Raw genomic sequence first — 72,089 nt, 5'->3', positions numbered from 1 at the left:
ATACATTTGTCACTGAAATTTTAATTTGTTGAAATGTATTCATTATAGATTGCTGAATTTCAGGCACAATTTGAAATAAGTACTGTGAACATGTATCACTTCAGGGTCCTGCCTATGGGCTCTAGAAACAGGGAAGATCCATAAGGACACTCTAGTTGCTCCAACCATCAACAAAAAGAGTATTGAAGTCCACAACCAAGTGAACAGGGCTCCTTGTTCCCAGAAAGATGTGGTCTCACCAAACACCCGGTTGGAAAGAGAAAGAGAGATGTTGGTAAGACCCTTTATGGGAGATATTCAACAATCCAATTAGCTTATTTCACCTCCTCTCAAATAAACTTTGCTCTCTTCCTCCCTGTTTTTCCATGATTTATTATTGTGGGATATTTTTCCAGAAAAACCTCGGCTCAGATGGGAATCCCAGGACTTCTAACAACTAGCTGTCAGAGCAGTCTCCTTCATCTAAAAATACTGCAGTCTGAGAAGTTTTGAGGACATGAGAGATAAAATTCTCCATCGAGGGTTTCTGAGTCTCTTTCAATACATCACAAAGAGTTTATTTTCAAATTATAAGAGTGGGCTGATTTAAAAAATATATTTTTAACATCAGGTTTCATTTTCACAGAAAAAAAAGACATCGATTTCAAGTTAAGAAGAAAACAAATTTCAAAATTCTGAACTCTTTGAAGAAGAAGAATTACTGTTCTCTGTTCAGCCTTAATAAAATGTCACCTTTTAAATGACCTAAATTCACAAAAAACTAATGAAAAACCTGAGTTTCTAAAAGTTAATTTTTGCTGTTCTTCAGTCTTATTTCATAATTTTTGAATGTGTGCCAGTGACAGACAATGCACAGTAGTTTAATTATTATATTCTGCTGTGTGAGCATGCTGTGAAAAAAAGATTGTGCGGAACAGGAGAAGGAGGAGATAAAATATCCTGACACAAGTTAGTATTTAACACACATTTTGAAATCAATCTGCTGCTGCTGCCCCTGTTTCTCCAGCTCTTTAGCTACAACATGCCGGAGAACCCATCAATTTTATTTCCTCAATGGAATGTAGAACTGCTTTGTTTTTTATTTTGTTTGGTTTAGTTGGGTTGGGGTTTTTTGAGTTTTGTTTTCTTTTTTTTGATTTCACAGCATCTTTTCCAAAAAAGAAGAGACATCTGAGGATGATTGCAAACATTTGCTCCATCAGCTCTGGGCTCTATAAGAATCTAACTCTAAATGATTTAGGAAGAAACATTATTTGTCCACTTATGAAGAGCATATTTTTCAAGTTAGGATACCAGGGTTTTCTGTCTAGCAGACAGATGACAGCCACAGTTTAATCAAGCTGACAAAGTAAATAAGAACGTGTTCAATATTTAACGCACAGTATGTAAATAGCCCATCTATGTTCGTGTGTCTTTTCCGTTTCTCAAGAAAATTACTGAGTAGATATGCTGTAAGGATATATTAAAACATGAAAACCATTTAATAAACCAAAAGGACTATAGAGTTTACTTTTAATTAAAAAACTGATGGAAAATGTTTTGGAAACATAGTTGTTCATTTCTGTCTCTGTAAGATTTGTGAACAACATTATTCACTAAAGGAGTACCTAAGACTGTGGCAGAAATTACTGTAGTTGGAAATGGCTGACAATAATTTCCCATGAGTGCTTTGGGGAAGCCTATATAAAGATAACCTCTCTAAACTGACTTGTGTGCTCTGTACAGAAGACCAGTAGGGGGAACTTGGATGAAGATATAGAAAATAATCATACAGAGCTGGAAATGGTGTGATCTTTTCGAATAATAATAATAGAAAAGAACATGCCTGGAAATAGAAGATTGAGAATTACAAACTAATGAAACACAAATTCTATTTCGCTCCACATTAATTTTTTTTTGTTCAATCCTTTAGGCCGAAAGTCTTATTTAAGTCAAGACCTTACAAGAATTTGGTAGAAGCTGGGCATTTAAAAAGAAAAAAAAAACAAAGAGAAAAAACAACCAACCAAATGGGATAAGAAAGACTGTTTTTCAGATATAATCTAAGTTGTAAGAAGGACATTAATTTATTCATCTGTTGTACACTACTTATCTTCTGAATGATTGCTTGAATTTAGTTTCATTCACATCTCTGTTGAGTTGAAAAGAGGCACACATACCTTGTAGTACATTACAGTGCAGTGCAGTTTTTGTCTTAAAATTCTGTGAGTATAAAAGCAGGGTCGCCTTTCTGCAAAACTCTTGTGTTGACAACAGTATGCCAGCAAGGAACCAGTTGTTCTGACATAGCTCAAAAAAAAGTTATCAAAAAATAGCACTGTTTTTTCTACCAGTGCAAACAGATTATCTGCCAAGCTTGCTGTAAAGTAGACCAACTGAGAAATCTAAGCTTGCCTTTGGGAAAGAGACCTTTAAAGGTTAGCATTTTTGATTCAGACTTCTCTTTTTCTTAGTCAGAAGAAGGCAGTCTCAATGTAATAAAATAGTAAAAAGATAAATTTTTTATTTAAATTATATTCCATTATAGGATGCAGATCAGTATTTTTGGTGGGTTCGAGTTATTTATTTGTTTGTTTATTTAATTATTTATTTTGGTTGTGCTCATCCTGCCCTGGCTGATTTACCAAAGCAGCGAGTGGCTTCAGCTGCTACTGAAAGATGTAATAATGAAGAGCATCTAACTTCCCGCTAAATCAATGTTTCAGCTCTGCTTGAGGCCATTTACAGTAATCGTTGGGTTTGATTGTTCTCATTTTAATATTATTAACAAGTGGTTTCATTATATTGTTATCTGAGAAGTGATATAAAGTTACCAACACCTTTCTTTGGAATATGTGTTTTTCCTTATTAATATTTTAAGACAAAATCTTACCTCTGGTAAGACGTTGAAGAATTGTCTTTGAATACAAATGCAGACGAATTATGAAATGGGAACACAAAATAAAAGCAGTTTAGCCTGTTTACAAATTATACGTTAAACGTTGAAGAATTACTTTCTGTTTCCTCCTTCCATGCCACCAAAAAGCAGGAAATATGTCTAGCAGCAGCAGCAGCAGCAACAGAACTCTTCCAGATAGGTTCAATTTGAAGGTGAGTTTAAATCACCTTTCAAAAATTACACATTATCATAAGTATTATTTAGCCAAGAGAGATAGTATAACTTTCCCTCTCTTTTGAATGACATATAATTGACAAAAGGGGGACTTGGGGAAGGTGGTTTTTTTGCCTTTACAAACTAGGGTTAACATGAAATAAAGGATCACTACAAACACTAATGGTTCAAATTAAATCCACTGAACTGAGTCTCACAAAAACTGTGGTCTCTACTCATATCTGGAAGAATGTCTCAGGAAAACAAACTAACTCTGGGATTGTGAAGCAGTGCAGGCTATATGGACATGAAGCTAGTATAATGGGAAGATTATTTCAGACTATCCCTCTGTAAAGTCCCTTTTTACCCAACTCATCACTACCTGATACCTTAAAGGATTCCCCACTCTGCCACATTGACCCTCAGACTGCTGCTGCACTTTCTTGTTTTGCCAGCTGGCATAATTTTTTTAAGCAGTGCACTTTTAAAGCACAATGATGTCCTTGGAATTTAAGTTATATGCCAAAATAATTGTGGTTCCTTTTAATTACTGCATGAGTTTTCCAATTTTGGGCTTACATTGATTTTCAGGAGTTGAAGATCTGCTCATTTGCTTTATAACTTTCCCCATGCTGTAGGTTAGTTCATTCCCTACAGCATCTTTGCTTGTTTAGCTATTACTTTTCTTATCTTACATTTCCTTCAACAAATATTTTGGGACTGATTGTTTCAACACTATTCTCATGGAAAAATACTTCCCTATGCAATGTTTACTTCCAGTCAGGTGCTTTGTTGTTTTGTCTTTGAGCTCTTGCTTTAACTCGTAGAATCCCATAAGAACAAGAAGTGCAGATGGAAGCAAGGAATGAAAAACGCATACCATTCTCTCACCTGTATAATGAGGTTTCTGCAAACACTAAATAAAACATTCATGACAAAGAGGTGTTTTGCTTTTGGTTTATTAGGGTCTTGATTTTTCTCCAATGAAGTCCAATTCCCTAAGTCCCAGCAATTGTGGTGTAAACAGAATGTTATCCCCTAATCAGAGAATTCATACTTTCTGGTTTTTATTGTTGTGGCAATATAAAAACAGATGTGTCCCTTTCCCTGTAATATCACCATAAACTGAAACCTAACCTGAAATCTTTGTGTTTTAAAGCAAGACAAAACAAAGATGATCAAAGTTCTTTTCTAGTTTTAATGATAGAATCTATTTCAAATTACATTATGTTGAAATGGTTCTATCTTTGATCAAAAACCTGTTAGCTAAAGCAAATCTGTTGGGGATATTGTAGAATGTACCTAATGAGACTCCATCACCTCATATAATTTACATCAGCAGAACAATGCTATGGCTTCCATTTTCATAGACAACAATCCTAACTCTTTCTTGTTTCATTTCTTATGATAAAGAGCCCTTTTAGTCATGTAGAGTTTCCATGTTCAACTTGAATAATAGGTAAGAAGCTTTGAGAAAATCCAATGGTTCTTCTTGGCAAAAAGAAGAATGCCTTGTGCCCCCTTAGTCTTTCATTCCTTTCCTAGATGGCCCTGGAGCCCATGCTGGAGAAGGGCAGAAAAAAGCTCAGGGTTTCAAAGGTAGGGGTTTCCTCTTTAGGGTTTTTAGGGGGGGCTTGTTGTTGTTGTTTTTCTGTCGTTTCAAAAACAACTAGCTTCCTTTCTCATGCCTTCCTGAAATAGGCTTGACCTAGGAGACATGCCTTGCAATAATTCGACTCATGCAATTACATAGAAGAAGCTCACATTTTGAGAGAGCAAAATTACAAAATGGACCAAGAAAAAGTAAAAGAAAAGGAAAAATATCTTATTTTTCAGTTAGCATTACCTTTTTCACAACTGCCTGGAATTAATTCCCAAAATCCTTGTGATTGATTCAGTTACCTCACTACAGCATCTGGCAACCTTTTTTTTTAATCTAATTAATGAAACCATTGAAAAGCAAATTATACCATAAACCACTCAGTAAACATATATGATACCACAAACAGTGCCTGCCCCATCTCTGGCAGCATGGGTAGTGGGACTGCTCTAGACTTTCACAGAGGAAATCTCAAAATCTAATTTAATGCTTTCAATAATTACAGAACAAAAATAACCTGTAAGTTATGGGAAAGTGAATGCACATTCATTTTGATACTATTTTAGAGCATTTGCTCTATTACAACGAATACCAAGGTAACTATACTCCTGTGATAGTGCTCATAGTGTCTTTTTCTCCAAAATGAGTACAAAACTAAGTTACATGCATAGCCAAGATGATTTCAAAAGCTACTCTATAGGCAGTGCAGACAAATGAGTATGCTTACTAAACTTCTGTATTTCTCAGCTAAAATAAAACAAAAATTGTACATTTCTCCCATTCTACCATTTTCAGCAAACATCCTTCCAGGTAAGAGGAGGAATTCGTATGTCAGTCCATCACACAAAACTTTATAAAATTGTAAAATAAATGTGTTCCTTACTCTATGGCAGAATGGAAGTACTGAACAGTCCTTCAGTATCTCTCCGTGTGTCCCCTCTCTATTACTGAATCTGACCAAGATTTCAAAGTTTTCTGTGACCTGCAGAAACACTAACAGACTCCATTCAATCTTTCGTGTTCTTTTAATGTTTCAGAAGGTGTTTGCAAATATCTGAGATCATCTGCTAAAAGAATGTTATTTGCTTGCTTCTTGGTTTATTTGTGTAAATAGTCTTATTAGTGCATTATTAATTTATGTAATCTAACATGGCTAAAAAACAAGCTAATTTCTTATGACTTTTTAAAGATATGACCTTGTAATTCTTTGACTTTAAGCACAGGTATCTGGAAACAACTATGATGGGTTTGTTAAAGCCTGTAATACAGCATCATGATATTACTGTGATTGTCTAGTAATTGAGTCTTGATTCAGCAAAGCACTTATGTATGGTCTAGAATTCTCATTTATTTCATATGGCCTGAAGGCCTGCTTTTCATATCGGGATGGTGTAAAATAGCTTTAGCCAAATGAGAATACAAACAGGTTAAATTAGAATTGATTTTTAAGCAGAAATTGAGGTCTTGAAAACACATTATTTCCTGTAAAAGCATTCACATTTATTTCAGGTAGAGAAAGAATTTTGAAAATGCATCTCATCAGACTCTCATACATGTTAACAGTTGTAAGGAAGATGAAACAAAATTAAGAACAACTACACTGTGATCAGCAAAAGAAAAGCTATTAGAATGGATATAGCTCATTTTTAATGGTTTAAATGTTTCTTATAAGGGCAAATCTTGTCTTCTTTTTCTGGAAAGAAGGTTAGCGTTTGTACTGAGTCATGTATATCGCCTATTTTATGGATTAAAATTTCTCTACCACATCAGTTCAATCATAAATATGTAAGAAAGGACAATTCTTTTATAGATGGAGAATGAGACTCTAAATGGTCCCTGTCTTCATCATAATAGATAGTGCAGTTAAAATCTCCCCCCAAAATCAGCACATTGTGAGACAGACAATTCGATAAAATGCTACTTATACAGTAATTCAAAAGAGTTTCTTCCATTCCCTCGGTAGCAGATCAAATGTTAATGAAGTAAGCACAAGTTTGATCAAAGTTCTCCTGAACTTTTAATAACATTTTATTTCCCCTAAATGCAAATAGGAATACGATAATTTGCATCAGACTAAGAACTTTTTTATACAAACTGTCCAGTTTTTGGCAACAGCACAGATATGTGCTATATGATATGGAGACTTTACTGTGAGAATGTTTGAATTATTTTAGAATTATCCTGTGAAGGATTACTTTGGCTTAACTTCAGTAGCAGTTTATAGAGTATTTTTCTCCAAGTTGAATGCTGCTCCCAGAAATGTACCTTCAGATGTAGGAGAAGCCTAAGGAGCATCGGTACGGTCAGTGGGCAGAGCAGGGTGTCCAAATCACAAACTGGATGGTGGTTGCCCTGAGCTCCCCAACAGGTGGCTGACACATCAATGGCTCTCAGGGCACATGGGCTGCTGGGAGATCAGCCAGGAGCTCACAACTCTTTGTGAGAAAATAAAAGATCTATTGCTTGACCATCCTCACGACAGGGAGGGGATATGCTGCCTGCACCTGCATAGAAGGATTAAATTCTATATGAAGGGATTAAACTCCTGCAAGGAGTAATTGATAAAATTATTTTTCAACAGTGATAACAATACTTGTAAGGACTGGTTTCAATGGATTTAAGCTGGAGTTAGAAAAAAAAAATTCCAGCAGAATCCTTCCAATGGAAATAAAGCAAGTGAAATAGAGTAACTGCTTTTAAATAGATTTTCTTGCATTTCTGAATTCAAGAATGTGTTCTTCATGATAGCAGGTGAACTGAACAGAATGGTGAAAGATGTCCTGCTCTCTCCACATGCCAGTTCTGGCTGTGTATCAGTTGCTGACTTAATCTCAGTGAATGGAGCTGCGTTACAGGGCTCCACTGCAGGGCAGGTGGTAAGAGAAGGCTTCCATTTAAGATGTTCATCTTATAATTGGGCAAACAAAGAAGCAATTCAGAATGTGATAATGAATCACATGAAACATGTGCACTTGTATCAGCTGAGTTGTAATAATTGCTAGTGGATTATGCACTGTAAATGTGCACGCATTGTCCAAGACACATTCAAGATAATGCACCTTGACTAAATTATAAGACTAAGCCAAGAAAATAATTCAGCCCTGCCATGGGTTGAGAATGTACAAAGACACAGTTTCTTCAGCCCAGGTCACTGCAATATAGGAAAGGTATTAAGCCTTTAGAGAGTGGCCAAAGGAGGGCAACAAAGATGGTGAAGGACCTTGAGGGGAAGCCATGTGAGAAGTGGCTGAGGGCACTTGGTCTGTTCAACCTGGAGGAGACTGAGAGGAGACCTAATTGCAGTCCTACAGCTTCCTCATGAGGGGGAGAGGAGGGGCAGGCACTGATCTCTGCTCTGTGGTGACCAGTGACAGAGCCTGAGGAAATGGCCTGAAGTTGTGTCAGGGGAGGCTTAAGTTGGATCCCAGAGGGTTGTTGGGCACTGGAACAGACTCCCCAGGGAAGTGGTCACAACACCAAGCCTGACAGAGTTCAAGAAGCATTTGGATGATACTCTTGGGTATATGGTGTTACTTTTGGGGATGGTCCTGTGCAGGGCTAGGAACTGGACTCAGTGATCATTGTGAGTGACTTCCAACTCAGCATATTCAGTGATTCTGTGATTCTGTGAAATCCTTATTCTATGTAGTGTTACGAAAATGCACCAGGGCCTAGAACTATTATCTAAATTGTCAGAGAAAAAAATGTTGAACACTGTAAAACCCTTCTGTCATTCTCTTTCTCCACATATATATGAGGAAGATATAAATAACTAAGGAACCTTTTAAAGTATCTATAAAATACTAAAACAATAATGTGAGCATCACAGAGTTAAACTGCTAAACCGACGATAAAACATCTTGAGGTTGTCATGCCTTTATTCATGGATGCTAACAAAAAAAGAAGTCCTAATAAAGAGGAAAGAAGAAGCACATGATATTCTCATATTTTTCAGAAAAAAAATTGAAACAGCACACCTCTGATATGCAACACCTTGGTGTTGAGAAACTCTTTCTAGAAGTGTTCAAAGAAAGTTCACACACACTAATAAATAAAACATCTTTATTTTCTACAGCTCAATAAAATAAAAAATGTTACTTTGCCATCAGTCTCTGAAACCTCCTTTTAATATCAACCAGGAAGGGGACAAATGTATATTCTCCTCCTTGCTATTAAACTGTATGTAATTCACAGGTGTTATACCATCTATACCTGTTAACCTGTGACTTGATGACACAATGCATTCTTAGGCTGCTCTCTTGGAAAAATCATGATGCTTTGAATTCTCTAAAGCTTATTAAGAATATCAGGAAATCAATGAGTTTTTGCATTATTCCTCAGAGCTGTGGCAGTGCTTAATATCATTGTTCTCTAGGTAAGACTATTCAATGGAGTGTGGCACAGACAGAAGTCATTGAATTTATGCTACACAAATCCTATCAAATTTGACCTTACATTTTATTTCAGCAGGGTTTTCTATTAGAGTAAATGCTAGATATCAAATAATTACTTAGGTTTAAAATTTATGTAATGAAGTTAGCTACTGGGTAAATCTGATCTAAAAAAAACCTAATTAGGCAGCTGAATATTACCTTATAAAATAAATAAATTTAAAAATACCTTCAACCAAAAAAAAAAACCCAACAAAAAAACCATTGCCAATAACAAAACAACCCCAAAACCACACACAAAACTCCCCAACAACCTGAAATCAGAATTAACCAATGTTGACTCACTGCAGAAATTCTCTTTAAGGACAAAAGATATCAGATTTTGTTGTTGATATTTTGTATCTAACAAATCATGAGGCTTTCTATGGTTTGTCCTTTGCAACGAGCCCAAAATGCATCTTGGAATAAAGCAGTTCCCTATATCTCACCCTAATACCTCTGTAAGCCCATACTAAAGTTATGCTGAGCCTGCATCTGCAGCCATTGGAAAGTAATTCATATCAACATATGAACAAAAGCTGCCAAATAATTTTTCAAGACCTATAAAATTAAAATTTTTTTGGAGTAAGATTTGAAAAGGGCAACTAACACCTTAAAGATTCATTTGTGTAACTCTACCTGAGTTCAGTAAAAATTTGCTGCATGGCATTTTTTTCCAGGAAGAGAATTGCAAGTATTCAAACTTTACAAAAAATGGGAGCAGCTAAAAGATCATTCTTGGTAAAGATAACTAATTTCAGTCTTCCTTCTGTGGCTGAACACTTCCCTCCTCTTCATACTCTCATTTCTGGAGTAGAAAGGAACAGGAAGAAGAACTCTGCATCCTTTACAGTGCGTTCAGGAAAATGTTTATATTTTGATGATGGCCTAGATTTAAAAATGGATTTTGACAGATTGAATAGCCAAAGACAGTAGGAATTCATTTTGATTAAAAAATGCAGGGAGTATGTCTGAGAAGGAGCAATTGCCTCCTTATAGTGAAACTGTTTTAACTCATCTTGACCTTAGCAATTCTAGCTTTGGCAAGCTCTTAGTACTGCATAACAAATTTCTCCAATTTTAAATTTCATAAACAGTGACACTGATATTTAACCATTTTTAAGAACTATGATGAATGTAGGTTATATAGTTTTAAATGCTGAAACAGAAGGTTTCAGAAAAATTTTTAACTAGATGGGTTACTTAATTAGTCTCACTGACTTCCCTTTCATAAGTAGAAATCTTTCCCAGATAGGGATACATATTTTTCTACAGAAAAAAACCTGTCTCCCTGACCACAGTGAGCAAGTTCATCCCTGCAATAAATTGATTGACTAAGGCTGGGCTGTAGCAGGAATGACTTTGGCTCATGCAGTCTGACTTGTTTAACATATGTAAAAAACCCAAGCTAAACAGGGCAAACATAAAAGCAGCCTATACCTCAGTATTAAAATTGTCTGCAGAGACAGATTTTGTAATGTAGGGTTTATTAAATCCCTGCAGCTTTCCAACAAATCTCATTGTGTGAGGTGCATGTAGAATATGCTGCTGTAATTTAAATGAAAATGTTGACTAGCCCTAAAAGCTCTGTTAGGTGGTCTAAGCTGAATAGGTAGCCATTTGCCATGTCCTCAACATCTGCTATTTAAAACAAGAAATACTGTTACAATGGGTCACCAGAGTGGTTATGTATCAATGGTGTAATGATGAAATTATAGGAATTCACGTTTCTTAGGGCTGAAAATTACAAAGCACACAAAACAGCTTTTATTAAGAAGTTAAAGTGCAAAAGTCCAACAGCACAAACCATTGTTGTTCAGCATAAAAGGACTGTGAAAATAAATATAAATAATTGTCAGCTCAAATAAGCACTTTGTTCCTGAGTTATGCTTTGTACATTTCTTATTACAGTGTTGAAAATCATCCCACACATGTGAGCTGTAAAGTATCCAGGTTGGGAAAGCTGTGGAAGGTAGACAAGGCTGTCAAGTATGCCTTCCTTTCTGAGAGTAATATGTTTCATAGACCTGAACTACGACTCTGTTGAGTATCCTGATCTCCCACTGAAATGTGGAAGTGCTCATCACCTCACAGGAGCTCACTTACATGCGGTCCTTAAAGTTTTTTGTACTGGACAGCTGTCACCCAACCTACAACAGCTTGTCCATATTCAGCAAGGCATTTTTCTGGCATATACTGATGTCCCCTTGACAGTTTAACATATGCTTCTGTGTTTCATTGAACATGGTTGGACTTGAGCATTTTCCTCAATGCTTCACTAAAAAGGTAGCTCCTATTGAAAGCTGGTTGCTTTGCTGGGCTGGAATTTGAAAAGTGAGAGATGAATGCTTTGACGTTTCCAGCACTGAGGCATGAAGTCTAACTCTGTGGTCATCAAAGGGTTTTCCAGTTGTGGTTTAATTTTGACGAAGTTACTTTTTTAAATGGTACGATTCTAAGTCCAGTGTCTCAGTATAGGTGTTGTTATTCCCTTTCAGTCCAATACACTAGATATAAAAAGTAACTTTTAGCCTTTACTTTGATTTTATTCATCAGTGGATTTTCCTAGAAATGTGTAAGTGATCTGAAAATTAATTTAAAAAGTAGTAACAGAGATAGTGTGTTTCCTGAAAGCTGCATAACAGCCCTATTGTTTCAAGCAGAGGTAGTTCTGCAGATCTTTTTGCAATAATGTACTCACATAAAAAAAAACAAACAATTGGGGGACAGGAGGGGATGGAGGGATTTTACGTGGAATTTAGATAATGTTACATTCATGTATTTAATAATATCACATCATATCATAAGTCAGTGCAATCACTGGGGCAATAACAGCTTACCTTATAGCCCTCTCTTAATTTTGTAACTTGAAAGGTCTAGAGAATAACCTTTCTAACAGGCTTGTCACAGAGAAGGCTAATGGCATCTTGGCTTGCAGTAGAAGGAGCATTGCCATCAGGTCAGAGGTGATCCTTTCCCCCTACTCAGCACTGCTGAGGCTGTACCTGTGATACTGTGTTCAGTTCTGATCTCAGTACAAGACAGAGACATAGATGTTACTGGAGAGAGTCCAGCAAAGGGACTACCTTTAAGGTGATTAGTGTACTGGAGCATGTCTCCTGCAAGGAAAGACTAAGAGAGCTGGGACTGTTTAGCCTGGAGAGGAGAAGGCTCAGGGGGAAACTTATTAATGTGTGTAAATATCTGAAGGGAGAATGCAAAGAGGATGGAGCCAGGCTCTGTTCAGTGGTGCCCAGTGACAGAATTAGAGGATATAGTCACAGACTAAAACACAGGAGATTTTTTCTGAACATCAGGAAACACTTTTTCACTGTGATGGTTACCAAGCACTGGCACAAGGTGACCAAGGAGGTTGTAGACTCTCCATCCTCAGAGGTATTCAAAAGTTGTCTGAACATGATTCTGAGTAACTGATTCTAGATGTCCCTGCTTGAGCAGGGGGGTTAGACTACATAATCTCCACTGGTCCCTTTCAACTTCAGCCTTTCTGATTTTGAACATAACAGTGTAGTGAGGAGTAAATTTATCAGAGGAGTGTTCACTAGCCCTCGTCATGACAGAACTGCAGTATGTCAGATCTGACACATATTTTAATGGCTGGACTTTTAGAAAAGCATTTGTCTTGTAGCAATATTCTGGGGGAAAACCCTAGCCTTTTCCTTTCTTCAACATATTTCTTGTTACGTTATTAAAAGAGAAAACTAATTTTCAAATTGTCAAACTAGTATATCTTAAAAGCCTCAGAAAGATCCCATGTATGTAAAGATGTATAACAAAGTTGTATGAATGGAAAAGAGCTGATAGGTTTAGGGGAAAAACTCACATGATGAAAATTCTCATATACCCTAGTTAAGGAGAGGCACTGCACTTAGTTCACTAAGCTAACTTTGAAATACTTTAAAATATCCTGTCTGAAAATTATATAAAAGGGATAAAAAGCAATGAAAAAAGAGACATATATCTTTTAATCAAAAAAGATTTTCACAGCCAAAGGGTACTAAAATACTTAGACTGCATAAGTAATTGCAACCATTGCTTAGTGAAAGGAAACTTGAGAGTTCGTCATGACAGTTTTGGTGCTGCGGTAGCAATACACTGAAGCTGATTAAATGTTAAACTTATGCTATAGATGTTTAGTCTTTTTAAAAGTCAGTTCATTATTAATAATTGCAAATTTTCCTGCAAAGTTCAAAGTATATTCAAATATTGTCATTATTATTTTTTTCCTCTACTTAAGCTAGGTAGGCTTTGAATTCAGATTTCCATCTCTGTGAATACAAAATAGTTTTAAGGACTTAGAAAGCACTGCAACTAAGCAGAAGTTGCTGCACTAAGTCTAAAATTTTGTCACTACAATTTTTTTAAAAAACAAATGTCTTTTGTGTCATGTTTAGTATGATGATGAACAAGCTAGTAGTTGACAATAATAAAACTTTTTTTCTTAGTGATGAAAATTCCTCTGTTGATCTTAAATACAGAAATCAAATGCTTTCATTAAGTCTGAGTGAGTCAAATTGGAATTGGGCTTTTCAAACTTACTGATTTGGGAGGTTTGTGTTGATATACCCCCTTGTGATTTCGTTTTAAATATTATGTAATACTTTTGGATAGCAATCTGCAAATTAGAATCAAAAATAAGCGCAGTGCATTTCAACTGTTTGCCTAATACAGCATTATTTCTGATCTTTGATTTGATTAGTGAAACTTCTTGATGAGCAAGTGATTAAAAGAAACATACTTACAGGTAATGAATATCAGTGAGCATGAGGTTGCAGAAATGCTACCAGTCAGCAGCCTTGAGCATTGCACTGCTCACAGGAAGGGCTGCACCTGTGGGCCCCATAACATATTGAGCTTGGCATTTTCTTCAATATTTTGTGCTTCCAACACTGGCTACAATCTCTTTTCAGGTAGTTGTAGAGAGTGACAAGGTCCCCTCAAATGTCCTTTCCTCCGGATTAAGCAATCCCAGTTCGTTCAGCTGCTCCTCATAAGACTTATGCTTCAGACCTTTCCCCAACTTTGTTGCCCTTCTCTGGACACGCTCCAGCACCTCAGTGTCTGTTTTAGAGGCCCAAACCTGAACACAGTACTCAAGGTGCGGCCTCACCAGTGCCCAGTGCAGGGGGACAATTGCTGCCCTGGTCCCACTACCACGCTGTTTTTAATACAAGCCAAGATGCCATCAACCTTCTTGGCCACCTGGGCACACAATGGCTCATGTTCAGCTAATGTTAACCAGCACCCTCAAGTCCTTTTCTGCCAGACAGCTTTCCAACCACTCTACCCCCAGCCTGTAGCACTCCATGGGGCTGTTGTGATGCAAGTGCAAGAGCCAGCTCTTTGCCTTGTTGAACTTTATATCATTGGTCCTTCAATCGATCTGCAGAGCCTTTCTACCCTCCAGCAGATCCACACTCCCACTCAAACTGGTGTCATTTGTAAACTGACTGAGGGTGTACTTGAACCCGTCATCCAGATCATTGATAAAGATATTGGATAGGCCTGGCCCCAGTACCAAGCCCTGGGGACCACACTTGTGGCCAGCCACCAAGTGCATTTAACTTCTTTCACCACCACTCTCTGGGCTTTACCATTCAGACAGTTTTCTATCCAGGAAGGAGTGCATCCAGCTAAGCCATTAGTAGCCAGTTTCTGTGGGAGAATGCCATAGGAAAAAGGATCAAAGGCTTTACTAAAGTCTAGGTAGGCTACATCCACAGCCTTTTCATCATCCACTAAGCATGTCACACTGTCATGGAAGGAAATGAGGTTGGTCAAGCAGGACCTGCCTTTCCTAAACCCATGCTGACTGGGCCTGATTCTCTGTTTGTCCTGTACATGGCACTCAGCTCCATGATCTTCCCTGACATAGAGGTTGGAATGACAGAACTGTAGTTCCCTGGATCCTCTTTCTGACCCTACTTGAAGGTGAGGATTCACATTTGCCAACTTCTCGTCAGCTGAGACCTCCCCAGTTAGCCAGGACTGGCTCACTGAGCGCTTCTACCAGCTCCTGCAGTATCATGATGAAGCAGAATTTCTAAATTCGGTGCTCTCTAACAAACTTCAAACTCCAGCTTCCACAGAAAGTAACTTGAAGAGTTTTATTTATCACAGAAACAACTAAGATGTTCCCAGCTACTTTGCAGCAACTTCCCGTAGATAAGTACAGAGTCAGTAAAGTTTATTTGACAGGCTACTGTAAAATAAGCTATCATAAAAATTTCATTAAATTTAAGCCTCGTAATAACTTGGTGCCCACTGAAAAAACAACATCATAGTATGGAACAGGAACTGTCAAAATGACATGGGAAAATACATTTAAAGAAGTAACAGAAAGATGTCTAGATAATAAAGAAAAAACTAAAATTAATTTTTAAAAGTGTTCACTAGTAGATAGTTTCCACATCACTAGATACCTATTATTGAACTAATAAAAATAGCACTATTTTGAGAAAGTATGTTTTTTTATCTCAGTGTAAAAATTTAATTCTGGAAAGTGACTTTGCAGTTAGCCACAGTAAAATCATCATCTTATTTCTCTTACAATATATTCACTAATATGTGAAGAGTGTGCATATGCACACTGAGTCCTTCAAATAAGTTCAGTTTTCCTTTGCTTCTCTTGGTTTCCCTTGGTGAGAGGGGAAATTTCTCCATTAGGAAAAGAATCCAAAACCACAAAACTCCACAAACTCTTCCTCTTATATAAGACCTTGTAACCACAGAGTCCTCATCACTGTGCCTAATCTGAAAATTTGTGGTTAGTGGTTGTCCAAATGATTTTGGAATGTTGTTTCCCAAAACTCTGGTCCATAATTGCCAAAATCCAGATTCATACTTGAAAGACCTTCCCAACCCTTTTCCTTAGATTATACAGGAAAACACCTCTATAATTTCAGAAATAGACTCCAGTGATGCACCATCTATCATGCACTTAAGTAGATGTGATAGGAGTGATGACAGCCAGACTTCCAGACTTCTGAGACTGAGATGAATTAATAGGAATCATTTGCTATATTATGAAGATTTTATTTTCTTGCTAAGCTGATCAGTAAGAACACAGGCACTGAGGAAATGAGAGTGCTCTGGAGCTGCTTGGCTGTAATCATGAGTAAAGAGTAGAAGTGACTGAACTGAGGTGGTCAGGAAAACAGAAGTTTTGAACTGGAGACAGACAGAATACATTTGAGATCCTGGTAGTTAGCTAAAAAGGAGAAGGAAAAAAAAAGATGGAAAGAGGAAAAAGAAGAAGAAAAAGAGGACTTTGCATGGATATAGTCCAAACAATGAAATTAAGATATTGACAGAGTTTTCAGAAGGGGAATGTGTATTATACTGCCACTCAGGGCTGTGTTTTAACCTTCTGAAGAAAATTCTATGAATTTTGTGTTTCTTTGTATTTACTTTTCAATGTCATAGTTCCATCTTGTGAAGTGAGCCTTTAGTTTTGAGTGGCTTGAGTTGTTCAGTTGACTCTGTTGGTCTTATAAGAACAAGAGAGAAACAAAGATCGAATTCCTGGGAGATTTGCTATTAAATACATGAGTTTGTGTGAGGAGTGATTAATTACTATGCAGATGTATTTTGCTGATTAATTCTTTTGGAAAAAAGTTAGATAGCCACTATGTCCCATGCTTTACAATGTCTGTGAAAAACCAGTCTCTGGGATCTGACTTGTTAATGTAGTAATAAGGCTAATTGCTGCTTTTTGTACAGGTGCAAGCCTCTTACGTTAACAACTTTCTCATTTCCCTTTTTCTCTAGCAAGACTATATTCCCTCATAATACTCTCAAAGAAGTTGACTCCAATTTACTAAAGGCTTTGGCATCACACCCTGAAAGCTATGAACAAATCAATGTGCAGAATATTAACCTGTCACAATGCAGAAATGTGTTTTCTTGCACTGTCTTCTAAAGAGAGTTTTTATCAGAACTCTCTCTCCATCTGTGAACTATAAGTCAAATTCAACTGAAAAATGGCACACTCGGAGGTGTGAAAATTTCCTGTGAAATGTAGAAAAAAGGACCAACTGATAGCCATTAGAATGTCAGAACTCAGAAAGAACTATTGTCCCTTTATGAGAGAGCAAGGCAACTCTGCTGAGATAAATCTGTGTGCAGAACACTGGCAAATCTGGTGGGTGGCAGAAAGTGTTCATGGGAAAAAGAAGGTATTTTGTGCTCTAGTAGCTTTGATGGAAGTAGCTGTGCTCTGATAAAGCAAATCTTCCCACAGAGTAGATAAAACCCTTGATAAGAAATGTTGAGAATGATGTATGACAGATAGCAAGGCTAGAGATGGTTTGGTACAGCTTCCATCAAACAAATCTAGTCTGTTTGCCTCAACCATGCTGCTTTTTTCTCCCTCCAGTATGAGAAATCATTATCCTCCTTGTGATAAACAAGGAAATAAAGGAGTCAGGGCAGGGAGGGTGGGGGGAGGAGCAATACTTCTTCAATAATTCTTATACTTACCACTTTGAAAATCCAGAGAACCAAAAAAGCAAACAACCAGTGATACTAATGTTGGTAATGCTCTCTCTAAAAATCAAAGGAACATTATGTTACAGAGACTCTTTATCCCACTTCTCCCACATATGGTGCTTTGATGGCGACTGGTACTTAACAGATCCAAGAAACTTCTTTCATCTCTAGGTGCACTGAGGTGATGAATAAGAAGTAGAGTGGGTGCTTGTTGGCCAGTTCTTTTGCTCTACATTGCATCTCAAGTGGTAGATTTTATGTTAATTTTTGTTTATTCTACTGAACACGGTTGAAAATCATCATTTCCCTTGAAAGACAATGCAGCAATAACAAACTCATACTTTCCCATTCATCTAATACAACACTGGTAAATGTAGCTATTCTCTACTTTGTTACAGAAATCATGTAATTCTGGAACAGGAATGATTAATTTGCTTTTTGGGCTATATGCACTTATATTATGAAAAAGATGTCACTATTGCTAGAAAAATGTTGTGGAGATTGTAGATGACAGGTGTCCCATAATTTAGTGTTCCAGTGAATTTCAGGACATTTTTGACAGAATGTCAGACCTCAAAACATCTTGTTAAAATCTTTCCAGCTATGCTCTTGTGGAAAACTTACATATTCCTTGTGAAGATCAAAACTAAATGAGAGACCTATGGACTAATTTTGGAAAAAAAGCTTTGAACAAAAGTGGTAAATGAATATATGATCTACATTTTCCATGAGGATATATATGATGTTACCAAATGTACTAGCATATGCACCACTGAGCACCTTTAGGGGATGCACTAACAAGGTGGGTAAAATGTGTGTGAGTGCTAGTTTCATGATCTATGGAAATGCTCCTTCAACTTATCATCTCATTTTAATGTGGATTTAGCAATAGAAACATGTCCAAATGACCCTTATTTGCCTTAAGAATATATGAGCTGTATGGTATTTGTAAAGCTATATTAAACACATAAAGCTGTGCTTGGTAAGGTGCTATAAAACAACCCATTTATTTTATTGGTCCCTATTTCAATAATACTTACATATACACCTAGGAATAAAGTAAATTCATAACTACAAAAGCTAGTAAAATTTCTTAGTTTCAGTAACATAATTTATTATTTCAAAATTTGAGCAAAAATCTTATATTTATCAGTAAAAAATAAAGTATTAGTATAATATGTGCAATAATACAATGGGATACTACTATGCCTTGCCAATATCTAAAAATCTCTCCTACTTAAGAGTTGTGAAAATAATCACTTTCAGTTGAAAATGTAACTAAAACACAGTGATGCTAATAAGTATCTTTCCACTACATTGGAATCAATTGCACCTATCTAAAGTGTTATGTAAGGGTTTTACTCTCAGCCTTGTCCAATCACTTTAATGAACACAGAGTGACTATATCATTCTTCTACTTTAGTCTCTGATATCTGCTTTACACTGGTGAAAACAAATTCTTGCAAGAAGCTTCAGAGAAGTTATAATAATTTTTTTGATAATTTTCAGGAAATAACTGATTAAGAAGGCAAAAGATCCTTTCCTTTGTACCTGGAAGTGGTGCCAACAACTTTTCCTATAGCGTTATGTCCAGTATAGAGCATCTAACCTGGTTGGCTGAATTCTAATATAATAAGGGAAATATGTTAGAAATGGCACATAAAAATCTGTGGACTGTGTAACTATTCTGTCAAGGAGAGAGAATATCTTTTGAATTCTAAGGTGACAGAGTTTGATACAACGAAGATTTATATTCATAAAAGATTCTTAGGTAAAATAGACAACTGGAATGGATCAGTATATTCTGTCAGAGTAAGGCAGAACAAGTAGATGTTGTTTTGACTTTTCCGGGGATTCTTAAAATTACAAGTTAGTTACTTAACTTTTGCTGTCATTTCAGATAATGGCTGAGACAGTCACTATTACTATTACTATTACTATTACAGTCAATAGTACAGTGCACTATTACTGTCACAGACTGGTTGTACCATCTACTTGTTCTACAGCAAGTGAAAATCTGTTTGAAAATACATGGACAAAAGGAAGCAGCAAAAGAGCAGGACTACATTTCTGTTAAAGTACTATAGCATATGGTTAACATAAAACATTTCACATTTACTGTAGGCATAGAGCAAGCATTATTTCAAGGTAAATATAAGGAAATACAGGTCCTTAAATATAAGTGCTTTTCTACATCTTGTAACTAGAAAGTGTTATACCTTGTAGCTGAAATAGTTATAGTATATAAATATGCGAGAAGACCATATTTCCAGGTATTTAAAGTCAGAACTAGAAATATAGAAAATACAGAATATAAAGACAGATATAGAAAACATGTTGAAAAATGTGTTTTATCCAACCTTAAAGATCAAGTGATGACTTATAAAAAGTGTTTTGTAATGCACTTAGTAGTGTGTGCACATACACTAGTAGTGTGTGCACCAGATAGCCAGAAGCAGTGAGAAGGGCATGTGAAAAAAATCGTTGTCTTTATCAGATGCAAATTAAAATCACATCAAAATTCAGTTCATCCTTTTATATACACTTACACTTGCTACATTTCAAATATTTTTAGCACAGTTCCAGCATTATCTTGAAAACAATCAAGAGCCCAGATCCCTTTCTGAGATATGTCTTAATTAATAACTGGTGGAAGATTTTTAATATTTCATTGGAAAGCAGCAGAATCATAAGCAGAGAGAAATACCTGTCATATTCTGAACAATACAAAGGCTTCACCCTACCAAAGTATGTTAATTTACTTAAATTTATGTCTTGTAAAACTGTGGTATGTAATCTCTTGCCATAGAACAGCAGTTCATATGAATGACAACACTATGGTGTAGATGCTTGCATAGCATGTACAATATTATTTTCTACATTTTCATATAAAAATGTGAATATCAATATTAGACATATTAGAATTATTACAACCAGTTCCCTCTCAATGTTTTTACAAAGTTGAAAAATTTTCTGACTATTTGGGCACAAAGCATTACAGTGAATGGGGTGACATCAGGGTAGTGACCAGTCACTAGTGGGATTTCTCAGGGAACCAGTGCTCTTCCTTAGGTCCAGCGCTCTTCAACAGCTTCATAAATGACTTGGATGCAGGAGTCAAAGCTATACTAAGTTTGCTGACAACACTGAATTGGGAGAAGTTCTTGATTCCCTCAAAGGCAGAGAAGCCCTGCAGAGAGACCTCAGTAAATGAGAGGGCTGGGCAACTACCAGCTGATTGAAGTTTAACAAGGGCACATGACATATTCTGCATCTGGGACAGGAGGGCCCTGGATGTACCTACACACTGGGAATGAGACACTGGAGAGCACTGTCATGAAAAGGGACTTGGGGATCCTGGTCAATGGCAAGTAGAATATGAGTCAGCAGTGCCCTGGTAGCCAGGAGGGACAAATCTGTCCTTGGGGATGTCAGGTAAAGCATCACCAGCCAGTCGAGAGAGGAGATTGTCTCGCTCTGCTCCGCACTGGGGAGGCCTCACCTTGAATACTGTGGTAGTTTTGGGCACCACAATAAAGGAAAGATATTAAGTATTAGAGAGTGTCCAAAGGTGGGCAACTAAGATGGTGAAGGGCCTTGAGGGGAAGTCATATGAGGAGTAACTGAGGGCACTTGGTGTGTTCAGGTGGAGGAGACTGAGGGGAGACCTCATTGTAGTTACAACTTCCTCATGAGGGGAAGAGGAGGGTCACTACTGATCTCTGTTCTGTGGTGACCATTGACAGGACCCAAGGGAATGGCCTGAAGTTGTGTCAGGGGAGGTTAAAGTTAGATATTAGGCAAAGGTTCTTCACCCAGCTGGGCACTGAAACAGGCTCCCCAGGGAACTGGTCATGCCACCAAGCCTGATAGAGTTCAGGAAGCATTTGGACAATAGTCTCAGGTGGGATTCTTGGAGTTGTCCTGTGCAGGGTGAGGGGTTGGACTTAATGATCCTTGTGGGTCCCTTTCAGAATATTCCATGATTCTCTCATTTGTTTGCTCATTCATTAATGCCCTTTTCTGTAAATGTTCTTCCACACATGGCATTTCTGAGATTCAGGTAATGTATTTGCACAGGTAAATCTCATATATAAGTTTCAGCCTGCAAATTGCAATTTGAGCTTTGTGGTTTTTTTATTAAAATACTAGGTTTCTTGAGGCAGAGTTATATGCTTTAAACAGGCTTTGATTAATGGTTACTATGCTTAATTTCTTCTCAGTGGATTCAGAGGATCAGCATGCCAGCATACCTGTGAAACAAAAGACAGTTCCTTAAAGTAAAGGAGTTGTGTCACCCTAACTATACCAATACTATTCTACTCAGAAGTTATATAAATTACAACAGCTAAAGAATTTCAGTAGATAGTAAAATCAGATTCTTAATTTTAGTATGAATCATGAGGATTTTACAACTTTGGACCTGAAATAAGACATCTTAATTATCTTAGCAGTTTCACACATAAAGTGATTTACATGTCACCTCCTACCCATCAACCTGGGGTTTCCTTTCATTTAATTAAATTTCCAGAAACACAACACACTGTATGTGCTGTACTCTATTACCTTCATAAACAGAGTTCTTCTCTATATATCATATCCCACTCTGTATATATAAATGTTGTAAATGAAGGGATTTGTGTTTTAGACAATATCATCATTGTCTCTATTTTATTTGGGTTTGTTTGGGGTTTTTTTACCTGTTTTATTAGGGTTTTTTGCTATATTTCTAATTATACAAGCAGTTTCTCTGTTAAATTTAAAAAAGAACTTCAGCATTTTTGGAGGTAGGGGACTAAAAAAAACCCCAAATATTCTGAGAAAATCTCCTCAGGGAGAAGGCAAGAGATCTTAGACTGGAAATCTCAGACCTCAGTAGAATAGGAAAACTGAAATAAATTTCCCACAAAAGGGTATAGCAACATTTCTGAATATAAAACCCTATTCTACCTCCAGTGGAAAGTATAATATTTTCCACAGAAAGTAAAGGTTGTTTTTTCTCATAAAAATATTAACATATGCACATATATGGACTCTCAAAGATCAGCACTGTAAAACACTTCTGTAAAGAATTTGAAAGTACCATAGTAAGGTGGGAAATTCTGCAGCAGCTAGTGAAGGATTATGGAATTGATGGGTCTTCAGTAGCTTCCTGTATTTTCACTTTTAAGAAATTTCAACAGGCAATAAGATGTTGAAAACATTTTGAAAGGCAATTTGGCAGACAGCCCCACAGGGCTGACTAATGCAGTTCAGTCCAGACAAGTTATACGATTATACAGGAATTTTCAAAATGTCCAGTTGTGACGAGAACTCAAACGATAATGACAGGTTTTACCCTTGGCTTTTTGGAAGAGAGAAGGTTAGTAACCGTAGGATGTTATTTGAAGGCAAAGTCTGTAGACTTCCAAATACCAGCAGATACAGAAATACAGAAAATAACAGTTAGTATTTTTACATTAGTGTCATAATATAAAGGGTATTAGCCCGCTGTAGAAATTTCTCTTATACAATAAGTGTAATATCTGAAATTTTGTAAATAATAAGAATTAGCTTAAGAGATGTTTTGGTTTTACCTGTATGCTTTGATTTCAGCTTGGTTTAACCAGATTCTGAAGGAAGATATTGTGCACAATCTGTCATTTTCCTGAAACAAAACTCAACTCCTACATGTAAAATGTTCTAGTTGTGCATTCTACCTAAAGATCTAAATACTAATGGTTAAACCCACCAAAATTATGAATGAGCTTCTGATCCCACTGATGTAATTTACCTTCTCCTTGTAAGAAATTACACACATTATAAATCATGGCTAGGTTTCGCGAACAAAGATTTGAGAAGGATTCTATCCACTCTTGCTACAAGCGCGCTGATGGCTAAAAAGACCAATGTGAGATAGACAAGTCTGGTTGCAAAAGGCACAGAGGAAAGTTTCCTCAGGCGGTATTGGCAAGACATGATTCTTTCTGCATTGTCTTTTCTCCTCAAGAGTGATCCTGCATATGTTCTCAAAAGAGGCAGCAGCGTTATAGATGGTGTGTCTTCATGTCTCCCGATTTGAGGCCAGAGTAGACCAATGATGATGATCAATATGGCAAAAGCTGAGATGCTGTTTCAGGGAGTCCTTGTATCTCCTCCTCGGGGCTCCTCTCTTGCAGCAACCAGTGGCAAGTTCACCATAGAGCACAATCTTAGGGAGGCGGTGGTCCTTCATCCTGGAGACATGTCCTGCCCAACACAACTGTGTTCTCAGCAACATGGTCTCAATACTCATAACTGCTGCCTGTTCAAGAACAGACACATTAGTCACATAATCAGTCCAGTGGATGTTTAGGACTGTATGGAGGCAGTGCTGATGGAAGCATTCTAAGAGTACATATTATAAATAATTACTGATGAAAAGACTAATCACTGACTATATCTATACAACTCAGAAAGCATGACACCTGAAACCACCTGACAGTGCAAAAATATAGTACAAGACATGGCAAGTACATGACAAGTCAGTAAGCATTTTCACCTAAAAGAGTTGTCATTAACAGGAAATCCCTTAGAAAATTAGCTTGTTTTTCATTCAAACCCTACCCGAGACTATTTGTTCATGCAATATTTTACACTGAGATTTAAAAAACTTTTCATAATATAAGACTTTCTTCTTGTACAAAAATTGCTGACATGGAGAGTTGTACAAAGAAATTGTATAATGTCGTAAACTGCCAATGATGATCAGGAAATTCCTGCTGACAAAGCCTGGGGAGTTTTTAAGTTTGGTAGGTGCTTGATTGTTGCTACCTCACAAGTTTGAAGCAGGTGCCCAAAAAGGGATTCTGATGTTTACTATACTCTTGCATCTCTTTCCTCAGATTTTTAAATATAAAATAAAATATTGATGAAGTGTAGTTCTATGCCTCTCTCCAATTTAGGGAAACATGGAGACATCAAAGGCAGGACTGGTACTTCAGCAACTGGGCCACCATCTCTGACCTCTGTGTCTGAAGATGTAATCCTGATATCAGCTGAGTTTTCAAAGATACTATCTTCAGCACACTTTCCTTGCTGTGGCTTTAAAGTATGAAATATCTATCTGGATGTTTCTACTGCACATGAAAAAATAAAGAACAGATATTATATTGAACTGAATTTTTGAGCACCAAATTTGTTATAATCCAGCAATTTTCATTGTGGTTGCAGACAGATAGGTGTTGTAGACAAACAAAACTGTCTCAAAGTACATGCTGCACCTTTTGATGACCACCAGCAGTTTGAGAAATATAATATTTACTCATTTACACATATTTTGTGGGTGCATTTGATATGGGAAGGACCCACAAAGAAGTTCCTGAAGGACCATCTCCCATGGGTGGGACCACACACTGAAACAGGTGAACAGCTTGAGGAGGAAGAAACAGTGAGACGATGTGTGTTGAACAGATTGCAACCCCTTCTCCATCCCCCTGTGCTGCTTTAGGGAGAGGAAGAGCAGATAGAAGAATTGTGAGTGAAGCTGAGCCTGAGAAGAAGAGGGGTGGGGTGATGGTTTTGAAATGGAGTTAATTTTCTTCATAAAAGCTTATATGGTGCTGTGTTTTGAACTTGTGACCAAAATAGGTTGATAACAGATTGATGTTTTATCTACTGCTGTTCTTACACAGCATCGAGGTCTTTTCTGCTTGTCACATCGCCCCACCAATGAGGAATTTGAGGGTGCACAAGAGACTGGGAAGGGATACAGTGGGGACAGCTGACCTCAAGTGACCTAAGGGATGTCCCACACCATATGGTGTCATACTCAGTGTATAAAGCTGGGAGAGGAAGGAAAGTTCGGTGTGACGAGATTTCTCTTCCCGCGTCAGTGATGGAGCCCTGTTTTTCTGGGGATAGCTGACTGGCCATAGAAGCAGTGAATTAATTCTTTTTATTGCTTTGCTTATGTGCACGGTTTTATCTGAATTTGGGAATTTTCTGACTTTTAGTCTTCCAATTCTTTTCCTCATCCCTCTCAGGGAAGTGGGGCTAGTGAGTGAGTGGCTGCTGGCTGGGGGTAAACCACAAAAGGAGGGATGATGGAAGGTGTTTTTAGATTTGTCCTTATTTTTCATTAGCTTAATTGACAATAAATTAAACTTATTTCCCAAACTAGAGTCTGTTTTAACTATGATGGTAATTGGTAAGTGACCTCCTAATCTTTATCTCGACCCATAAGGAGCTTTTTGTCATATTTTTCTCCACTTGTCCTGTTGAGAAGGATAAGTAATTCCAGTGTTTTTTCCCTATTGTACAAGTTTAACTCAAAGAGAACTGGGTTAACTAGGTTTTCTTTAAATTTTAAAATTCAGGTTATCATTTATATGTTATCTCTACTCCACAGCCCAATATTTCTGTTAAATTATTCTTCCTTGAACTTTATAAAATAATGATTCAGTCATCTAGGTTAATATAACTAGAATGACAGAAAATTAAAACTACAAAGTCAAAAAGTGATAGAAATTGCCTAGGTATGTTTATCTCAGGAGAATAAAAACTTAAATGAAAGGTCCATGTTGAGGTGACATCAAAGAAAGTGTCTCCTCTTTTGGCAGGTGAAACTGTTATCAACCTCCTTTATTGATAATATCAGGATTGCTTTAGTTCCAGACTTTAGTGTTATCAGATAATTTCACTGCCTTCCCTACATTCCTTGGGCTGTATTCAGGTTGACTTTTTGTACCTTTCATCTCTCCAAGTCACATTTTATCATAAATCCCTTTGCTATCTAAATGTGAGAGAAAGAAATTTTGAAGTACTGTTTGGTGCTGAAATAATGAAAAAAAACCCCACATTTTCTCATAGGCCTGATCATTTGATACAATGACAATTCAGTTTGTTACCCAGCAAATAAGAAAAAAAGTTATGTACAACTAGACAAAATCTAGCATGTTTGTTTTTCGAAGCAAGATCTTACTGAAGAATCAATCTATACAGTCGATTTTCTGGAACCCTACTAAGATGATTAATCTGTTAAATATACTTTGGTAAAGTTGTAGTGTTTCTTCTTACTTCAGACTTCTATGAAGCATAAGCTGGACTGTTCCGTAGAAAATGCAAACTTTACATAAAAATATTATTCTTGGATCCACAGTTGAACTTGAATTGATCTCAGGTATCTGACCAAAGAAAAGAAAATACCCCCTTTTTAGTACTTAGAATGAAGTTTTATAGCTATATGAATGTATACACTTTTATGTAATATTTTAAGTAATGTGATGGTATAATTTTTTTTTTTTTAAGAAATAAGACATTATAGTACAGATAAAACAGAAATTACTTGGTTCCTTACAAGATTCTTAAAATACTGCAAATGAAGATTACTCGCTACAATATTAGGCGTTTGCAGTAGACAGTGAATGTTGGGTTTGCTTATAAATATGGTATGATCAGAGAAAAAAAAAGTACTAAAAATTGTATTATTATGAAAGACTTGAATGTCTTACAGATGAAATATGCAATATAATTACTGATACTGATGTAAAACTTCTAGATTTCTCTTCCAATCAAATAAAAAATGAATTTAAACTCTGTTCTCATAAGTATTGTAGAGATAAGAGAAAAGCCTCAATAAAAAATAATCCCAGAGCAGAAGATAACAGAGATTTCACAAAAATAGAATAAAAAGCTAAACAAAAGAAAAACAAAATTAGCAACTATTGGTTTCAAAAAGGTAGAATATGAGAAGCTCAGGGAAAGTGTTAGGAAAGCCAACAGGTCAGAGTACCTTCTCAAATTAAATTTTGAAGAAACTTTAAATGAAACTAATTGGAGTTGTCCTTGTACAGAATGAGGAAACACTTATAAGGAATACCTTTCAGGCCAGATTAATTTGATAGTCGTCTCTACATGGTAGTAGAGAATCTCTTACTCATGGAAGTAAATGGAAAATCTGTAAAGTAGATAAGACAAAGAACAGAACAGTAGATATGACAAAGAACAGATTACAATACTCTGGATATATAAAAGTTTAGAGAAATGGTATGAATAAAGCCAAATTATAAAGAAAAGACATTAAAAGTTAGAACAGTATATAAATAGAGAGATTAATAGAGAGATGAAATAGAATTTGAAGATACTCTAAGTAGGCCCTCCAAACAAATCTTTTATTTAGTTTTAAGTAAATAATAAAAACAGGGACAAGACAAACCACTGGGAATGAGTACATAGAAAAGAATATGACTATGTTTGAATTGGAGATCAAATATATGGAATTTTGTACACTTTAATCAGGGAGCCTGAACACTGTATGGTCTAGATTTTGGTGCTGCAACTTCAGTACAAAAGAATTTACATGAGTGGGGGAAAGATGGATATGAAAAGTCTCTAAATTACTAGGTCTGTTTGACTTCAAATTCAACTAGAAAGAAAAATCAGGACCTGTTAGAGAGTTATTTACTTAATGAACATCTTGTTTATTCTTCTCCAAGGTAATACCTCTTATTTCTTTTGATATACATGAAGTTAGCTTGATTTACTTTAGATTAACACAGAGAAAGGAGAGAGGGAAGGGAAGGGAAGGGAAGGGAAGGGAAGGGAAAAGAGAAAAGAAATAAAATGTCTAGGCAAGGTTTCTTTGCATTCCACCAGGGTAGGTAAAACTTTACTTTTTTCCTCCCTTTTGAACCCCTGCATGCTTGTGTTACAATCCAGGCCAGCTGCTCAGAGCAGCTGAGATGAGCCTATTACTGTTGTTAATTTAAGAGATCAGACTCAAAACGTACACCACTGTGCAGTACACTGTCAACTTTCCCAGCTTTTATGACAACCCATTTAGAGCAAATGCCTGTGGGACCAAAACAGGAACTATTGCTTCTCAGTGCACTGCTCAGTACTTCAAGCTGTACGTGCATTGCTCTTTATCCTTTTCTCTACTCTTTTCTTTTTTTCTTTAAACTCTAGTGTGCCTCTCATTAGGATTTCTGTTTAACGCCCTAGGAAAGGTTTATGCATTTCTAAGAAGCAGATAATAGATGCATGCACTTCAGTGTTTGCCATCTTGGCTTCCCTTTAATGTAATTCATTATTCCACAAATATACGGTACATAGTGCTGCCAAGTTAATTTGTATAATAATAATGAGCTATTAATTAACATCCAAGAACACATGTTTCTTCCAACAATTTGTGGTAATAAAGTAATTAATGAAATTCAAAATTTCATTCTAGACAGGAAGTCTGACTACTATTTGGAACATTGCAACCATTTTCTCTGTGAATACAATCAATAAATTCCAATATTAATATGCTAGAATGGGTGGAAAACAATATATACATAAAGACAGCCCTGTAGAATTGTTATGTAGTGCTGTTCTTCTCAGAAGTGTTGGTTTATATCAAAATACCTATTGAAAAGATGTTCCCAGCAATGAACATTAGCATGAGAATAGGATGCTATTGCCTTCTGATTGAAAAAGAAAGTCCATTCTTTTTCTCATTCTACCAAAACCCTTCTATTTTCTTAGTTCTTGTACTGGTATATCCTGATCTTCAAGGTCTTTGAAATCACAGAGACATAAGTTGTGAGGGAGGTGCAATGACTGATAGCAGGACACCTTGCTGCTTCTTAGGACATTCTGGGAAAACTGTGGGTCCTGGTGGTGGAATGAATCTAAATGTACAAGTAACAGTATCTTTATTGCTCAATCTGACCTGAACCTCAACTGTCTCAATAGCACCACTTGCTTTTCTAGTGATGACAGTCTGAATGAAGAGGAGTGTGGTTTAAAGTGAGTATAGTAACAAATTCTCAAAACCTGTTGAGAGTCCATGAAGTTTCTGGAAAATTTAATCTAATTTTACAAAGAATTCCATTAAGTTCAGTGGATATAGGTACTGAACTTTCTAGAAAGCTCCTTCTGATCTTTGTTTTATTTGCACTTTGCAGAATGTTTAGCATGTTATTTTAAAAACCAAATAAATTCTCATTCAACAAAACACCAGAACAGAACTGCAAGTATTTATTAGATATTTGGCAACTATTCCTCCTCAAACAAATCACAATATATGATATGAGTTGTACTTATAAAACAAATCAATCTTCACTGAAATTTGTATTAAAATAAATCAGTTTTTAATCAGTCACAGAGGACATTTTTCAACATGGAAAATTCAGAGAAAAAACAAGAAACACATCCACATGACACTTGTAACAATTTTTCCTTTTGGCAAAATAGATTCTCAGTACATTTGGGATACACAAACTTCTCTAAATTATCTCTTTGGTTGTGTTTTTAGGCTTATCATGAACCATAAGAATAAAATCATAGAGCCATAGAATTGTTTGTGTTGGAAGGGACCTTAAAAATCATCTAATTCAAACCCCCTGCCATGGACAGGGGCACTTCCCACTAGTCCAGATTGCTCAAGGTCCCATCCAACCTGACCTTGAACACTGCCAGGGATGGGTTACCCATAGCTTCTCTGGGCAATCTATTCCAGTGACTCACCACCCTCACAGTAAAGAATAATTTCTCCTTCAATTATTTATAGCAGTTGGTTTTTCTATATATAGATATTTGTGTAAAATATGACTTATAAAATCTTAAGTGATGTCAAAAAGTATAGATTCTGATTCCTTTACCATCCATCTTGCTTAAGAATTTTTTTCAAAATCAAGAGTCATATTTTCTGAGAAGTCAAAAAGAATATCATATGGTTTCTGAAGAGATATGATAAGAAACACCCCTAAACAAACAAACAATGAATTATTACTAATTCTAGATTAAACACAAACTAGATGTGCAGCAAACTGGAGGTGCAACAATCTTTGTGAATCATTCACGTCTTCAAAGACCGTTTTCTTGCTGAGAGGTGATCAACCACTCTACTGTTAGCCTTCACTGAAAAGAGGGGGTGTATGTCTAGCCCAGAGCTCTTCTGAATGATGATAACAGGAACATAATGTATTATGTGGCATATAAAACATATATATCATTCATATCTTGTCTGATGTTGAAAGTTGCCTTGTAGGTCAAAATGATCATGAAGCCCTTCTCTACTATCAAATTATAGATATAATTGTTGCAGGAGGTTACTGTAGAGATAAACCAAGACTTACACATGGAGAGGAAAGAGCAGACACAACAGCAGTGACAACCAGCACATAATAGCAGTGACAAGCAATCTCCTCTTTGTAGTTCTGAGAGGCTCTGGTGGTTCATCTCCTGGATGTGAATACATGACTATTTTATATCACCATAATGTTCCTGTATAAACTGATGTAAAACCTGAAAAAAAAGAGCCTTGGAGCAGCTGACGAAGCACAATAAATCAGTGTTTGAGAGTATGTCAGAAAGAAGAATTGAGAGCAGCTCTGTGGGTGTTTTCTCTAAAACAAGTCTCTGCACAACTTGAACACACAAATGTCTTGGTACAAATATATCTTAAGGACATAACACTGAAAAGTGTAGTGACCACTGAAGTGATTTGTGAAGGCAGACAAAACTTCCTACATCTCCTCTCAGCCATTCAAGTTCAACAAAAAATTAAAATAATTGCTACTTCTCATCTTTTAACCACTGGTCTAATCTATTTTATCTGAAGACCCCATGTGAACTGTGTTCGAATGATGTTATGATGTGTGATATTTTAATCCTGTATTTATTTTTAATTTAACTAATGATGGCTGATTGTTATTAAAAAGAGGAATTTTAGTTTGTTGATGGTATAATTTGTTACCTTTTGTATCCAGGTCAGTGGTTTTCAATTTTTTATTTCTTTTTTTTTCCTATTTGTGAGCTTCCTCTTCTTTCCTGTTTGCAATATTATGTATTATCAACGTGCTTGCAACAAACGTGGGTAGAGCCCTTCCCAAATCTTCATTCGCGAAGCCCAGCCATGAGGTGATTATGTATTATGAACTGCTTTTCTCAGTCGACTTCTGTAGACCTCTTAGAGGTGCACTGGCACGTTGGATACCTCTGGTGATATTTTACTTGTAATCATGTATTGTGGAGGTATTTCCTTTTCAGAACAAACAAATAAAACCAAGCAAAAAAAAAACCCCTCGTGGTCTTTGTTATTTTTTTAAAAATTCAACTACAGGGCTTTTAGAGAAAATTAATGTACTGACACTGACAGAAATTTTCCCTGTGTTTCCAGAACATTTATTTTGGAGACAGTTAACTGCTGGGGAAAGTTTTAGATTTCAGAATCTAGATGTCTTGGTAGGTATTGATTTTTGAAGTCTTAGTCTTTATTTAGATAAATGCAATTCTGTTCAATATTGTTTCAATGTGACAATTGAAACATGACAGCAGTAATCTGCTGCCCATAATGCTCTCTGTTACCACAGTTATATGCCAATAGTTATCTGCTTCTACAACCAAATTATTTATAAATGTCCCCTGGCAAGGCAGCAATACAATTTAGTCTCAGATCAGCTTGCTCTTTGAACATGACTTTCTGTTCTTCCTCTTATATTCACGTGATGGATTCTGTCAACTTTTGCATTAGACTCAAAAAATTGGATAGAAGTCTTAGCTAGTTTTTATAGTCTTTACAGATGAGTACCAAGATAGCGCTTTCACAATTTTAATTTGTTTCTTTTATTTGTTTGTTTATAAAGGAAGTATACAATGAGTAATTTAGGTGTAGATATCATGTCTAGATTTAAAGGATCCTCATCTGAGGTATTTCCTGTTCCAAAACCATTGAGTTCAGGGAAAAAAATGTTTCTGAAGAGCTCAAAATGAAACAGGGCATTAGCTAAGATACAAATTGATTTGCAAACAATCATAAACTCTCAGCTTTTGTGCTTGTCTGTGGTTGGAAAAGTTAAGCTTTCTCTGAGAAAACTGTATATTCAAAGATTCCAGTAATTATAACAGCATCTTTCAGTAGAAGATATAATAGCCAGTTCTTTGAAAAAAGTTGCTCTTCCATTCTTTAAAACATACATTCTTGAAGATGATAAACTACTAAACCTAGGTTTTATTAAAATGTGAATTGTTAAACTAGAACATAACATGGTTATGTCTCAGTGTCTTTCTGCATTGCACAATGTCCTCACCTATCCTCAAGGTTTCCCGTCACCTCTGGAGGGGGTTTCATACAGGGTCACTTCCCTGTTGCCTCTTATAAAGTGTTGGCATCTCTACAAAGACATAAACATTTGAGCAGCCACCACTGTCTGCTCTCTTTCGTGTCAGTGCAGTTCTAACCAGTGGCATTTAAGACTGAATCATTGAATCACAGAATCGCTAAGATTGAAAAAGACCTCTAAGATCATCAAATTCAACCGTCAACCTCGTAGCACCACCAAGCTCACCATTAAACCACGTCTTCAAGTGCCATATCCAGATGTGTTTGTGAACACTTCCAAGGGAAGGATAGATTTTTCTTCAAACTAAAATAGGTTGGAAAATTAAATTACTTAGGTAACCACAAACACTGCAAATTTAGGGTGCCCTCAGCTTTCCATGACTGCATTGAAAATAACTGAAGCCAAGTGCAGTGATTCTCCTTCACAGTTTGCTTTATCAAGTAGTTTGCTCTCAAAGATCCTTGAGTATTCCTGACTACAAGCACAAGCTCCTCCTTGCTTAGAGGGGCTGCATCTGACCATCATCTTCTCTCTGCAATAGGGAGCCATTCACCCTTCCTCTTTAATAGTCAGCTAAATCCATTTACAGGATATATATAGAACCTGCATATATGCATACTCAGAATTTCTTTTAAAAAAGCTTAAAAAAAGGGTATAGACAAAATAAAGTATTAAGAGTACAGCCTTTGATTTTAGTGAAATTCCCTGTGAATTATTTAGTTTGTGTATACTACTTTGTTTCAAAGACTCTCATTTTTTGTAAATCTTACTATTGATTTGAAGTGATCTTATCCTTCCAAAAATACTGTAGTCTTCTCTAGCTACAGTGTTGATGATTCTTAACTGTGATTCCAGCTCTTTGAAAAATGAAAAGACTACAACTGTGCTGTGAGCTGTGAAAACCATGCTTTCTATTTTTAAAAATTCTGTTTTGTCATATTACAAATTCTAAAACCCTAAACATGGATAGAGAGAGTCGAGTGGTAAATAAATGTGCTGAAAAATCAAAAGTTACTAAGGCAACATTGTGCTAATGACCATATATGCACACAATGTAGACAGATGTAAAACTTGAGCCAAATGTTTATTACTCTGGGACAGTTATTTTCCATACAAAAACTAATGTATACTACTTTAAAACTAACATTTTATCTGCATGATTGAAAAGATAATGAAGATATGACTGTATTATATTATTTTGTGAAATCTTCTGGTTGCTCACTTCTTTCATAAGAACCAAAAGAATTCAGTGTATTTTCACGGAATTACTTTGCTCCTCAAGAAATGGCTTTTATAACATTCTTTTTCACTTTTAGAAAATTCAGAGATATCTAGTAAGTTTTTTCTAAGCATGTGATTAGTTTACTTTTGTCCTTGTTTTTCTGTTTGTTCCTGTTGCTTCATCGTATTTTCTTGCTTTGCCATTCAGAGAAGAGAAGAGGCAGGGCATGGAATGAGTGCATGAAGGTAACTTCTCACATGAACCAGAAATATGCCATAATTCAAAAAGGAAAACAGCTGAGAAAGAATAAATCTTGTTTTAATGTGCCTGAGCTTGTATTAAAAAATACAGATGTACTGTATGCATATGAAATTTTTGATTAAAATGTCTCTCATCAGTCTGTCTCTTTAATTAAATAAAACCTGCTTGGTATTAATCAAAGCATAAAGAATTTATGCCCCAAATCCAGATTAATTAAAAGCCCAGGAGCTTGAAGAACAGACTGTGTATAAATACTAAAATAAATCAATCTAAACATAATATTTATGTATTTGGGCTGTGTATTCCGAAAATATAAATAATTCCAGAAAGTGATTTATTGCAAATTCACTGTGGAAATACATTGCTTATTAGGATATATCTATACATTAAGTTAAGCAAACAGTTTGATTTACAAATTTTCCTTTTAAAACACTTAGTTTTTAATTATAGCTCTATTGGAACACTTTCTGATGAACAAATAATTAGAAATGTGTTCTTTAGTCTGCTATTTTAATAAAAACAAAGGCTGGAAAATGTCTTCTGTGGTCCTGTGGATTTGACAAAGTCATATTAAAAAACAATATTTGTATTTCCAGGAACAGTGGAGCAGTACTTTCAGTTCTATCAGGAACAAATACTTTCATTTTCGGAAGTAAAATATTTTGATTTTGGCACAGAATTGAAGTCTAGGGCAGAAAATGGGCATGAAAATGTTGTGAGAGCTCTTTGAAAAAAGGAAGGTGATTCTGGAGTCCAAAAGTAGCCTTTTGGAATGCACAGCAAGACATAAATGAAAAAATGAATGACAAAAAGCAGAAAGCATTCAAGGGAGTTCCTAATCCTTTCCCCCAGTGGTAATTCTGTCCCTGAGTTAACTATAAGTCTCTAAATAGGAAAAGTTTGCCTTGACATTGGCATTACAACCCTTTTACTCTTACAAGTGAATCTGAGTTTCAGGATCTTTCAAGTCTCAGGGTGGACATACGGAAATTATCAATTTCAAGCGAAAATTCAGATTTGAGCCTTATACCGAAAAACCATAATCAGGACATCCTACTCTTTCAAGACTGGAAAGAAAGGTCACAATGGATGTCCCAGTCTCATTCCATCCTTAACTACAATGGCCTGAAGATCTCGTAACTCATGAGGCTGCAGAGATTATGTTCACACATTTACCTAATCCACTAAGTAACAATTGATGCTAAGTGCCAGTTTGCAAGAGAAATGGACTACTATCTCCACTGGTACAAAAGATATTGAATCCTCTGCCCAGAGAGCTGACTGATGGCTGCAGTGACTGAGCAATAGTAATTTCTATGCAATTGCAAAATAATGCAAATTATTCTTTCAATTGCCAGCACTTCTTATGGTAACAATGGCTGCCAGATACCACAGCTGTGAAGACAATACTTGTCATTGCTATAGCTGTCAAATACCAGATTTAACACCTGTTTGCTAATTTTGAAAATGCACAGCATGGACCACAAGATAATGGCTTTACTTAGGATGGGATAGGAGTGCAAACCTTTGAAACAAGAAGTTCTTATCTATCATGAAGATATACACTTTCCTGCTGAGACCATCTCTTTTGTTTTAGAGTCTCTTCTCTCCCTTTGTTCACAGTGGTCATACTGCACCTTTTTAAAATTATATTTTTGCTCCAAACAAACAGACCTTCTTCTTAATGGGTTTTATATGAGGAGATCAAAAACCTGACCCAGGCTTTTGCAGGTTGTTTTTGGTTCAGATAACCCACCTGAAAGTCCTAATTTTTGACATCTGCAGAAACAGCTGGTAATGAGTGTTTGGATTCTGCAAGTCTCTAATCTTTTGCCTTAGACTTTTTAATAACGATAGATGGAAAGCAGGTGTGGCAATGGTTGAGAGAGTTGTTGGAAGACAAAATTGCTTAACTATTGTTTTAAGCTTTTTTTTTTTTTCTTCTTCCCTCACAATTTGCCCTTCTTGCAGCTTTCAGTTGCAGCTAAGCAGGGAACCTACAGCTTTTACATTTTCTTCACTATTTACAAATCTAAACGAATACATGGAGGAACTCCAGGATTAGATTTTTTCTTAAATGAAAAATCTTTAACCAAAGTAAAGCAGCTGAACTGAAATGTGTTAACACGCACTGTTTAATCCCTTCAGAACTGTGATCTAATGGTATCTGGAAGGCAGGGCTGCCCGTGTCTTGCTTCTGGCTCTAATCAGAGAATCACAGAATTACAGAATGGTTTGGGTTGAAGGGACCTTAAAGATCAGCTGGTTCCAACCTCCCTATCATGGACAGGGACACCTACCACTAGACCAGGTTAACATTTACTTAGCATGAAAAACACAGGCAAGTTGTTCTGGTTCTGTCTACACTGCACACTGTGGCACAAAGCAGAGGTCCCCAGACATAGCTGAGTACTAGAAGTCACAATGGTATGGAGTGCTAATTTACTCTGCAGAGAACATCATGTGCATTCTGCACCAACCCATTTTTAAACACTGTCTGGCAGAAACAGTCATATGTCGCCTCCTGATGAGGACAGACTAACGACAATATGATTGTTAATGTCAGTGTGTACAACGGGGTACAGTATAAATATATATTTGTTTCATTTTATTTGTTTTGACATCTCAAACTTTCATAAGGACTAACAATTAATTTTGCTAATCTGGGTTTGGTTATTAATGCATAAATTAGAACTTGCTTTACAACGAAAAATATTAAGAAAGCTTCTGAGAAGAGAAAATCATACCAAAGCTTTCTACAACAACAGGCATGGAAACAGAAACAGTCATTTGGGAGAGCTAGCTAGATGTTTTGTTATTTTTTATAGCACTGAGTTGGGACCTCATAAGAACAAATAAATATTAACTACATTAGAAAAAAAATAAAACATTTCCTGCTAATGAATTAAAAGGGAGCAATTAGATTAAATAATGAATGTACAGGTTAGTTTGAAATCCCAAGGTAAATATCAGGATACTATAACATGCAATAAGACTATAAATATTAATGAGTGTCTGCGTGTTTTTGAAGTTATTTCTCATTTCATTGTACGTGTATTGTTTACATCAAGTCTATTGAGTCATTTAACCAACATATTTGGGAAAAACTCTTACATATCTTCCTTGTAAGATGTTACTGAACAATATTCAGTCAAAGATATTTTAGTCCAGTATTTTCCTACACGCTTGGGGACAAGTTCTGAAGGGGATGACAAAAACATGTTCTTTTCCAGATGTTTTCTAATATCCTACAGTTGTGACTCAGGAACTTCATGGTGCAGCTTTTCTGTTTAATAACCCCCAGTGGGTTGTGTATTGTTGCGTATTTTTCCATTCACTTTTTAATACTCATCCTCCACAAGTAACTTCATAGCTCAGCTAAAGCCTTTTTAGTTTACTCTCAGCTTATCATCTTCTGCTTCTACTTGATGTATCCTGTATACTGCATTATGAGAGACAAAACTGTTCTTCCTTATTTGCTCTGGTCATGACATTTCTTGTTTTATAAAGCTTCTCCAGATGAATGAATCCTAGTCTGCCTCATCAGATATCATGTCATGCTTCTGACTGTCCTTGCCTTCCTTCTCTCTACCTTTTCCAGTTTTACCATATTCTGAGAGAGAGATACCATAACTGCATGCAGAATTAATTCAAGGACCATATAAAATCATGCCATTTACATAGTTTAGGAATAAAATCTTGATATTAGGAAGTGTCTTTCCTGAGATTATATGGTTGCCCTCTTTTCCTTATGTTGTGTAAAGAGAGAGAAAACTAATTTTTAAAAACTTGATATTAATATTAATGATCATATAAACTTACCTCGGGTTTGTTTGGGATTTTTTTGTAATACTTGTTAATTCATCATATGACTGTTTAGGAAAGGAACTCTTTTGTCTATCTTTATTTCCATTCCATAAAAAGTTAGATTCAACACAAAAAATTAGCATTGTAACTTTAGCAGTGAGCACAAGTAACTACGATAGTATTGTTTGTCTTCCATTGCTGAAAGAAGTCCTCCAGATGTCTTAGGTCTGACGTGTGGTGAGCCTGTGGGAAAAGGATGGACCTTCACAAGTTCACTCCAGCAGTTGACGTGAACCATGGATGATAGCAGTATTTCTCTTTGGAACATAAAGACTTCTCTTTGGAACACAGAGATTGTTCATGATCATACTGATATTTTTACTGTTCTGAATTTCTCACAAACAAATTTCCTCAAAATTACAATTCTTTCCGTCACATGCTATGTTGTGGGGTTTTTTTCAAGTCAAAATTCATATCGGGTAGGGTCCTGATGAACACAATGCAAAAGAGTTGTTTTCATCTTTGGTGTACTAACTGAATTATTTTAGTTAAAACTATAAAATTCCACTGATTTTAAAAGGACTGCCTATGTAGCAGCGAGCAAAGTTTGGTTCAGTATTTAAAGGAGCTGATACAGGATTGCCATATGTGCTGAAACCTGAAATATGAGTGATGGGGTGTAGACAGCACTCACTCTCAAAATGAAGTTTTGATCTCATCTTTGTCTTTCTCTGAGATGTTCTTAGCAAGGCTATTATAACTGCAGGCATCGCTAGATGTTCTATTTATTCCTTTTGAGTATCTCACTGCCAGAGGCCAAATTCTAAATTGTCCTCATGTAGCTAAACTCTGGGATAAAGAAAAAAGCTTTTCAAAATCAAATTAATGACTATAATTATTCTTTTCATTATATATCTTCTTATTTTTGGTTACACAGTGAGAGAATATATATCCCTTGCACAAGGTAGAAAAAATTAGAAAAGTAACAACAACCATGTTCTTGATAGTGCTCTGAGTTATTACTTTATCTGAAAAACAATTATTATCATTATTTTATTATCTCTCTAACCTCTTTTATTTGCTTCAGTGTGATTAGTATAAAACCAAGAGCAGATTGCTATTCCTTGTCCATTAAAATAAATATCAAGAAATTTTTTCATTTTTATCAAACTGCTCTTCCTTAATATTCATTTTTTTATGCCCTTCTTCATTTCAGCCAACATTATCTGTCTGTATATATTTTTATGTCTCACTCATCATTATGACATCATAGTTCTATAGACTTGACAACATGTTATTCAAACAGTATCTTATTTTGAGTTTGATGTGAGGGAATGCAAAGACATAACACCGTGAAGTTATCATAGTCCTTTGAAAGTGTCCGTCACTTTGATGGGAGTCAACAATTGAATCTCAGGTGAAATGAATTTTTTTGGCAGCTTGCTTCTGCAATAGCTCATCTGTTTTACAGTTCTACTGAGTAGAAAACTGTATCTTACCTCCAGTCTGGAACATAAGAACCACAACTATGGGACCACTGTGATTATAAGCAGTATTTTAAGCTGTCCGTATTCTGATTTTCAGAGGTGTAAAGCACCAGCAGTTCCAGCTGAGGACTCATCATCACTGAACCAAGTGTACATGGACAAAACTGACAAGGACAGATGTCATCACTTCTTCCAATCTTCTTATTTACCCACTTGCTTCCTGTTTCTGAGCCCTTCCAGGAAAGGGAACTGCCATAAGCTCCTGTACTACTTTTGGTCAAAATAAGAGCCCAAAATAATCCAGGTCCAGTCACAGCAGGGTCCAAGCAGGTTTGATAACTTTACTTCCTTGTTATGGACAAAATGGAGATAATAGTCCCAGCAAGGTCCCTGAAGCACTGGGTGCCGAAAGAGAAAGTGCATCTTTATAGATGAAAGTTGATTGTGGTAGTATTGTTATAATAGAGACATTTAGCTACTTTTAAAGAAAATATTGTATGGAATGTAACATTTTTCTAGGAATCATTTGAACTGTTTAGGCTTCTAATTGTTCCTGAAGAAAATAAGAGGTGAGATACTGAATATGTTAGTACCTTGTTTAACAATATATTATTGGTTCAATCCACGTGTTATATTTTAAGATACCAGGCTAATCAGTGCTCCAGAACATGTCTCTGTACCTCCGTACTTGTCTGGTATTCCAGAAATAGCTACTTCAGAACTGTATGTGGAATTCCAATGAGTTTATACTTCCTGATTAATGTGATATTTTGTCAAGTTGTTGACTCTGTAACACTAACTTTTTAACCTTAATTGGAAAAAGTATTTCTGTGTAGCACAGATAATCAAAGGCAAAATCAATCTTGCTTCTTATGAAGAGAATTATTCACCATGCATTTGGTATTTTGCATTATTTAGAGGATACTTGTTTTTCCACTGCTATTTGATTCAATAAAAGGTCTTTTAGGAGCTTGAGAAGGACATAGAACCTGAAAGTAGGGATTTAAATGATGCACATCTAAATTCTTGTGAATTGTTTCAAAGCATTCACTTTGTATAACTATTTATTTGTATTACCCCTCTCAGAGAAAAGTAATTTCTTTAATTTGATGACATGACATAACTATCACAGTGCCACTGCTGGGATTTTTCCCATATTACTCTAACAGGAGTCACCACACTCCGCATAATAGACTGAAAATCTCCTGTATTCTTTGTTATAGGTGAATGCTTTTTCTGAATGCTCATACTGGAGAGAAAGAGCAGAACAGTCTTGGAAAGACTGTACACAAAGGAATGTGGTCCTGCTGGCTCTTCTGTGGTCCTGATTTTAACCACTTTCTTAGCTCTGAGCCTAATATATCACAAAGTCTGACCTTGTGCAGAACCTCCAGCTAATGTTTATGTTAAAATACATCAGTACTATTTTATTTTTCAGTTGAAAAGGTATATCAAAAGGATAGTTCTAATTTTGTACTGAAATTTCAAACACTGGCACAGCAACTTTAGAAACTGTGAAATTTTGTGTTTTGTCAAAAATTATTTTAAGAAGGTTCAAGTCTATTGCGCAGTGATTTCTCTTAACACACCAAATGACATATACATGTTGTTTTTAAAAAAAATTTCTATAAAACTTCATTATGCAAACCCAGTAATTGCTATGGATTGATCATTCTTGGATCATTGATCAACTATTATTTTTCAAAGTGATTTCATTACTGAAATTCAGTAGTCTTATAAAACATATTTTAAACCCAGTGTTTTCCCTTGTGTCCTACATATACTGTATGATCTTACCTTACCCCTTTACCTTTATTTTTCATTTCTTAATTGCAAATTGATGAAGAAAGAGAGTAAAGTGACTGTTTCTCTTTGATGCAACATAAGTGATGGATAGAAATGACTGGGAAAATGAGGATGCTTGCTCCATGGCTGCTGGGTTTTGTTTTACAGGGTTACATGGTTGCTGGAGGGAACACGTGACAGAACATAAGCTTTTCTGTTGCATTGGCTAAACATTTGCATAAATTTTAGAGGCTGGCTATATGTTAGGTTGTATCTACTAAGAAGCTATTTCTTTTCAAAATACTTTTCTTTGTCTGCAATTGAGACATACAGAAAAAAGGGACCAGCTCTATAAAGTGTTTGAAAGTGAACTTGATAGAAAATATTAAACTTCTCTTTTGTTACAATCTGTAATGAATTTTTTTTGCATCAAAAGTTTTCTTTACTTTTTTTCAAATCTAATTATCTTTTTTTTATTATTTTATTTTAATATAACTAAGCCAACTGTCCCCCTAAGCTGTTCCCCTGCAGCCCATGGAGGTCCATGGTGGAGCAGATATCCACCTGCAGCCTTTGAAAGACCCCATGTGGGACCAGAGGGATGCCCAAAGGAGGTTGTGACCCCATGGGAAGCCTGTACTGGAGCAGGCTCCTGGCAGAACCTTGGGCTTTTTGGAACCCATGCTGAGGTGTGTTTGATGGCAGAACTGGTGACCCTATGGAAGAGACCCAGGCTGGAACAGGTTGTTCCTAAAGGAATGCACCCCATTGGGAAGGAACCCACTCTGGAATAGTTATAAAGAACAACCTGTGGGAAGGACTCACATTGGAGAAGTTCATGGAGAACTGTCTGCCATAGGAGGGACCCCACGCTGGAGCAGGGGAAAAATATGAAGAGGAATGAGCAGCAGAGATAATGTGTGATGAACTGACCACAGACCCCAGCTCCTGTTCCCCTGTGTTGATGCTGAGGAGGAGGGAGAGAATTTGGGAGTGAAGTTAAGCCTGGGAATAAGGGAAGGGTGGGGGGAAAATTTTTAAAGTTTTGGGTTGGTTTGTCATTACCCTACTCTGATCTAATTGTTAGTAAACTAACTTAATTTTCCCCAAGTAAAGTCTGTTTTGCCCATGATGATGATTTTTAAGTGATGTCTTCTTGTCCTTATCTCAAGCCATGAACGTATCATGACATTCTCTCTCCCCTGTCCTGATGAAGAGCATGCAGGCAGCTTTGATGGGTACTTGGTGTCCAGCTTGGTTAACCCACTACATATGGTGACAGCAACAAAAACTGGGACCTTTGATAAAAATACATTTGACATTTCTGCACTTAATAAACTTCTGCACAGCACTTAGGGGCTTACTGTGTCTGAGAACATACATCCTTAGGGTTGCTCAGGGTTTCTCTAACTTTCTGCAAAGGATCTGCATGTAGTGATAAATATCATTATGCAAATCAGACTTGTCCTATTTCACTCCTATAAAATATGCCAAGTCCTATAAAAAGCACCTCTGAAAGGAGAGAAAAATCAAATCTTAAGGGATTATATTGCACCTCTCCAATGGTTTTCAGACTGTGATAGGCATGTGTTCAACCTTATTCTTAATGTAGAAGGTTCCTCCTAATCCACTCCTTTTTTGGCACCCTTGAAGTTTGCCTTCTCTGGGATGGGTGGACAGCCAGGAGGCTACTCTGTCCCAGGGGTTGGTCCAAAACCACCTGGCACAGGCTGAGCAGAGCTGCCACCAGGCTCCTGATGGTTCTGTGGATTTAGCTATGGTTCTATATGTTTGCAGGCTCCTGAGGAACAGGGCTTTGTCTGCTGCTCTGTGAAACTCTCAGCAGGGCTGGGGGCAGAGTGTCATCACGGACTTAAATTGTAGTTGTAGTCTGGGCCGATATAGGGCATTGCTAATTAAATGTGTACCTTCCTCTAAGTAAAATTTTCAATTGGATTTAACCACTTGTTCCACTTGTATGTATTCTTTATTTTAAATACCATAAGAAATACATTTAAAAATGAGTAGCAATATATTTGTTTCCCAAATCTTTGTGCAATTTGGGTGTTTTATTCTCTTTTGCTATTAGCATGGAATTTTATAACAAAGTGTTGATATTAAAAAATGCTGATGTTTCTGCTTTTCAGACTGCTTTTCATCCTTGACTCCTAAAAAGTAACTGTCTGCTTCACTAGTAAACCACACACCTTTCAATATCTGGTCCTTTTGCCCTCAAAGATGTTGAGACACCTAAATTACATTTAGATTCTCTCCCTAAATAAATTCCTCAGAATCAGATTAAAAACATTTGAAGAACAGAATAAACCTTTTCTCATGCTATGATGGCAAGTCGATTCATTCTTTGTCTGTTAAATGGTAACTAGATCCACAGATGTGGATCTGGAGTGGTGATTCAAGATAAGTCCTTCTTCAACTCAAATACATTACTCAGTCTTTTCAAACTGCTGCTGAGGTAATCTTTTTCTTTTTTTACCTCTCCCTCAACAAAAGAGTTCGAAGCTCTTCTAATTGCAAACGACTTTGAAATGTTCTCCCTAGACAAAGAAGGGACAAATTAAAATGCAGCTTTCATGGCATTTTCTGCTGACTTTTCTTGTGTCCAGAATTTAGATATTTTTATTTATTTATGGAATTCTGCATTGTTTGTTATATTGAAGTTGAATAATAACGTTATAGTTTGGGGGTTTTAATATTTTATATTTTAAATTTAGCAGTGAATAACAGCACTTATTTCGAGATCAGGAGCGTCAGTTGAAAAAGGATGGTGAACTGTTATTAAAATGTGGTTTAATTGAAATTTCAAAATGTTCTACTTTTTTATATTCTGTCTCCTTTCTTCTTAAGATCACTTAAGAGCTCCTTTTTTTTTTTTTTTCATACTATCTGGAGTTATTTTATATTAAAGATGTCAAATAAGGGGGCCCAAAATTGCCATTATTAGGACCTGAGTTAGATGCTTATAATTATTAAACTTTAATTTTTTTTTTCTTTTCAGAATATTTTAGTGCGAGATATCTTCGGGTATGTCTGAAGAAATTCATATTAGTTTTAGCAAAAATGGTACAGTCATTATAGAGAATGGGTGACAGAAGTGCTCGGTGATTTGCTTGAGTAAAGTGTTACAAAAAAGCACAGGAAATCTATATTGAGATTTTTTCATGAGAATTCTCTATTTGGATGAGTTATGAGTGTCTGCATCATTCCCTTTTCACGGGTAACAAGCCTCAAGGAAATGACCAGGGAGGTTTTGATTGTGTATTAGAAAAGGTGTTTTCTCCAATGCAGTTTTCATGCACTGGAATGGGCTGCCCAGGAAAGGGATTGAGTCACCACCCCTGGAGGTAAAAAGATGTGTAGTTGTGGCACTCAGGAAAATGGTTTAGTGGTGGGCTTGGCAGTGCAGGGTTAACATTTGGAGTTAATGACATCAGAGATCTTTTCCAACATAAAAAGATTCCATGATTCTATGATTCGCAGTAACCAGAGTGGCTAATCACTTACAGGTAGATCAGTTTACCCCAAATTTTCTGCTCATTGATCTGATTATAACTTTATATTCACTGCGTTTTAAAATTGCAATCCAATTTAGGCCTGCAATCCCTAATCTGACAATAGGTTTATTTATTCTTTTGATTTTATAGTTGTTCAAATCTTTTTGCCTGGAAATCCAACAATACTCCAGGTACTCTGAACCCCACACACTACCTGATTAGAGGTACTATTTTATTTACCTGCTAAACACTTTTCCTAGGTTTTCCTAAACAAACTAACTCTGTCACCTTTCCTGTACCCCATGCTGTACAATAATGTGGGAGGGCTTTTTGTTTCAAAAGATGACCTGGCTCTTGAAAAAAGATATTTCTTATAAAAAAATGCTTTGATTGAACTGAGCTGTGCACACAGATGCAGAATCTTTGGGTGCCCTACTTACCACAACCAGAGATCCTCCCATCAGAGTCCAAGACTGCGTAGTAGGGTAAAATAATATAACAGAAGTGTTTCAAGGTGGAAATATTCTATTTCATGTTGCAATTGTTTTTTTCTTGATTCTCAAAGACTTAATATCTTGAGGGAGAGTTTGTGTTGTCTTAATTCTGTGACAACTGGTGTTTTGGGACAGGAAGCAAAAATGTATTTTACTTACAATCAAAGAACTCTGAAGATAGATGTGCTCTGGGGAACAGGATATAGGAACATGGAAAGCAATTACTGATAGATCAGTGAGTTGCACATGTTTCTTCCCTCTGTAAGTGACTAAATATATAATGGTAAGATTATATTTGGCCAAAAAGAAAGTTCACCTATAATGTTCTGATGCTCTCCTGCTAAGTAGAAAAGCAACAGTGGTTTTTTTTCAGTAATATATCAAAGGATTGTTACTGAAACAAGTAGTTCTTTCATTTTAATGCAATTTTCTCCAGTGTAAAGAGCATTTTGCAGAATATACAGCTGAGAAGTGAGAATATATGTTGTCATCGTAATTCATGCAAGTTTGAATTATTTTCCTATAGTTATCAAGTCTTCTTGTCTTTTTTAGTTGACTTTTTAAGGGAGACAACAGGCAATATCAGACATGTGGCCAAACATCGTGTAATCCTGGTTAGATTTCTCAATATGTAAAATCAAAATCTGTTGCATAAGGATTTCAGTACAACCTTAGTGGAGAGACATCCTTTTTGAATTTTGCTTGTCCTGTTCATGCATGATGTAAGCCCTGTTTTTCCAAAATCACCTTTAATATGCGTGTGTGTGTGCTTCTGACTCTAATGGGTCCAGGTTGTACTCAGGACATCCAGATACTCTAGTAAGATGATTTACTGATACTTCCTTTCATTACCTTAATTCTTTTGGAGGACTAAGTGTAGATCCCATATGATCACACTGTAAATTATTTATATAATTTTAATTGATCCAGTCTGGAAAAAAAATGTAAGTTGTGAGATTGCAAGTCAGAACTCAACTCTTTATGTTTTTTTTCTGTTTTCAGTAACAAAGAATGGCTTTCAGCACCATAACATGTGTAACAGGAAAGAAACACATCACCTACGATTAAAATCTATTGGCCAAAGATGTGTGATCTATAAATTTCTTTTAACAACTGCCAGAAAATGAAACGGCAAGCAAGAGATTCTCATGTGACAGATCATTCCTGAGCCTCGCAGCATGGTAGAGGGAAGGTAGTTGAATTTTTGTGTGGTTAAAACAACAATTAACAGGAGTGCAAATGTACTGCACATCTTGCAGTAAATGAAAAGATCTTTCACTCTCACCACAGAATTAGGAATTTCCTTCATGTCTAGCCCCAGCTCATCTCTGCTTCCCCCTCTCTATTTATTCCACTGAATGTAGAAACAGTTTGTTAGGGATTTTTTATTGTATTCTGAATTTTAATATGACAGCAGGTCAGAAGTGATGCCTCTTGTTAATTAGGGGAACTGGTAGCAATGTCTGAAGTTAAGACTGTGTAATTGATCATTCCTACCTTCCAATTGTTTCCCAAATTGAAAATTTGGGCTGCACTTTTGTGTGCCTGCTTCAGGGTGAAGGTGCTTGGAGAGCCTTGTTAGGAGATGTCGTGAATGATTTAGAAATTCTTAAGAATGAGTTGCTGAAAACTTGTTTTGTTTACATTTCCTTAAATTTTTTGTTAAAATAAAGACCCAGAAACTGCTAAAAACCTGTAATATTTTTATATTAGTGATGCCTTGTCTGAAGCTGTGTCCTATAAAGTGGTCAGTCCACACAATTTCAAGCAGCACTTAGACTTTGAGGACTAAGCTCTTAGCTGACTCTGTGTGTGCTGGGTCTGCTATAAGCCAATATTGTATTTGCATTCAGGATTTTCCTGCTGTTCCACCTCCTCAGAAAGGAATGATTTCAGCTGCAAGTCTTCTGCAATTTAGTACTGTTAGAGCAGAGCTCAATGCATGTCTCAGAACCTGAGGTCCTCTCAAATGGCACTAAATGTTACATTCAGGAAACTACATTTTACTCTAAGATCAGATAGCTTTGTTTTACATAAAAGTATTCAAATGAGATATTTAGAAATTATGTATTTAACAGCACAAATAAGTCTTCAAAACTAAAAGCAACTTAAATATTTAGATCAGGTTTAGCAAGCTCTATGTTAGGAACTAATTAAAACACCCTGACATATTTGTCAGGTTTTATCAGTAAACAAGTGGAGTAAACAATCTCAGGCATTATAGCAAATAGATGTTATAAATTGCTGGGGTTTTACAGATGTGATTGATTCTCTGTAGTTTAACTAAAGATTTCCTTAATTTTGATTTAAAAGATTAGACAATCAGTTTAAAATTATTTCTAGTACTTTATAAAACTGGTTATTCTGGTATTTTTCTCCACACAGTCATCACAGTAAGCTTGCTCTCCCAGGCAGATTGATAAATACTAAACAGAGTTTATTTTGCCAAAAACAAGCCCACAGCTCCTCTCCCCCCCAAAAAACACAAACAACAACAAACCCTAAACAAAAAAAACATGGAGAAGAAGAAGAGGGAGAAGGAGGAGAGATAGACTAATCAGATTTAAAATAAAGTGAAAAATTTAAAATAAGATGTTTATAATTTTAATTTGCAATCTGTGTAAATTGTTTAAGTCTAAAATCCAGCTCTACTGAGGACCAAGCCTTATGGCTGAAAATCCTTGATTTTATGGAACTTAATATGAAAATAACATATAAAAATACCTCTTATTTGATGTTTACTCTTTAATCCTTATTACAGGTGGAAATCAACAGAATCCACTTAAATTTCAAGATGAATATTACACATAGCAAGCGAGCATAATTCCACTCTCCCTTAGAAACATTTTTAAAATTCCCTTCTCTTCCTGTATTTTCTGTTTCTTTCATTTGAAAGAATATTTTCCTAATTTTTTTTTCTCCCTGATTCTGGATTTTGAAAAATTTGTCCACACTTTATAAGTGTTCTTTCCAAAAGCAGGCATAATGTCTCAGTTGCTAAGTTGAACAAAACAGTTATCCCCTATGCCTTCTATTTCTGAGTGAGTTTTATCTGTTTCTTTGAGCTTGTTACGCCATTCATTTATAATTAGTCTGTTGTCAGTTGAAACTGTCAGACCCTTTGCTGCTTTAATGCTGCTTGATCAACTACTCATTATCTGAGCAGTAAGAATGATATTCCGGTCTCTGTCCTCTTGGGTATTTCTGCATGGAACAGCAGCAGAATATCCACTTTTGCAGCTACGACCGCCAAATCACCAGCTTTGCAAGGACCTCTTCTAGTCAGAATCTCCAAATCAGTCGGATTTTCCTTGCAGCAACACCAGCAGTGAAATAACTCCCTGCCTTCTTTTATCAGGTCTGACCAATACAGGTTTTTACAGGGTTGTGCAGCCTCTCTATATGGCTTGTTTCTTGGGTGTGAAAATTAGGACCCTGTCAAGAAGCTTAGCTATGACTGTGTTGGTGAGTGAAGGACTAACAGGGCAGTACATTTCTAAACAATACTCTAGGGGTGCTTCCATGCCTGTTTTCCTCTTATGCCGTGGGACAGGGCTGCGGTCAGTTGGGGTGAGGTCCTTTCCCTCAGGGACCATATCCCCTAGCAACTCCCTGACACTCACCTTTACCCACAGTCACTTATGCCTGCTCCAGGGTTATACTGGAATAGTCACCTGCTCCCAGGCTAACCCTGCATCTGGAACTTTTGGATGCTTATCTGAAGTGGCATTTCCAGTTCATCATCCAGCTTACCAGCGGAGTGTTGAGTAAGCTCTGCTGCATGGGCAGTGACAGAGGGTGACACTTTACTCTGCAGGAGAGTTGCTGCCAGCCATGGCCTCTGTGCTTATTTATTAGTGGAAGCATCCAGAAAGCCTGATAAGAGACTTCAGAATCATTTTTTTGGAGGCATAAAAGTTTAATGCACAAACTTCATGTGTGTGTGCATGTTTATGCAGAATGTGGTACTGCTTGCTCGATTTGCAATATTTATAGTCTTGCTCCAAGAGCTGGCTTAAAATAGATTAAAATAAACACAGTGTTGGTCACCAGTTGACAGAAGGACACACACAACTTCCTTAGAGTTGTGTTAGTTTACAGCAAAGACATATCTGAGGTATTAAGAAGGTAGAAAGTAGAAGTCTGCAAATAAACACCTCTAAAATGTATTTTAGATTCCCCAGACCTGTAAGATAGGGGTCATGTGTGACGGTACTCAACAGCCATAATTAGTGCTAACTGAAAAAAATTAACCAACCTTGTAAAAGTTAAATACATAAGAAATCTCAAATAACTAGTTATTTTCTAGGGAAATCTCAATGACTCAAACTCTCCTACAACCAGTAACAAAACAACTTCTTTAAAAGGTCTTTTGATTATTCAAATAAATTCAAACACTTGTAATCTTAGCTTTTTATTCCTTCTCAAAAGTACTTTTGTGATGTGTTAGGTCAAAATCCATTTGTCAATAAATGGCATAGGAAAAACTTGCCTGCATCATTTTACAGCTAAGAACCTGCTAAGAAGCAGTTGATTCCCATCTTTGTTGGAAGAAATATTAAGAATTATGGAGACATTAGACTTGGTGCAGTTCTCTGTTCATATGTGTAAAAGCATGTCTTGATCTTGAATTCCAGAGGTTTTTCACCTCATTAAAGATTGTGATTGTTATAAAATTCCTTTTTCTCAATTTCAGATGTCATTTTACAAAATCAAAACCAATACAACTACAGGCTATAGTTTTTAGGTGTCTCTAATCATGAAAAGCATATTAGATCTAGTAGTTAGTGTTAAGAAAATATTTACCAGCATAAGGAGAAGAGGACTTTAGAAACAGCCACCAAAAAAAAGGAAGGTGTGAAGTATCTCATCAGGGACATTTTATAAACAGTGATGCAGACTGTAAAAAAATACTATTATTACCATTAATAGCTTTAATATAATTAAAAATATTATAAATAATTCGTACTTTTAATTGATGCTATCTCAGTGGGACACAATATCTACTAGTCCGGAATTTATCCCTTTCTTTGTATGGCAGAAATTTTAGCAGCATGTCATGTAACACCATGTCCCTCCTCAGAATAGAAAACTTAACAAATTTTACATGGCAGAACACGAATAAAGATAATAGTGAAGGCAGAAGCTGATGGATATGGGAAACCCTTCCTGTCTGCAAGAAAAGCACCTTCAGGGTGGTGCAATTAGTTACTTGCCCTCTAAAGTCTACATCAACTCAAGATCAGAATCCTTACATCGTTTCTTTTTTTCCATTTGGTCCTGTATAATTTGTTTTTTTGGGAAATAGTTTGCTGTCTGAAGTTGTATTTTTTCAATAATGGAAAATTGGATAATTGGAACATTGAATAAAGGGATCCCAAAGGGCTTTATTTCCCTAATTTAAATTAAACACACACAAAAAAGGCAGAATAACCTCTCTACCATCTCTGCTGAGACAGAACAGTGACACCACTGCACAGGCTCTCACAGCATTTGAGATGATAAACTGAGAAATTGCAGCTGAATAAGGATCCAGTGGCTGTTTGAGGGCAGCTAGTGGACCATTTCAGCTGAGCATTTTAACAAGGCCACCAGCAAACAGGTTGGCAACTTCTTAAATTTCTGTTATGATACAATATATAATAAACAGATTATATTGGCATCCTCAGGAGGGCAGAGATGATAACATGGCATTGTCCTACTGATATCATCTGTGCTGTCATGGCTGTGTTAAATCTAACATTGTTAATGAGAAACATCAGAAGATTTTGCAAGATCTTTAGAATTCCCTGAATTATTAATATTTTTGAGTTCTGGGTATATCCTCACAGGATCAACATACAATTATGTTTTTCTGTTTCATTCAGTTCATACCCTTCATACAGCTAAATTTGATGCTTCCAACTGGAGAGCAAGTTAAAGTGAGTTTACAAATTTCTGCAACATTACACAGGCAAAATTGCTTAGTTAATTTTCAAATAGCATGAAAACTGATTTTTAATTGTATTTGCAACTGAATAGAGAAAGGGTACCTGTTGAATATCAGATTCATTTCAGATCGCAGTCTTCAAAAATTGCTAATTAAAACAGTGGGTCATATCTTGTGGTCTCAAAGACATTTGATTTTTCTTTTACTTGGAAACAATACCATCCTGTTAACTGTTACTGAAGAACAAATCTGACAGTTACCAGGAAAGGGCAAGGTAACCACATACTGACAGGATTTTAACTTTGTCAGTATTATGTGGAAGGCCTAAGGAAAATGAGCATCACAGGGAACAAAGCTGTTGTGCTGTGATGAAACTGAGACAAAGTGTTTACAGCTCCTCCTCTATGAACTAGGCTTTACATAAACTCACAGTGAGTTTCTAAATAGATTTACACTACTGAAAATGTACTCGTATGGGTAGTAAGTTTGCACAAGTGACATTATAAACACGGTGGGTAATATTCTGGGAGCTGCAGGATATCCATAAATGTCGGCAGTAGTGCCTTAAAGCCACTTATGTCTAATTTTCTCCAGAAGGAGAAAAAAAATATACTCCAATCTACAAAAAAAAAAAAACAACCAACCCTGCTTACAGAAAACAAACAAAAAAACCCCTCTAAAATACCCTCCCCAAAATTTAAAATACTAGAAAAATAAGAAGATGTGATGTCATTTCTTAGAATGACAGAACTCTTGACTGTGACCTTGAGGATGGTGACTTGGTTTGCTGACAGGCAGGGTTGGGAGGCTTTGATTCCCTTCCAGATCATCCTCCTCCTCTGAATACAGCCATGGACATCAGTCCTGCAGCCAAGGTACATGGCTTTGCTCAGGAAAAGCTTGCCAATGGGGTCAGGTAGCTCAGTTGCCCATCAGGAGACCCATTTTCCTCTAAGACATCAAATGCTAAGTGCTTTCTTTACTTCTCAGGAATATTTTACTCTTAAGACCTGTGGTGCCAGATACCTGGCAGTGTTTGAAACTATGAGCCTTTAATTCCTCTTCAAGCTATACTTCCTTATAAGGCAAGAAAAGCTGTGACTCTCATCAAACCATAAAAAAGGGCCATGTTTACAAATTGTGGAAATGATTGTAAGGCAAATAAATAACAACAAGGTTCTGTAAGTTCAGTTTTGCATATGGCAATGCAGATGGCTTATGTCCTAAAGAGAAATTCTAAATCTTTCATTGACTAATGAAACAACACAGCTAGTGCTTCAAAGGTTGATGTAGTTATGTCCACTGTGTGCTCAAGGAGTCTACTTTGAGAGAAGGAAAAGAAGAATACTGCTGAAGCATTTTCTATTACCCCAAATATATTTATCCTTCCTTTTATTTGTAGTATATATCTTAGAAAGTTGAGAATGGAAGTCGCTGAATTTTCTATACTTTTTGTCTTATTTGTATGTGAATTTGCTAGATTGTCATGAAACCTGGGTCACTGACACCTGAATAGAAAAAAAAATTGAAGAGAGTCAGAAAGTAAGGAACATTTATTTTAAAGAAAATCTGGAACTAGACTGTTGCAATAATAGGAAGAAAGGTTGTACTTAGAGGTTATCAACCTTCACAGTCCTCCTACATTTATTAGGCAAATGAAATATAAATTTGTTTTTTGCTGTTAAGTCTTTATTTCCTGAATTTAAGGGGTGTCTGACTATCAGTATGATCTCGTATTGAATTGTAGTGTTCTTCCTCTTGTTGTAGAGCATTATATTGATTCAGATAACACCTCTGCAGTCAGTCTAATTGTGGGATAAAATACTAAATGGTCTGAAAATCTGAAATACACTCCATGACTTCTCTAAGAATTTAGTATTCTGCCATTCTTTGCTTTCAGATATTTTCCAGATCATGTGCTACTTCACAGCTGAGGTCATTCTGCAATGGTCTTAAAAAAAACGGAAAATCCAAGGAGCTGTCAGTCTATTTCTGATCCATTTTTTATGTTCTCACCCCTGTTGTACAGGAAAGATTATATATAAGATGATCTTAAAATGAGAAATGTAAATACATTGAATATTTGGAATGAGGTGAGAAATGTCTTTATAATTTACTGCTGCTCTTCAAAGATATTGGCCTTCCAGGCAGCTAAGCACCTGATTACAAAGTACACAGAAGTCAGGGAAAAAAAATATAGAAGACTTTGATGATCTTTCTATCAGGTCATTTTATTTCACGCCTTGTGTTAGTATTTACACTGTTTATGAAAAATTTTGAAATGAGTAGATTGTGTCTGCCAGTTTTTATTTGAATATCTTATAAGGATTCATAAAGAAGTAATGTTAACAGTTTTATCAATCCTTCTGATAGATTCAAAATTGTTTTCTGTTCATCTCAAAGTTTCATTTTTTTCCACGGGGAAAAACAAGCCAAATTCTATAACCTTTGCCCATGATTTATAGTAAATCCGCTGCATTGAATCTATTGTTCAGACTCAGTTTCATTTGTCTTGCCCTACGCTGCACTTTCTGTAAGGCAATAACACAGTTTTCTTTGGCTGATTTATGCTAGGAATGTAATTATGAAATTCCAAGTCTGGGTCCTGCACTCCCTTCTCAGATATTCAACAGAAAAAATCAAAGGCCCCTTTGAAATAGAAAGAAAGGGAGCTAAGCCTACAACAAGGCCATTTATTGATGTTTGAAAAATTTTTTACACCAGTTCACGCTGTCAAGCCCTGTAAATGCATTTTTGTGGCCAAATATAGGGGAAAAAAGTTAGGAATATAAACAACAACTGTGGGAATTGTTCTCAGCTCTGAGCTACACAGGAAGGCAAAGTCAAGATGATCTCTGCGTACTTAGTAGACCTGCTTTTGTTGTGGGTGATCCAAAGACTCATGGATTATTCCAAGAAAAGCACTCTCACTTAGCTCTGATGTCCTAAAGGCACTTTTTACTCCAAAGTTTCAGTGGCTGTCAGAGATACCAGATCCCATAGTTCACATTTCATTCCCCTTAGAAATTAAGACTGCTCTGCTGCTCAAAGAAATCAAGACACCAAGGTAATTAAACATTTTTTGGTTTTTTGCTGTTAAGTCTTTCTTTCCTGAAGTTAAGGGGTATCTGAATATCAGCATGATCTCTTTGTGAATTGTACTGTTCTTTTTTGTAGAGGGTCTCACTGTGAGCCACATTAATGACAGCTAACAATATAAGGAGTCGAACAAAGAAAATGTAAGTAATATTTTAATTAGAAACAAACCTTCTCATTTCATACCTATTGTATGAAACACAATAAAGTAGAAAAAATAGAAACACAATAGATAGTTTGCTCTTGATGAAGTAAAGACAAAAGAAAGAAATAGCCTGACTAATTATGGAAAAAATTGGTATTTAAAAGAAATGCTGAGGAAGAAAGGACATATATATGAGGCAGACCACAGTTTTCAAAAACAACTTGCATTACAATCTCCAATGTGTTGGGACAAAGCTCCAGTCAGTGAAAGAGAGGTCTATTTACATTACTAATATCTATAAAGGAAACAATTGACATAGTCGAAGAGAGGTTAGATAAAAAGCCAAGGATGACTACAATAGAGTTCTGGGAAATTGCTACTTGATGTCATACATGTAAAAAAGTATAAAACTGAATAGATGGAGACCTAGAAATTGAAAAATGGAATAACGACATTCACAACAATTACATTTGTGTACTGCTTAAAATTACCAGCCTAATTACTTTCAAATGCTTCTCCTCCTTTGAGCCAAGCTTTAGAACTATATACACGACATGAAATAGTCATGGAATGTTGCCCCACTAAAGTGTAGATGTACATCTACAATTATAGCTCTTGTCTGTGCCTTACACTGAGGAATTATGAAGTAAAAGAAATATCAAAAACCATTTAGAGCGATTTAAAAAGAATTAGGCTGTTACTAATTAACTTCCTTTCTCAAATTTTCTGATACAAAATGTAGAAAAAAAAGAGCTCCAGAATGAACTTTTTAAGGGATAATATTCATTCACATTGAGAAACTAGTAGTCAGAATAGTAAACACTGTTATAAGAAATTGTCACCTTTCACACCTCAACATGAAATCTGTTTTAAGCGTAACACTCATTTGTAAACTCAAAGAATCAAGGCTGTAGCCTTGGGATTATTCCTTAAAGTAATCATTGTGGCTATGAATGTGTTTGAAAAAAATTATGAAACCCTAACATTGTAATGCTACAAAGATTAGACAGGGCAATCCAACTGTTCATTTTCATTCCAAAATGCTATACTCAACATAAAGTATCATTGTTAATGTGAAAGACTTAGTTAATCAAAGTCTTTCCTTACACAGAGTACAAGAGATGCAGTGAAGTGATTTAACCTTCAGAGCATCACTCCTGTAATTGAACCATACACTTTTATTCACTGGCAAACAAGGCAGACTATGGGTGGTTTATTGAAAATGACAGAAAAGAGAGGACAAGGTTTTAAGTTCAAAAAAGAAAGAGGATCGTATTTTACTATAGGCTTATAGACTACTGGGAAGCTATTGAATATATCTAGAAGAATATGAACACTAATGTTGCTTTTTCAAGTGCAGAGAAGTAAAATACAGTTATTGTTATCAAAACAGAAATAATTAGGTGGAGGAGGGCATCATTTTATTGATCTATCATCAGGAGATTTAACATATTAGGAACCTGTAAACAAACCCTCTCACAATGGAAAACATGTTCTATGATAATAATACCTGAAGACAAGTAGTTTATTTTCATTTAGGTGCAATGAATGCCAGGAGAAGGACTTCATCAGAGGCAAAAAATAACTATAATTAAATAAAAAAAATATGCAATTAGCTGCTCATGCATCAATGGGGACGACTCATTACAGAGAAGGTATGAAAAGTAGGAAAGATCAAGAAGAGACTACAGGAATATTCAAGGATCTGAAAACTAAAAAAAAAAAAAAACCAAACCAAACCAACCAAACAACAATAACAAAAAAAACCCAAACAAAAAACCCACCAAAAACCAACCCCATTGTCAATCACCTTCAACACTGAAACAAGCATGAAATATTTTAAAAATAAAATAAAGAAAAATTAATCTAAGGGATACACTGGAGAGCTTCATTGGTAAAAGGTAATTGGCTAGAATAAGAAATAAAAGGCCAAAAATAAAACAATCTTAAAATGTATATGGATGTCAAGGTAAAACTCCCAATGAGACTCTGTTGGGAAATGGTTGAAGAATATTTTCCTACGTATAATTGCGGTATTGTTGTTGCTTATGTAATTTAAAACTGTCTTGTGCGATGCTTTAAATCTTACAGATCTTGAATTCTTGGTTTCACATCATGATTTTTTTTTCTTTTTTTTTTTTCGACAATGTGACTCTTTTCTCAATGCATTGAGAAATTCAAAGTTTCAATCTGTCCATTGAGTGGATGAAGTCTCCACCTTACTTAAATATATGGGCCCAGGCACAGTCCCCAGTTCAACACTTCAGCCAGTGCTTGCCATGTCCTTCCTGTGACCAGTCAGCGGACATGACCTTCCCTGGACTCCAGCACAATTCCTGTAGCAGGCATCCCAGCTTGGCCAGATGGATGAGGATTCCCAGCAGGAGCTCATCAAGCGCCCACATCCATGGAGGCACAGAAACTTAGAAAAGGTGGTCTTTTCTCTGACTCAGAAACACCAGTTAGTTCTCCAATGATTTGGGTAATACTTTAGAGGGCTTTGAACTTTACACAGATCTTTTAATTCTGAGGAACACAGAGTTGATATCTGTAGCATGTCAAGAGGGTAGCTAAGCTCTAAGGTAGTTTGTGTAGGAACACTCCCTCCCCCTACCTGAAACTGGGCAAATGTGCAACCAAGAATACCAGTTTTATAGATCCAGAAAACAGCAGGCAAAAAATAAACTTGTCTTTAATCTGTGGCTCTGAACTATGCCTCATTTTATATGTAACATAAAAATGCAAAGAGTAGAGTAATAAGAAAAAAAATGTAGAGGTGGTGCTTAATGGAAACAGATAAAATGAGTAAACAATAAAGTCAAAGCTGAAGTGGTATAACTTATTTTCTTAAACCTCTTAGCAAGATTCTTTATCTTTGAAAATTTGTTCCTTTGTGAAGGATAATGTTAATAGGATACTCAGAGAGATCATTGTTAATAAGGAAATGTTAAGTTCAAAGTAAGATAAGGAGTTATAGGCTCAGGAATGTGTATGTAGTTTTTATAATATGAAGTCTTGAAGGTACAAAGAGGGTACTAGATCTGGCAAAGAATGTAGACTGCACTGAATGTAGACTGAAGGGTTGTTTCGTTGCCCCATACCTTGCCTGAATGGAACATATGCATACCAATAGTTTCTACCAGTAAGATGCTCTAGGCCTAAAAAGATGTTCATGTGGAAATGCTCAGAAGTGCCTCTACAGGTATCTCTTCACTATTAATTCCAAAACCTTCTTAAAGCGTACACAGTGGAAAAAGAATAAACTTCTGTTTTCTTTGTTTGTATGTCTTTGTGGATAGACACATAGATAACGAGAGTTTGCCAAAATAAAGTACAACGAGACTAAATTGCTTCCCTCTTTTCTTAGATCAATAACCCTTGGGGATGACTGATAAAATATAAATTTATTGATTATTTAGATTTGCAATTTTACATAGTGCTTACCTATCTGTATTTGTGTAGTTCAAAACATACACTTCCCGGTGTGACATCACCTGCCATGAATAACAGGGATATTCCTTTTGCAATATTAGGTGAAGACCGAGAAAGATCAGGAAGGATCGAAAGCCAGGAATGATGTTCATCTGTCTTAATAGTTATAAGAATAGAATAGAAGTGATTCCATGCTTTCATAGGGTGGGAAGATTGTGAGGTTGGAGAGGTGAAAAGATAAAAACCCCACAGCTTTTAGTTCTCACATAGCAGAGCCAAACCATGACACATTTATGAATAAATCTGTTCTAGTACCATTCCCAGCTCCAAGGAAAAAGAAGAAAAAAAAAAAAGAAAGAGAGCAAGAAAGCCAACAGAACAATGAGTGTCAGAAACCTTGATAAAAGACTTTTTCACAGAATTTGTACTCTGAATTCGCTAACACAAGAAGTGTAGGTAGCACAGATAAGCCTTATACATTTTGGATACTGAACCATACTTCTTTGCCCTAAATTTTTGAAGCATCCAATAGTTCCTGTAGTTATAAATGTAGCTTTAAAATCAAATTTATAGAGCAGAGCATTTTAAGAGTTATTCAGGCACTTATATTTTTCTTTAAAAAATGCTGTTTCAGCAAAATGTAAAGCTGATTTCAAAGAAAGTTTCAGCTCTAAGTATTTCTCAGAACCAAAGCATTTATTTAAAAAAAGAAAAATGAGGTTTAGCCTTTCATGTCAGAATAGCCAATATTTTTTCATAAGGTTATCAATCTCTCAGATAGGGATTTTTTTTTTTAAATTCAAGCTCTGATTAGCAAAGGGCAAAACCTGATACTGAGCCCAGAGAAAGTCCCCTTACTGTTTTGACATTGGTCTTCTTCAGTTAATTCTGCTTTTCTTTTTTTAATGAATACACTGAGTCCCAGATGATACATATTAGGGACAAAAAGTTTACAAATTGCTTTTACAGGAAAAATTATAAAGTGTAATTCTAGAGTGTTCACAAATGCCCCTTTCCCCCCTTTCCCGTCTGACCCTGATTTATGTTTCTAAGCAGCGAGAAGGGGCAGTGTAGCTCTTACTCCTGGGATGAAACTAGTGTAACACTCACTGATGGGGTCACAGTGGGTTGCACAGGTTTCTACTGCTTGTCTCTGGATCACTTCCTCAATGTTCAGCTTCCTTTGGATCCAACAAATAAGGAACTGTTCCCATACTGGGGACTCTGGAGCTCTTTCCCATGATTCACCTCAGGTACTATTGTGTCGTAATTGGAATTGCCCTCTAAAGGCAACTGATCTCTCTCCATTGACCATTAAAAGAGTTTATACACCCCTCTTAAAGTATGTTTTCACTTTACAGATGGCGATGAATCACCTAGGAGAAATCTCTTCATTTTCAGGACTGACCTATATATAATATTATGCAACATTTTTCATTTCTCATTTTTAGATATCCTAAAAGAGAATGACTAAACACACTCTTTTCTGGGCCAGAATTCTTTAGTTTGTATCCATTTAAATGATAAACCCTTTTCATTCTGCTGAATTTTCTGTTTCAGATTCATTGCCTGCACTAAATTGTCCCCAATGTCCTGGTTTATTCTAGACCCATTCACTCACAAGATAGCCCCAAGACACTAAAACTGGTCAGCACATTGCTTGGAAAAATAAATCCTTTGCTACTTTCTCAAACACATTTGTCTCCTTAGCCCTGAAACAGTTCTTATCCAAATCAATACTGGTATCAGGATAATTAAAATCTGCCATGTTTAAAGTTTTGGCATTCTTGCAGACCTCTCTTATCTATGAAACCATTTCCTGACAGACTTTGCTTACTGCCCTTGAAATCCAGGGCTACATTTTTAAATCATCTCAACACCATAGTGTGCTCTTTTATTCAAAACCTGCCTACCTCAGCTGAAATATTTTGATAATTGCTTAAACTTTTTCTCCCTTACTGATGCTGACTACTGTTTTCTCCTTTGTTGTCAATACTTGTCCAGTCATATTAAATTTTTAATAATTGTCCCAATTTGACCATGATTGTATTACTCTATTTTTAAAGTTTCAGAGAAATACATTTCTAGCTCAGAAGTGAGGATGTGCCATCTTGTTATATTTACATAGACAACAGTTTAACTCTCTTATTGAAATCCTCATATGCACAGAACAACAGACAAAACAGAATCCTACACAGACCAGGTACTGAGTGTTTGGGTTCTGCTCAAAAAGTATATTGATATTTACTAAGTTTAAACATGCTAACAGTTTTATTGACTTGACATTAATAATATGCCATAAGGTAGATGCCTAATTAAGTATCTTGCTGACTTGGCATCTCAGTCCTTGTGCAAAAGGGATTTACCTTTAACTAGTACAATGTCTACTGTCAACAACTGACACATCAAGAACTCCAGGTTTAAGAAGTAAAACAGTTCACATGTTGGGATCTAGACAGTTTTCCTATAAAATCGTCTTTTTTCGCTTTGCTAATCTAAAAACTGGCCCAAGTAATTTTCCATATTAGCAGAAAAAAAAGAAAAATCAATACGTGATTATAAAATTGTATTTCTTATCTTCTAGTGCTCATGCTATCAGTAAAAATCTAGTTATCACAAACCATCCAACCTTCTCAAGGTTAGCGTGAATTTGCAGTACAGTTGTTGTATCTGTGCTATTTTTTTATTATAGAACTGCTGTGTGTACCTTTTAATTTGGTTGTCAGGGGAGACAGGAAGCAATAATTAAGGCTAAAAGATGGGGTATGGAAGCTTTATTAAAGGATATATTGAAGATGGGAATTTGATCTGAGAATTAGATTATGATTAGAGTTGTTAATGCAGCTGTGCCACTCTTGAGTGACAGAGCAGCAGATGAACTGAACAGGCAATTATAACTACAGGAGTCTCCCTAATCTTTACAATCCCAACCTCACAGTCACATCCATTTAAATTAATTTTCATGAAGGCTGCAAATTTACAGCTTCACCAGATTGGAAATTTGTTTGTTTATTATCCACAGGAAATATTTTTAGGGAAGTAAATAGCACTGAGAGCCATCTTGTTTTTCTGCTTGTCTTTTTAACTTGCAGAATTAATAATATGAGATTAATCTGAAGGCTGCTGCCTTTATGAAAACTGATTGATTCTCAGCAGCCCAGTGTTATTATGATTATCTGTGGGAAGGTCAGAGGGAAGGCATGTAAAAGTCATAGCTGATTCATGAGTTCCCTATATTAAGCAGAAGATAAAAAAGGAGGCTTGTGTTGATCAGCGTTGTAAGTGAGGAATCAGTCTTCCTTGCATTACTGAAACTGAAATTCTAGGAAAAGGATTTTAAACAACTTTGGACATAGTTATTTAAAGATGTCTGTTGAGGAGAGATAGCAATAGTTCATTACTATGCATACTGAAAACCTTTTTAAGGAGTTCTTTGCTGCACAAAGATTAATTTACCACTACGTTTTCCCTCCTTACTAGTAATATAAATAATGGTTGTGGTTTAAATTGGCATTATATTTTGATAGACTAGTTTTTAACATACAAAAGAATATGCTATAGAACTGCTCAGAAACTTGGAAATGGAAACCATGAAACATCATTCTTCAGTTCCAGAGTTTTATTTTGGAATGTCTGTAATGAATGGAATAAGGTATGAATATTTAGAAACTAGGCATTGTTTTTGCAAAATGTTGAGCAGAGAGCTGTGGTAAGGAAAAAGAAAATGGTCACTTCTAAAAATCAGTGACAGAAAAAAAAATTCTCTACTGGTTGCCATTCAAGAAACCTGGAAGATAATTATAGAATATGATCATCTGCAGTTGCCAGATCAACAAAACACCTGGCTTTTAGAATGCAAGAACTCCCATCCAAGAACAGGCCTATGTATGCCTAATCTTCCCAAATGCTGCAGTTTTTGCTGCAGCCTCATTTTAACTCCCCAACAGACTAGGACTTAATCACATATCATCTTCATTGCTGATTATTTCTTTCAGAGGGAAATGTGGGTTAGTACTCTGACAGGAAGTTGATGCACATCCTCACTATGTCTCTGATCTGGTCATCCAGGTGACTAGGTCAGCTAAAACACTAGAATTTAGCTGTAACCAAGGTCGGTTAATAAAATTCAAAGGCTAGAGACTGCCCAGTGAACATACTTCTCACAGAATATATTTACAAACTCAAAGTATATTCACAATTAGCTGAGGTGGGAATCTCAAGTTTGTGGTTCTAATGTGGTTCTAGTTATTTTACTAGAAAGTGATGTACTAGGGAGTACATCTTAAATTTCATATTTTCTGTATAACAGAGGAACATCTATTTTCCTGTGAACTTGAAAATGTCAGTCGGGTGCCGGTTTATATTCAGGTAGGTTATTTACATTCTTGTGAAGAAAAGTACTGAAATCAGCTATAGGAAAAATGTTGATGCTACACCTTAATATCTTTGTTCAATGTCAATATTTTAAGTTACTTGTATACTCTCAATTGATCTGAAGTGGGAGACTAGGGGTCGGTGAAACAGAATACTTCATAAAAGCAGCTGACATGAGAATGGCTCCTGTAAAGAAGCCATGGTGAAATACATATTAAAAAATACAAACAATGGTGCTGGAATTAGATGAGCAAAATATATTAACAGTTGGAAGTACTGGAATTCCTTTTGTTATGATATTTATTCTTTCTTTTTCCAGGAGATTAATATATTTGAGACTTGTACTTTTTCAAGATTTGGATTTATTTAAGAAATGTTGAATAATTCCTGTCATATTTGTCATATTTACTCAGCAATATAACCTACCTTCCTTGATCCTAACTTTTCTGGGTCAAGGCTTCAAGGACAACATGCAGTATATTTTTTCAGATGCTCTGCTCTAGTAAGTGGCTCCAAAGTTCATCTTCTTTTAATTCAGAATCCATGTGAGATAACAGAAATATGTCAAAATGCACAGGAAAAAAATGGTTTTAAGAGTTTTTAAAAAAAATTTAAATCTTTACCATCTCCTAAATACACAAATTGATTTTCTCTTGCAGAAACAAAAAGATATTCATTGATCTGAAATCAATGAATATCAGAAACTTACTGTAACCCGAGTTGAGAGAACATGTTTGTCCATTTTTTGTTTTTGAGGAAAAGTCATTCAAAACCAATTTTTTGAGATTTATTTTCAACAATTGATTATTCATTCACATTATTGTTGTTGACTTATAATTTGAAAACATTCATCATATGCTTAGTCAAGTCACATATGCAAAAGAAAATTGGTATGCATGAATGTCTGGCAAAAATCTGACAAAACTATCCTCCTTTTATTTTATTTTCTCATCACTCTTCCTGTCTTTGATTAACACCGTGTAATTATGACTCCTCAGTGTTTCCTCATATCCGAATATTAGTTGATTAATCTTGATGATAATGGATTGAGAGCTGGTTTTAAAAACTAAGTATAAGAAGTATTTTATTCAAGATGTTATTACTAATCTTTTTAAACATCCTTGACTTATTTGGTAATTATACTATTTATAGAAGGTGAGTACTTATCAGCTCTTGCTACTAAGAACTGTGGAGTAGATGAGTGAAATATTTTTCTTCCTCCAGAACCTATTGAATATTTTAAGTTTAAGGGTGATAGGTTTTGTGCTGAAACACATCTTCCCTGTGTAGGGATAAGAGGCAATACTATTTAGTTGGACGGAGTTCATGTTGCATCAGAGCTCTGTGCCAAAGAGGAGAGAGATGCACCACCAAACTTCCCTGATGCAGAGGAATTTTCCAGAAGGAATTGTAATTACAGCTGCTGCATGTATTTTTTTGGTATCTCTGTGAATCTATCACTACCAAAGCGTAAAGGATTTCTGCTGCTCGTTATATTTAGATTATAAGACTGGATCTGTGCGAGCAGGAAGAATATGAAACTGAGTTATCCTTTCACCATTTTTACCTGAATTATGGCTCCTTTGTAAGAAGGGAGAAAAGTACCTTTGAGTGCCTGAGAAATCTGATCCATACAACATAAATCACCTTTATGAGTTGAGATCATTCGGTCCCTTTTCCTTGTCTTTTTAAAAATTAGAGTTTCTCAGATAGGAGAGTTTGGAAGGCCTGATTCAAAGCTCATGATTATCAGCAGGAAATCCACACTATTACGTTGGTAACACAATTCTTGACACATTAAAATGCATATCTCTCAACAACTTCATCAATTGTCATTATTTTAAAGTTTGTATATTCCTAATGCATAGAAATAATACTGGAATAAATACATCATTATCTTATTTATGGCTTAAAACCATTGGCATCTGAGGAGTTTTATTTTGTGGCATCGTGACCTGGTCTTTTCCCTTTCTATGGCAGAAATCCATTGCCTATCTGCTTGAAATATACTGAAGATTTCTCAACATCAGCCAGGAGATGCAAAGATAAGGTCAAAACACTCTTGGATGTACAAATCCATGTTGATTTAATTATAATAATAGTTTGGTCTAATACCGACATCATCAACAGAAAAATGTGGGTCATTATCCAGCTTTTGAGCTTGTAATCAGTAAAGTACATAGAGACACTCCCATTTCCCCAAACCCCAGAAGCTCTTTGATTTTGATCTTTGATTTAGATCATTATAAGACTGACAAGTTCTCTGAATAAAGAAAGGCAAAACCATCCTTGTTGTTGTCTAAAAATTGTTCTTTTTGATGGTTCATGTAGGTTACTGCTCAGTTCAGGCACCTTTACAAGTCAATGTACCTTTCCACTCAATTCATGGGAAGTACAAGTTTCTTCAATGTAACCAAAGTATTTAAATCCATTTTTAAAGGTACTAGGTATTTAGGTGCTTTTGAAAGTTCAGCTAGGTAAATATCTTTTTTATCATCCCTCAAAGCTTTTTGAAAACAGGGAATAGATTTATTGATTAATACAGATGAAATAGCCAGGGTAAAATCCGACTTATCACATCAGGTGTTCTTTAATTTATTTTAGTTCCTTGATCCTTCAGAACACTGTTTCTGTCTGCATATATCCAATCAACCAATGATCAACTCTAGATCTTCAAAGCTCACAGTTTAGTCTTTCTCTCTCTAATTTGAGAGAAAGAAACTGCATCATAAACTTGTATCAGTTTAAGTGTGTAAAAGCTCCGGGAAAACTTCTAAAATAAAGTTCATTAAGTTCATAAAATGCAGTCAAACAAGAAACTTCCTTCTGATGGCGTGATTAATTTATTGGTTATGATAGATCTTCAGGGAAAAGAAAAATATCTTTTGATATTTTGACAACCTCAACAGCAATGAGAGAACCTGATGTGAACCAGGGACTTGCAGCTAATACTGAAACAACGATACAACGATACAGACAGAAATGAAGTAGCAATAATAACTTTGATAATCTTCTGACACATTTAGGAGGAAGAAAAAGTAATGTAAAAGAGACTGTAAACCAGTGATATTTATGATGTTTGGTATTTGAAAGCAACCAAAACCAGGTGGCACATCAGATGTATAGCTCCATGCATGTTTCTGTATTTACAATAAAATATACATTGTGGGAACGGTTATGCCATGTATTTGTTTGTTGAACTAAGAAAGTAGGTTTTTCTTTTTGTTTGGGGGGTTTTTTTGGGTTTTTTTGTTTGTTTGTTTGTTTGTTTGGGTTTTTTGTTTGTTTTTTTTTGTTTTGTTTTTTTTTTTTTTAGTTTCCTATGGTACTTGAATTGTCTTACCTCATGGCAAAAGATGTAGTACATAATTTAGTTATTCTCACTTCTTTATAAGTGTAGAGGGATAATTTAGAGTTACAATAATACCCTCCCATGCAGCATCTCCTGAGTATTATATGCATTTCTAGAAAGCAAATAGGTTTTATCTTTTCTTTCATCAATAAGATTTGGTTTAAGAGATGTAAATCAGGGCACATATATTTTAAAAATCACAGAATAATAATAATAGAGTATAATAATTGATAATAATTAAGTGAATCATCTCTTCAGTAGCAAGGAGTAAATCATGCAGCTCAGTAATTTCAGGGTTAAAGTATTCATTTTACACATATTATGAAATATCTGCAATAAATTCAAGTAATTATACCATTAAGCAGTTTCTCATCTATTGAATTAATTAAACTTTGTGTTCATTTCATAACCTCTTTAGACACCCTCAGTTACTGCAGATTTAATCTTTTTTGAACCTTTCTATATTTAGTTTTCTGAAGATTGACTAAGACCAATCACTCAGAGTTGTAAGAATTGTTCTCTTACTTCATTATGCTATTCTTTTCCCCCCCACGCCACTTCTTTTTTTGTACTCTGGGTTGTGAAATTAGAGCACCTGTGTCAAAATCTCCTAAAGGTCTATAAATGGGAAATGTTATTCCATATGTATAGGAGGTTTGGTCACACTGCAATGTATTGCAATTAATTGGTTTCTTTTTTTCATTTTCATTTAAGGACTTTGTCATCTTCTTGCTTAACATGTTCTGAGATTAATCTAAGTAGTACAGTTAATTGGAATTAAAAAAAAAAAAAGAGCTGTGCCATCTCTCCTGAAAACTACAAAGGGCATATTCTCCAAATATTTTGCTGTCTGTCAGTACAGCTTGCTAAGACTGTTCAGTATCTAAAGGAAAAACATATGTGTATTTATACTGGATGGATCAACTAATTTCAATGCACGACTTTCAGCATCGGATTTCCACTTATCATCATCAGTAAGAGTAGTAAATATATCATTGTATTTAGTATTAAAAAAAATAAATAGAGTGATTATTATACATTATCTGAAGGCAAACAAAGAAATCAGCAACTAACATCTTTCATTCTGCTGCCTTGACTTGTTATGGCATTAGTCATTCTCATTATTTGTTGGTCTACCTGAGAAGAATTAGTGCTACTTACCTTGGCATAAAGGGGATTAGGGTAGGAAAACTGCAAAATCTATGTCTTTTTCCAAACGAGGCAGGAATTTTCTCTGTACCTTTTGCAACAGGGCTGTAACTGTTTCTTGTGTCCAATTCATGCACTTGTTATGTTGGAAGCAAGGCAAGGCCTTCAGCACAACTTCTTACCTTGCCTCATTAATTTCATTTGGGATGAAAGATCATAGCTATAAAAAAGAAAAAGTTACAGTACTGGAAATGAATAAGAGATCAACTGAATTTGATAGTTTCTTAATGCAAATAATAGATATACTACATTGTTCCTAACGAAGAAATTAAAACTTAGTTGGACAAAATCCTTTCTGTGTCCTCAAATCTGTCTTCATTCAGTAATGTGCTAAAACAATCCACATACTTTAACTGTTGCTGAATAAGATCAGAAAACTAATAGCCTTGGAAGCTCTGATTTGCAACAATTCTGCATTTTTTAATTACTTAGAAGCAAGGAAGATATCTTAAAATTTATCAAAATGAGGAGGACTTTTTATTTGCCTTGCTGTGATTCAGAAATGGCTGAATGAGTGCTGGAAGAAAATTCAAAAGCTTTTGAAAACTCATGGATAATTTAAAAAAAATCCATTAAAGACTTCAAAGAATTTTAACTGTTGCTGGCAATGGCTTTAATATTCTTCTAATTCCAAAGAAAATAAAACTCACCCAAAAGTAGATAATTTTTTTAGATAACCAACCAGTTTACAAAAATCTAAGTGCTTTGCATCAAGCTGTAAGTAAATTGACTTGAAATGCCTATCAAGTAAATTTTCATTTCAGTTTCTGGAGACCAAATATTTTCTCAATAATTTAATAATTTTGCCTAGTTTTTTATCAGGACAGACTTAATAGATATGAGATAAAAATTTCATTTAAATATAAAATTGAGAAATAAACTCTACAGTAATTTCTTTGGTAAAATGTCTGATCTTCGTAGATCATCTTGGATTTCCTTTTCTAAATACCCTCCTCCCCCAGCCTCCTTCCCCAGCATGACGGAAACTTCCTTATATTGGGGAAAACTCTTTCCTGCAAAATTTTAAATCCAGTGTTTATCATGTTCTGTCTAGTTTGCTTGGAAACTTTATTTACATGATGATAAGTTCCTGCAGGGTTTAGATAAATTCATAGTATACTCTCTGTTAGTGTATTGATTCCAATTCTGGTCATTTTTACTACTAAATATGTTGTAATTCTTGAAAAGAGCAAAGCGGCCAATAAACACTGACCAGCAAGAAGGAAATTGTGATATTTCTGAACTCTGCATGTGGACAGGCTCAAACCCAGTGCCTCTCTTATCTGGTTACGGTTTGTTGTGTTTATTGTGGCTTCTTTCCAAGCATTATGTCAAAAGTGGAACTTGTGATAGCCCTGAAAAAACAGGGTCAAAACATACTGATTAAACTGTGATGTTCTCACGTTGAGAAAGGTTTGTACCTGCTTCTGGAAGCAGCCATCAAGTTGTATATTAAAGAAGAGTGAGACATAGTATGGGACTGGATTGTGCCCAGAAATGTGTTGCTTTGCACAATAACATGAAACCACTGCACAATAACACCAAATCACTGCACAATAACATGAAGTCACTAAACTTCATTTTGCATTTATGTAGCATGTTTAAGAGAGAAAAATCTGTAATGAGTTTTTTTGTGGATAACTGTGTTTAAGTAACTTGGCTAAAGCAGGGGTTTGACAGATTACTGGTTTTTGCTAAGGATTTCTGTATCTAGATGACAGATCAGAGTCTTCAAATCACCAAATTGCAGCCGCACTCTAATCAGCAAGATCCTCAAGGAGACGAGTATCCAGGCAACCCTGCGGAGAAGCAGCAGCAAAGGAAATTGCTTGGCACTGTAGTCAGCTAGAGGAGACCTTTGGAAAGGTGGAATTAACGTAGATTAAAAATCCAACTGTGGCTTTCCAGGTCTGTCTGGCTGCAGTAAGGCTGTGTGCAGGAGTAGAGGGACTGCTTTCTGCAGGAGGTGAATGGACCTCTACTGGGAGGAGCAAAGTCCTCCCTGTCTGCTCATGCCCGTCTTTCAGAACATATAAGGTGCGGTTCCCCTTGTGTTATTCAGCTCTTTCAAACCTAGACTTCTTTGCTCTTTTCTCTTTATCCAGGGTAAACACTAGAGTTGAAACTGTGACATATCACCAAGGTCTGAATTTTCAAGCAAAAACTAGGTAATTCCCTCACAGCCTAATGGGAATTACAAAATTCACAATTATATATGCCTTTAGTAATGTCTTTTCGTGATAACATAGTGGAAAGTATTTCGCACATACATCCACCAAGCATTTAGAAATGTCTAATTCCACAGTCACCATAACTTTTTCTATTGTTTACTCCATGGAAAAGAAAAACTACCCTGTGCTTGTGGCTACTGTTACATTTCCAACAGTGACGACAGAGGAACTATCTCATATTTACTTGAACATTATTTACAGAAAGACTTAGTCCACAACACCTGAGTAATTGTCCAGAATCTGTACTGATGGATTAAGCCCTAAAAGTTGCATATAACTCCACTATATCACAGGAAACTATCCCTCAGTTAAATGGCATTCTTTAAAGCTTTGTCAGGAAGTAGGATATTGTCAAAATATTTGCAGCTTTTCTAAGTCCTTTGTCAGTAGCTCTGTAAGATAAAATTCTTTCCTCTTGCAGCTGACATTCTGTTCTAGAGAATTGTCTTGTGAAATTGTCAGAAATGTAAGATACAAGTACTGATATAATTAATGGAATTAAGCTTATTTTAAAAATCACTAATGATTTAGTGCATTTGTTCTGTAGTTCTCAAGAAAAATATTGATTTGACATAATACAAGCTGTAGGTCTATAAAATCTTGTAAGGGGTAACAGTAGAAAAATGCAATGCAGCAAGCTCATTTCCTTTTCTCGGTGACATTTACAACTTTTTGAGAAACAAGATGCTGAGATAGTCTTTCCAGCTGACAAGAAATTGTTTCAGTGGCAGACACTTCCAGATGATCAGTTTATCTCTGACCTCAGGTGGGGACCATCCACGTCAATTTGTACCTAAGCTTGGAATAATTGTAGTGTCTGTGTTAATCACCCCAGGAGGTCTCAACCAGCTCTTTTGTTGGCTCTTGAAATACGCAAAGAGGAACAGAAGCAGCTGAAAAGCAGTCAAGTATAGCAAGAATGTGCTTGGAAAGCAGGATTGAATCTGTAGTGTGAGAGGATTGCTTAGACAAATTTAGGACTGCAAAATAGTAAGGAATCATGGCAGAGAGCCTCCTGTGATGAAAAGAGTGAAGTTGATGGATGTAGTTAGCAATGCCTTTAGTGAGGAGAGTCAAGGAAGCTCATGGGTGGATGAACATCGTGGAAGAGGTAGGAAGCGTGGTGGAGAAAAGGCTGTGAAGGAGGGGGCAAAGCACTCTCTCTGTCACTCATGCTCTGAGGGACACACATGGAAGGATTGGCATTTGAAGACTGCACGTTGTCCTCCTGACCTTTTCTGGATTTTCCGTGCTTCAGCTTTCAATTTATCAAATTCAGATGAGCCAGTGGGTTCACGTGGTTCAATCACACATCCAAGTCAGCCAGATATATTGAGCTAGTGCCTTCTACTTCCAGCTGAAATAGGCAGCACACCCACAAGGCTGCTTCATCTATAAACAGTCTGTAAACAATATGATTATAGCAATAGCAACAACAGAGCTTCCATCTCTATGCCAAGTGGGAAGAGGTGCTGTTGAGATTTTGGGGAATAATTCTACTCTCTGTGGGAAGAAGTGAGCTCTTTGTTATCAGCTATCATCATCAAAGTTGTCTTAAGATGAAAGAGTTCCCATTTCACTGATGTATTTTAAAGCCTAAAGGAATCCTAATGACAATCTATGATCTAAGATATTAAGAATATGGAAACTCCATTGCTTAGGGATGTGCTGGTGGCAAATTTTACTGTCATGTAAAAAACATCTGGGCTTTTGCTTTTCTAACCAATGGAAAGACAACTTGTAGACTGATACAGCTGTGTCTTTGATTCTTTCAGAGGGAGCACATCTACTGCACAACTCTTGTTTCCTACAATTAGAATATTTCTTTGTGAGGTACCTCTTATTACAATAAAATGCACAAGAATTCCAATAGCTGGATGTGAGATGCATTAGCAGCTACTATTCTGAGTCTCAGTAAAAGAAGAGATTAGTAAAATGTTTAAATACAGGGAGTGTTTCCTTAAGATGATAAAAAGACAGTAGCAGATGAAAGAAACAAATTATGAGACTTCAGTCTACAATCTAATCATATAAATATCTTGATATACCTAGCAGTACAGTTCTCATCTGCATCTTCATAAAAAAATTTCAGCAACACCAACATTAATGAGAAGATAAATTCTTTTTTAAAAGAATTGGGGTGATATTTTTCTATGCAATAAAGAAATAAAGTGTCATCAGGTTTCTTTACATATTTGCAAAAATTAAGAAGTGCATATGATCAGGCAGTCTTGCAAATTTTTTTGCAAATTTGTTAGCATTAGAAAGATTTCTAGAAATCATTGGTCTTCCTTATCTTTCAGAATGTACAAAATAACAAATACCTTGTGTGCCTTTTAAAAAGTACTCCTTTATTTTCTATAATAAGAAATAATTGTGTATAATGGCTGAAGAATATGTATGTCTAATACTGCTGTTGGTCTCTTTCTGATTTCATCTCATACTTCACTATACCTGGAGTTCACTCTGCAACGTATCCATTTCCCCTTTTCCAATGGTCCTATCAAACAATTTTTGGAGCAATTGAGGCCTTAGCTCCTAATTTCTATGTACTATTTAGCAAGTTCTGTCCCCATGTTTTCACTTTCCCATTTTCACTCTTTACACTGAAGACCATCTTATACTCAAAGCAGTGATGTCACTCAGCCCAGGCCTTTTTAGTGACAGATCTGTGGCAAATCAGTTCAGTCAGCGATGAGGGTCTTCAGGAATGAACGGTGACTTCTTATGTGAGAGGCGTCAGTGCTAAATCATTAAATCTGTGCATCAGTGTTAAAGAACAAAAAAGCTGATTCTGTCCTTCTTACCTTATAGCACTTCAGCAGCCTTTAATGGCAGAAATATGCAATGTTATTTATTAGCTCCAGTAACCCAGGGGCTCTCATTTTAGTCAGCAAGCTGTGAATTGCCCACTGGGCATCTGACATGTGCTTCAGGACTTCAGGAATTTAAGACAAATTAGACTCAGTTATTAGAGTCTCATCTTAGAATCTGTGTTTGTTTATAGGCTACTTAGCAGCTATGAGTAGAGATTTACCAACTGAAAGTTTTTT

General features: G+C 35.9%; 1 long non-coding RNA gene across 1 annotated transcript; it reads left to right on the top strand.

Annotated features, from left to right (window-relative positions):
* The first annotated feature begins 44,915 nt into the window (after positions 1-44,915).
* On the top strand, positions 44,916-54,441 carry LOC113949587. Its single transcript, XR_003528471.1, has 3 exons — positions 44,916-44,998; positions 45,821-45,990; positions 54,377-54,441. It is a non-coding gene; the product is annotated as an uncharacterized LOC113949587 (long non-coding RNA).
* The last annotated feature ends 17,648 nt before the right edge of the window (positions 54,442-72,089 follow it).

The sequence above is a fragment of the Corapipo altera genome, unplaced genomic scaffold (genome assembly GCF_003945725.1).
Source record: "Corapipo altera isolate COAL_440 unplaced genomic scaffold, ASM394572v1 47, whole genome shotgun sequence".
Lineage (NCBI taxonomy): Eukaryota > Metazoa > Chordata > Aves > Passeriformes > Pipridae > Corapipo > Corapipo altera.
This window is presented reverse-complemented; position numbering and strand designations above follow the sequence as displayed.